This window comes from Adiantum capillus-veneris, chromosome 1 (genome assembly GCF_014529385.1).
Source record: "Adiantum capillus-veneris isolate H3 chromosome 1, ASM1452938v2, whole genome shotgun sequence".
In the NCBI taxonomy this organism is placed as follows: Eukaryota; Viridiplantae; Streptophyta; class Polypodiopsida; order Polypodiales; family Pteridaceae; genus Adiantum; species Adiantum capillus-veneris.
Window position 1 is genome coordinate 181,091,062 of NC_140931.1, and position 72,089 is coordinate 181,163,150.

Consider the following 72,089-nt stretch of genomic DNA (forward strand, 5'->3'; position numbering starts at 1 on the left):
CATGGAAGAGTGAAAATGTTTCTATTGTGGCGAAAAAGACCATAGGAAACCAGATTGTCTACATCTTAAGAAAGATTCTCCTCCTCCTGCATCGAATTCAATACCTGACGTACAAGCCAACACCAAGAAGGAGAAAGGAAAAAGACAGTTACTCAAAGGGTGGGGTAGCTTGAATGGGTAGAGAGTATTAATCTTGTTTGATCTAGGCTCCACTGACAACTTCATCTCATTGGATACCTCAAAATCTCTTGGACTTACTCCCAAGAGATTGGGAACTTTGATCAGTTTAGGATCAACCTTTGAAGGGTTGACTATACAAATTCCACTCCAGTGCAAGGGCATCTGAATCTAAAGATTGGGAAGTACTCTGATTGAGATTCTTTCCTAGCTGCACCAATACAAGGCTGCGATGTTATTCTGGGCATACCTTGGCATTACAAGATCCATCCTCTCCCAGATTATGTAAATAAGAAACTGTCCTTTACTTTCAAAGGGCAGCTGTATGAAGTAGATGCAAGTGCTAGTGATTGGCCTATTCCTATGGTCATTCACATCATTGTTAAAAGAGAAATAAAGAAGTGTCATTCTGCTTACTTGATTTTTATTAAAGATAGAGAGGTGAGTGTTGAAAAAGTGTTGTCGAATTTAGATAATGGTCGACTAACTTTTCTTAATCAGTATAAGGATTGTTTCATTCTGTAAGGTGCAGCGGAAGTGAATGTTGAACTTTGCTCAACATGAGTGCTCCGAACTGTGCTCAAGGGTTCCTTTTACTTACGGAAGGGAGAGCCTTATGTCCTTTAGTGCGAGAGTGCAAATGATTACAAACAAAGTGGTAAACACTGTGAATGAAGGTGCTGAGACTGAGAGATAGAGAGAGAAGAATACAACACCAGAATGTTGTCAAACCCTCCTCCAAAGGCCCCACTCTTTTTGGCGAGAGCGGTCTACTATTGATTGCACAAATCTCTACAATGCTATGGACTTGCCGACGATGTCAATGACGATGAGGACGACGACGAAACGGGCTGAAATCTAAAAACGCTAAGGGCGGAAATCTGCAAATCTTGTATCTGCTGAATTCTGACTCTATGTCGGTGACGACGGCGATGACGACGATGCGACGATGATGCGCTGAAAATGCAGATGCTGAAATTTGCGAATAGCGGGCTGAATCTGCAAACTCTTGCTGATCTGACCGTGCGGGGAGGATCTGCTACAGGAAGGTGAGATCTGCGAGGTTTGGGGGCTGCTCTATAGTGTCTATACGCTGAAAACTGAAAACGGTGAAGCTAGGGGTACTTGTGTCGCAGAGGAACTGCAAAACGCTAGGTGCTCTGCTGTCCCAAAAACGCTAGGTTGCCTGCCGAGGAGTCTTGCTGAGAAGGTGCTCTGTTGGACACTTGGTCCCTGCTACCTCTTTTGCCAGAAAGTGCTAGCGCTAGCTTTTCTTATATATTAACTTAGCCAAATTGCCCTACCCAGTTTCCCAACAAAGTCACTTATCGATAATAAGTGAAAAATGGCTAAAATAGGAAAAATATGTCTGTGCACTATAAAAATGCTCCTGATGGGTTCTGATGGTAATCTGATGATCATGCTGTGTGCAACCAGAGGATATGCATCTACACTAAGTTCCTGGACATGCACGGTCTGCGAACAGACTCACAAAAGTGCCAGAACACTTCCTAAGCTAATTGAACTGAACGCTAGTCATGAAATAGCTTGTGCACGTGACATCCCCTCCTTTTCAAAGTGAGGTACTGATACCGAACTGTATGGCGTCGAGGGAGATCGCCAATAACGTCTAGAATCCTGGGAAGGACTCTTCGCCGGCCCACTATGATGCGTGGGTCATGCGATACTTGAACTTCATAAAGGTCTGCAACGCTTGCTTCTTTGGGCCGTGCCGAAAGCGACACGAAGTCATCTATGGCTCCTTCAATGCTTCAAGTTCGTCTATAGTCATGTGTCTACCTTCTTCAAGAATCTCTGAGGATAAAAATTCCTGAAACCACTTCCAACACAAAAACATGAACATACCCATTCCATGTAAAGTGACTAGAAAAATTCTAATCTTCCTAAAAGACTGTGCATGCAATGTAGATGAACATAGAGACGGAGTTCCAAACCGTTCATCGAACACACGCAAAATTTAGAATCGAAACTTGTCTTTCTGATCTAAATCTATCAACTGTGGCAAATCACAATGGAAATGCCCATGATTGATTGTCAATCTTTGTTGTGCTCTTTTGGATACTGTGTCATGCCAAGGAAGAGACATGGAATGTGAATCCTCGAATGCAAACATTTCATCTTTTCATGAGTAATCCTCATACATCCGTCCTCATTCATGAGTGAATCGTGTTCATCGTGTAATATGGCATGACTGTGAAAAGGGATCACATAAGGACTGTGACTAAAATTCAGGAAAGCATCACGAATGAAACACTCGAACAATGCGTACTAACTAATCATGCTACACAATACTTCCTGTGGGGGTTCTTTAGACCTCAACTCGAGAGCCAAGATCGATTCTTCGTGTTTGATCGAATTTGCAATGAGGTTAGCTTTACTAGAAAAATCATCAACTAAACCATCATCCTTGTGAACAATCACATCTTTATCATGCAAATCATCATATTTGTGAAAAATCACATCTTGATCATGCAAATCATGCGTGTCGTGCTTTGGAAAAGAGGATACTGAGAGAGTCTCCTTCTCCTGATTCTTTTCAATCTTTGCCTGCACATTAGAAAATAGTGGGACCAACTCTTGCATGTGTTGGTCTCTCTGTGCTTCACGCTCTAACCTTCTTTCTTCGCGCTCGCGATCCAATTCGGCTTTTCTTTCTTTGTGCTCACACTCTATGGCTGCCATTCTTTCTTCGTGCCACGCTTCGCGTTGTCTCATCATGTCTATCATCGTCTTGACCAAAGCCTCCATAGGATTTGGTGCAATCCTTAGCGTAGATGGGGAGGGGGGAGGGGCAGAAAAACCTCCTACTGGGGAAAATTCTTCTTCGCCACTTCCATGCTTATCACCTCCATGCGAAGTATCCATTCCTCTTCGGATGGTGACCATACACTGAAGTCTTGGGTTCTTAAGTTCACGAGGAACTTGGATTCTTGTGGTCCTTGGGTTCTTGGGTTCGAGGGTCTTGAGTTCTTGAGCATCTTGAGGTTCTTCTTTAGTTTGCAATCTCTGTTAGAGAAGGATCTTCTCTTACCCGAGCTCTACTCTTTTCCACGGGCGCACCCCTTGGCGGCCTTGCGCTCACACCAAGGTTGCTTTTTCCCACCTCACGTCGATTGGCCGGTCGCTAAGTGTACGGTCCGCTCTCCATGAGTGAAAAGAGAAACAAGGGGAGGCTGGACAAGCCCTTCTTTCTTGGGTTTCCTGTCACTCTTCAAAACACGATTAGGAATCGACACGCCCTAGAGGACTTGGGTTACGTGTGACCTCAACAAGCAAAAAAAATCTTGTGGTTCTTTCCTTGAGTGATACATAACACTGCCAAAGCTCTGATACCAATGTAAGGTGCAGCGGAAGTGAATGTTGAACTTTGCTCACGATGAGTGCTCCGAAATGTGCTCAAGGGTTCCTTTTACTTACGGAAGGGAGAGCCTTCCGTTCTTTTAGTGAGAGAGTGCAAATGATCACAAACAAAGTGGTAAACACTGTGAGTGAAGGTGCTGAGACTTAGAGATAGAGAGAGAAGAATACGACACCAGAATGTTTTCAAACCCTCCTCCGAAGGCCCCACTCTCTATGGCGAGAGCGGTCTATTATTGATTCCATAAATCTCTACAATGCTACAATAATAAGTGAAAAATGGCTAAAATAGGGAAAATAGGTCTGTGCACTGTAAAAATGCTCCTGATGGGTTCTGATGGTAATCTGATGATCATGCTGTGTACAACCAGAGGATGTGCATCTACTCTAAGTGCCTGGACATGCACTATCTGCGAACAGACTCACAAAGGTGCCAGAACACTGCCTAAGCTAACTGAAGTGAACCCTAGTCATGAAGTAGCTTGTCCACGTACACATAGGGGTAGATGTGCACGTGACACACTGACACTCTTCCAGACGAATTACCCCCTGAGAGACCGGAAGATCATCGTATTGATCTAATTCCGGGAAGTTCACCCCCAAATCAGCCACCTTACCAAGTTAGTCTCTTACAGCAAGAAGAAATCCTTAGACAAGTAAATGAACTTCTTGAGAAGGGTCTTGTTCGACCTAGCGCTTCTCCTTAATGTTCACCAGTCTTGCTTCTTCAAAAGAAAGACGACACTTTTCGAATGTGCATTGACTATCGTTCTCTCAACAAGATTACGATTAAGAATAGATTTCCGATTCTCCGAATCGATGATATCCTAGACAAACTACAAGGGGCACGAATTTTCAGCCGCATAGATCTTAAGAGCGACTACCACCAGATTTGTATTTTTTTTTATGAGAAAAAGATCCTTCTATTAGTTAATGAAAATTGCCCATAGGGCTACAACCACCTTTGCAAAAGAGGGCTACAACCATCATGATGGGGAGAGACTCCCAATGAAAAAACAACATACGATACAAAGGGGCTAAATCAAGAGATGGAAGGAGGAAAAAGCCACACAAGTGGACGGTAGTGCCATCTCAGTACACCTTGGACCATGGTGAAGAAAGGCTCAGGACGCCAGAGTCGAAGGAACGCCTCTCTGCGCTCCCGCATGCGGTCAGAACTGCCCCGGAGTCTCTCAAACTGTCCTCTGAGAGTATGGACCAGCTCTAACCAAAGATCCCGAACAGTCTCTGCTGGTGGTACAGGGCGAGCCTTGAAGATGCGGAAGCAACGGGCCCGCCAGATGAACCAGAGTGTCAAGCCGCTAATGAGCTCCCAACACTCCTCTCTCTCACTACACCACTCCTGTGGAGTAAGCTCTATAGCAGGCTGGAGTGTAGGTCGACCCCCCTGCATCACTATCATCCTGCTGGTGGAGGATAGCTCAAACTAAAGTGCTGGGCCCGTGAGAGTAGACGAAGCAATTGCTCCCCATGTGTATTGTCGAGCTGTGGAAAGAGCTGGCATCAGATGAAGAAGAAGAAGCCACACCTGCTGTGCCAAAGGACAGTCCCAAAGACAGTGACGCTGATTCTCCACAGGATGGTCACAAGCTGCACATGTGGCCGAGAGACCACTATGTACAAGCCAACTCCCAACTGTTGTGGCTCGGTGTGCAACCAGCCACTGGAACAAAGTGACTCGCCTCGTCTGGAGTCCCACATAGATCTTAAGAGCGACTACCACCAGATTTGTATTTTTTTTTCTGAGAAAAAGATCCTTCTATTAGTTAATGAAAATTGCCCATAGGGCTACAACCACCTTTGCAAAAGAGGGCTACAACCATCATGATGGGGAGACTCTCCCAATGAAAAAACAGCATATGATACAAAGGGGCTAAATCAAGAGATGGAAGGAGGAAAAAGCCACACAAGTGTACGGTAGTGCCATCTGAGTACACCTTGGACCATGGTGAAGAAAGGCCCAGGACGCCAGAGTCGAAGGAACGCCTCTCTGCGCTCTCGCATGCGGTCAAAACTGCCCTAGAGTCTCTCAAACTGTCCTCTGAGAGTATGGACCAGCTCTAACCAAAGATCCCGAACAGTCTCTGCTGGTGGTACAAGGCGAGCCTTGAAGATGCGGAAGCAGCGGGCCCGCCAGATGAACCAGAGTGTCAGGCTGCTAATGAGCTCCCAACACTCCTCTCTCTCACTGCACCACTCCTGTGGAGTAAGCTCTATAGCAGGCTGGAGTGTAGGTCGACCCCCCTGCATCACTATCATCCTACTGGTGGAGGATAGCTCAAACTGAAGTGTTGGGCCCGTGAGAGTAGACGAAGCAGCTGCTCCCCATGTGTATTGTCGAGCTGTGGAAAGAGCTGGCATCAGACGAAGAAGAAGGAGCCACACCTGTTGTGCCAAAGGACAGTCCCAAAGACAGTGACGCTGACTCTCCACAGGATGGTCACAAGCTGCACATGTGGCCGAGAGACCACTATGTACAAGCCAACTCCCAACTGTTCTTGCTCGGTGTGCAACCAGCCACTGGATCTGGAGTCCCACAACCTCTCCCAAAAAGCTATCAAGAACTCAACTGTGAGACGCTCCTCCTGCCAATGAGGTGCTGCAGCAGGATGAGCCTCTCTCTACGCTGCCAATATGTGACCTCCTAGTCGAAGTGTACTGAAAGCAAGGGACACCTGGATGATTTGCTGAGGAGAAAGGGTCCCTCCAAAGCCACTCTCCAGTATCCCACTGTACTCGTGTCAATGGACAACTCTTCCAAGCCCACAGTCTCCAGTGGCCCGTCTCAAGAGCTGCTAGGCCGGGATCTATGACACAAGTCCTCCCACAGATGCCCACCACTCGGATCCTCTGAAAACAACACTTTGCCACCTGTGAAGCCTCTACTGCTACTTTGTGTAAACGTCCCTCACCCTGTAGCTCGAAAATCGGGGAGGGTATAGTCTCTGAGCAAGTTCGAACTGAGATGAGAACCTCCAATCGCGTGAAGGCTACCATCCATCTGGGCGCTGCTGACTCGAGAGGTGTGAGTCACTCAGCTGGTACTGCCTCTGAGATGTCCTGACACATGCTCTGGAGTCTGCACCCCTCTCATGCCCTGTAGCTGAATGCCATGAAGCTCCTCTGACAAGCCTGAAAACTGTAACCAGTCACCTAAAGAGCGTGCTGGACCCTCTGCCATGGGACCCCAGGAAACATGAGGCCGACTACCAACCAAGTGGCGTCTTTGAGTGCTAACCATGGGGTTCCAAACAAGGGGCTGTTTCAGGCGCTTCTCCGTGCAAGTAGGCTGGTGCTGCTCCACGCCTTGCCGCAGTTGCTCCCAAGATCGGAGCAGACTCACAGCGAAGCGGTCCTCTAGTCTCCTACTCAAGCCAACTCTGCGCATCTCTGTGAAAATCCGGCAAGTCGAGGGTCGCCAGGGGCCTCCAGCCTGAGACACCCTAGCACTAAGCCGTTGAAGCAAAAACTCCTTCAAGGGCTCCTCACCTGGAAGAAGTCCTCTGACGATGAACTTCCCAAGAAGGGCTCTGCTGTGCTGTGCTGGGTCTATGATCCCAAACCCTCCCTGAGAACAAGCAAGAGTGATGACCTGCCATGCCACTTTGGCCTGGGCTATCTGAGTGTCACGTCCTGACCAAAGGAAGTTCCCGATCAGCCTCTCTACCTGGATGATACAAGAACTCGAGAAGATCCAACAAGAACTGATGTACCACATAGTAGCCAACAACACCTGGTTGGCCACTACAACTCTGCCTGCCAGAGAAAGTCGTGCGGAGCTCCAATGTAACAACTTCCTCTTGATAGACAGGAGAAGGGGAGCAATCTGCTGCTCCGGAGACAAGTCCAAACCAACCTGCCAGCCCAAGTACCAAACTGGAGTCCTTGGGGAATCCACCTGAAACCCTCACCTGGCATCCAATCGGGCGTAAGAGCACTACCAGCTGAGAAAGCCATTGTCTTTCTCCAGTTGATCAGTGCGCCAGATGCACAACAGAAAGTCTCAAGAGCTTGCTCACACCTGTGTAGGTTGGTCTCTTGGCCATCCAAGTACAAGGCTTAGTCGTCTGCGAACTCAGCGTCCAATAGCTCATCTCCCCGAATAGGGAGCGCTAAGCCACGTAAACCAACCTGCTGTGAAACCAAAAACCTGCTCATCGCCTCAACATAGCACAGAAAGAGGAAGGGGGCAAGAGGGCAGCCTTGTCTGACCGAACGTGTGAGCATGAAACGATCACCTCTGCCTCCTGAGAAAAGCACCTGACTGTGTGCCCGTCTGTACAAAGCTGACATCCCTCTGATCCAAGCATCTGAGAAGCCCATCCTGCGTAGAGTGCCCTCCAAAATGTCCCAGTAAACTCTGTCGTAGGCCTTCTCGAAATCGAGAAGAAGAATCACCAAATCCTCACCCCACGGAGCCGCGCGAGGGCAAAAGCCTCCCAAAAAGTAAAGATGTTGTCAAGGATACTACGCTCCTTGACAAAACCTGTCTGAGTCCCATGTATAATGCTCTCTAGAAGTGACTGAATCCTCAAACTCAAAGCCTTGGCAAGAATTTTGTAGGCTGAGTTGAGGATGGTGATGGGGTGTCACAAACGGGAGCGCATAACAATATAAAATACATTCGGATAAATAGGATTTATCACTTAATACTGAAGCCAGAGTATATAGAGAGAAATAGATAAAGGGAGAGAGATAGAGAGTGAGAAGATCGAGGTTGGTCCCCCCCCGTACTAGTATCTTTATTACTCGGGGAGAAGTCTATACAAGCACTTGAACCGAACGTATTACCATGTTCGTTCTAGAATAAAACTTGATGGTTCCTGGAAGCCTCAGCTTCCGATTCCTAGGGAAAAACCCTATTCCAAGGAACTGCCATTCCTTATTCCAATTCCTCGAGAATCAAGGTTCTCGCCTCTAGATCTCACCTTCCAGACTCAGGGCATGGCATCCCTGCAACTCTTTTCCGACTCTATTCCCAGAGACCTCTTCCTGCAGAATTACTCTGCTTTCCCGGACATGAAGTCCTTCCCTTGGGAATTTCAACTTCCAGATCACATCTTGAGAGTCTACCACTCTCGGATCCGTGGATCTACTTCCCAAACTCGGGTACGAAACCCTTGGGCTGATCTGGCTCTAGTTCCTCAGAGCGCTTTTATCCTGCAGAGGCTCGTGCCTTCCTCTGCTCCTACTCCCTCACGAAGAGGAAGTACACCTGCAAACAAATACTTAGAGATCATAACATTAAAATCGTTACCTTCAAAAGTCTCAACGCTTGAAACGCAACTCGGTTCTCGAAAAGCAATTCCCCGGAAGAGATCTCTACAAAGAAAATCCTCTCTTCCAATCTTACACACAAAAGAGGTGTGATTTCGGGTTCCTTCTCGTAAATCAGCCCCGTCTACGACGTCTATGGGCGACATCTGGTACACTTGGGGCTGGGGCAGTCATGAGCATCACCGGCAACGTCTTCTTTGCGGATGAAATCTGCAGCACCATCTCCTTTTTGCCAAAAACTGATCCTCCCCTCTGAGTGAGGGCATGTGATGCTTTTATAGCTCCTAGCCACGGGCATGAATAGCTGCTCGCGTAGAGATCACGGGCGCTTTTTTTGTTATTCGTTGTTCTGCCAGAAAAAGAGAGAGAGAAAACGCTGGCTGATCTGTTGCCTTATTTATCAGATGGATGCGCACTTATTAAGTCGGCGACAGACGATTTTAAAAATAGTCTGCATCTGCCCAAAAACTCAATAAAACCTTATAAGTTAAAGACAATGCTTTCACAGCACTTCCCAGGCGTCCCTGGATGCAATCACATGCACAGTTGCAATGCAGACATAGACTCTCTCGCGGGAAAGCATCTGCTTTCCCGAAAGGCTATCCTGCTTTCTCAAAAAGCATCTGTTTTTCCTCAACGTTTCCTCTGAACCCATCTTCATTAAAGTGCTTGCTTTTCCTTGTGCACAATTCTAACACAGTTCGGCATTTCCTCCCGACTATGGATATTCCCTTTCCGATGCATCCGTCACCCACCTTGTGACGCATCATGAATACCAATCACCTAGTCGTTTCCTACCAAACTTACGGTACAATCTCCTTCACGATGCTCTATGTCACCCATCCTATGACGCATCAGAGATGTCTGTTTCCGGATGGTCGGATACTTCTTTCCGATGCTCCCTGTCACCCATCCAATGTGACGCATCAGAAGTACCCGTTCCTGGTGGCCTTACAAATATTCCCGTTCTCAGTACTCCCGTCATTACTTTGAATGACGCACTAGGAATACTCTGTACTTGGATGTCTCCAGTGAAAAAAACCCTCACTTAAAATTCCAATAATTCATTTAGAATTATTTTTCCTTGGTGTAACTAACCGAGAAAATCCTCTCACTACTTATAAATCCAATAATTCATGTAGAATTATTTTTCTGTCAGATAAAGCCAATTTAGCAACATGGGGCGTCACTGTCGTATCTCATCCAAGGAGCCACCCTCCTTGGGAATGAGGTAGATCAGGCCTATACTCATGCTGTCAGGCATCTCTCCTGTGTGCAGAATGTACTGAAAAGCACTACAGAGATCTGAGCCAAGCAAGCCCCAGTACTCCAAGAAAAAGCTAGGAGTCAAGCCATCCTCACCTGGACAGCTACCACGGGGAAATTCACTAAGAGCCGTGTGTAGCTCCTCTAGCTGAAGAGGCAGCTCAAGCCTCTGGTGCATCTTCTCAGTCACAAGACAAGGCATTTGTGCCCACACCTGCTCTCTGCATGCATCCTGATGCTCTGACTGGGACTCTGCCGATAGTAGATCAAGGTAAAAGTCAGTAGCAACTGCAGCATGTCCTCTAGCTCTAAAGCAACTAACCTGTCGGGCCTCCTCAACTAAATGACCCTTGGAATGCGAATGCCGAGGTCCCACTGCCTCAAAGAAAGCGCCTGTCACTCTGTCACCCACCTGGGTCCACTGAGATGCCTGTCGATGGAAAGCAAACACATAGCGTCTCTCCTCTGTGCTGACGAGCTCCTGGTGAGCCTGCTGTAACTGCTCCTCCAATCATGGATTGTCTGGATGCTGCTCCTGCATCCTTTGCAAGGAAACAACGCCCCGTCGGAGACGTTGCTCCTCCTCTCTCGCTGCAGCTTGGCGAGCCGAAGACTTCTGAAGAAAGTGTCAACTAAGCTGAGTAAGTCTTGAGGCCACGTTGTCAGCTGGAGAATCCTACATGTCTAAGCTCTCTGTCCAAAGAGCCTCCACTCGCTCTCTAAGCATTGAGTCCAGCAAGACCCTCTCTGGGATGCGAAGCATCGTGCTCCCCCTCCTCTGCCTATTAGTCACTGTAAGGATCACTGGTGCATGGTCCGAAAAGGAAGTCCCTGCCAGAATGCCAATTGTCCCACCCAAGTCACAGAAGTGGTCACTAGTGTAGAAGCGATCTATCCTAGATAGATTCACGCCTCCCACACTGCGGTCTGAACGAGAGAAGGCCAGGCTGTCTGGGGGCCTCACAAAGCTGGAATGCTGCCACCCGCAGAGTCATACAAAACCTCTCCCAAGCTGCTAGCTCAACTCCATGCACGGTAGTATGGTTCCCACCAATCCTGTTAGGGGGTTCCTCCAACATGTTGAAGTCACCCCCTATGGACAACTCTGCACGTGCACACGCCACATTGGGCGCATAGATGTTCAGGAAGCCCATTTGACAACCCTGAACCTCCATAGTGATCCACTGAGCCCTGCCTGGCACAATAATCCCTCTGCCCACAATGGCCTGCTGCAAAGAATCTGCAATAGTCATACATACCCCGCCTTGGATGCCTCCAGGTCCAAATGCAGCTGACCAAAAAGTCTTATATTGTCCACGCAAAAACTGACCACAACGTCTAATGCGGCTCTCACACAGGTGATACTCTTGTAGCATAAGAAGGTCAATCTCTCCTCCCACAAGGCATCGCTGAAGCTCCTGACGCAATCGGCCCCTCTGACACTGAAACTGGGGCCCATTTAGTCCCTGTACGTTCCATGAGACGATCCTCATGGGGAGTGAGAGAGAACTGATGGTGCCGCAACAGCTAATCGTACTATCTTCGAGGCTGGCTTGGATGGGGAGTAATCCGCATCCGAGCGCCTAGTGTCTAGCCCAAGCCCAAGTAGACTGAGCCATGCGTAGAGCAACCTCCTTTGTCCAAGAGTCCTCATGTATGTGTACATAGCAAGGCGAGCACTGCGTATCAACAAAAAAATGAACCACAATGTGTCTACATCTTGCTGCGTTTGGAGGAGTCACAACAAACTTGGCCAATGGCAAAAGAGTCTAAAGCATATGTGTAACCCCTAGGTCTCCCATGTGATGAGAGAACTCTTAAGGCTTGTGTCTGCAGCCACTCCAACACTGAGTCTATAGTCCACTCAGTCTGGTCTCTACCGCAAAGAGGAAAAGAGAAGCCAACCGCCGAGTCCAAGGCCTCTATCCCCCTAGCTGCAAGGAACAATACATGAACTCTGAAGCAGGCTTCCTCAAGGTCTGGTGAGGAGTCGTCGAGAAACCGTGTAAAGTCGTAGGCAAAGAAGTCCCACCGACGCCGAATGTCGAGGCTCGTCAGACCACGAGAAACTGCTGCAAAGGGATACGTTTGCACCAAAAGAGGGGGTCGCAAGAAAGGCCGTCCCTCTCTCGCCAAGCGACTCGTGGCAAAGGCGCTGCCAAGAGATCTCCTAGCGGTCGAGGATGGCCGTGCCCACTGGGACGGCTGCGGAACGGGAGCGGTAGGGGGTATGGGAGCAGGGGAAGAAGGGGGGAAGGGGGGGATTGGCAAAGGACAGTCCCAATTGTTGAGCCTATCCTGGACAAAAGTGGTAGGTACTCCCTCCTCAAACCAGGAAAGCAAACGGAGATGGGGAGGACTTTCTCCTCTACCAGAACAATTGAAGCTGGGGCAAAACCATGTCTCCACTGTCGAAAGTGGGCTTGAACTGCGTGGATGGTCATGGGGCTCATCGCGATGACCTTGGACGCCATCTCGGAGGTCTCAAACTCTATCTGATAGTAGCCGCGTCGGAGGAACTGAACATCCAAGATCTTGCCTACCTTTGCGAGAAGGTGGGCCTGGAGAAGATCACACAGCTCTCCTCTGCTAGGTCTGATGCTGAGAATCTTGCAGATGACGGAGGTCGCCTGGAGGCGCTCCACCTCTACTCCGAGGCTCACTTGCTCTATTGGTGAAAGAGCAAGCCGGATGGTGGGCTCTGCAGGGTCGGGCGAGGGGGCTTCTGAGGAGTCCCTCTGGGCAGAGCATGAGCCTCCATCTGTGTCTGCTGCTGTGATGGAAAGGGGGGGCGCGCGAAGACGAACACCTGCGAAACCCGGCGAGTAGCCTCCCAGCGAGAACACCACTGCAGGGCTTAAACAGAGCGAAGCCTTGGGGGGGGGGGGAGGGGGGGGGCGAAGGGGGGCAACGGAGTGCGGGCTGCGGGCTGAGCGGGCTGAGCGGAAGCGGGCAGGGGCAAAGGAGGGGCGGGTAGTGGCAGAGTGGGCTGGGGGCAGAGGGGAGGCGGTGTAACAGACTTGGACACTCCAAGTCAAGAATCAACCGCGACAGCACCAAATAACCACTTCAAAACAATTCACAGATCACAATAGATTTGCACTGGCCCGGCGGAGTTCCGTGCCTAGAGATATTGGCCCCAAAGACTGGCGTCCCTTTCGGTATTTCTTTTTGTATTAATCACATCAAAGCATAGTTACATGGGACGGCGGGTCGGGGTCGGGAACGGAGTCGGGACAGCAAAAGTCAGGAAACGGGGACGGGGGTCGGAATGGCAAAAAAAAAAAGAGAGTTTTTTTGGCATTTTTTGACCTACACACATGCCACACACATAGAGCATCACTTTGACCATAAATTTACACTAAATAGACCAAAGAACACGAGTCATATAGGCTGAAATGTGCTAATAAAACATCGATGATCGATGGATACAAAATGAGAAGTGCATGCCACAAGGGCTCAAGAGTCAAAAAGCCTAAAGGACTTAGGACAAGCCTGAGGCCTCAAGGATAACAAAAAGTACAAAGGGCTATGTAGTAGGTAGAGTCGTAGACTCAAGAGTCTAGACTCGAGAGTCGAGTGATCAATGATCATCAAACTCAAGAAGTGCTCGCCTGCTGAATCTCCATATCGTTGTCGTAGTCGAGGTCGTCAACAACGTATGAGGACTCCGGCTCGGGAGGCTCGCATTGAGGCTCGAAATCCTCCTCTAGCTCCTCCAAAAGAGTATCGGCCATAGATGGATTCTCTTGTGCCATCTCCCACTCAGTGAAAGGATCTGCCTTGTGTGTGACGCTCTTGGCAAGCATGCGCAAGTTAGCGCTCACAAACACCAAATCATTGGCCCTCTGAACGCCAAGGCGATTCCTCTTCTTAGAGGCAATGTGGCTGTACACACTCCATAGTTGCTCCAAGCAACTAGTGATACATGCTTGGCTAAGGACACGAACAGCCAAGCGCTGCAAATGTGGGCCATCTCCTCCATAGTCCTCCCACCACAAAACCAAGCCAATCTTGTTGCGATCAAGCTGTGCATCTACACATCCATAGGAGCCCTTCTTTTGCCTGTAGTTGAGTAGCTCGTCTCTAATCTTGCGCCTAATGTCACTGCTAGGCTCAAGGCGCTCCAATGCAAGCCGCCATCCTTTGCTCACCTCCTTGTCGGTCTCTTGACGCCTTCCTTGAAACTCAGGGTCAAGCACATAAGCTGCCGCATGAAGTGGAGAGTAGTATCCATTCCACCTCGACTCACACAAGCCATGAATCTCCGCATACTGAACAGGGTCAGGCACAAGCTTCTCAAGTGCCTCTATCATCCGATCCATGGCTTCGTAGACTTTGCCAATGCATGGCTGCAAGCCATCCACCACTCGAAGTAGGTGTAGAATAGGCTTGACCATGGCGTCAAGAGTCTTCACCTCCTCCCACCAAGCGGTGGCGTCGGCCCATTCTCGGCATTTCAATCCTACTGCTGATGTAGACTCCGGCATGGCCTGGAACTCATCACTGAGAAAGAGGCCCCTTAAGGCTCCGCCACATGTAGACAAGCGGCCTAGCATAAGCCAATTGAATGCAAATCTTGTCTCTGAATATTTGAGCAAAGACAAGTGGCTCCTCTTTGAGAATTCATGGCGCACTTTTTGATGGTTGAGCACAAAGGAGACAATTCGAGAGGCGTCACCAATGGTGGGTGAAATCCATGACAAGTTCCCTATGTCCTTGAGGAGGTTATTGAGGCAATGCGCCATGCAAAATGTGACATGGATGCTAGGATACATGCCCTCAATGATAGCTCCGGCTGCCCTATTTGACGCCTCTCCATCTGCAACCATACAAAGGACATTCTCCGGGCCGGTGATCTCTATGGTGCTTGTCCACTCCGCAGCAAGCATCTCGGCGGCCTTGCCACTATCGGATGCATCATGTGACTCCACGAAGTACATCTCCCCCCGAGAGTAGGCCACCGCCCCGTGGATGGACCGCTTGCGGGTGTCGCTCCATCCATCTACAAGAAGAGAGACGCCATTGGTCTCCCACAAATCCTTTGTTGCTTGGGCCGCTTGCTCCACGGCAAGCTTCTCTTTGTCAAGGAGGGTGGTGCGAAGCCTCTCCGATAAAGGTGGCACATAAGAGGAGCCATATTCCCCTATTTTCGTAACCATGGTTCGAAAGTATGGAGACCTATCCACACAAAATAGAGCATGTTGCGTTAGTATGGAGAGTCGAGAAATTATAACCCATTATGAATACAAAATGGAAGATTGCAATGTGCATATGCCAAGGGAAACTCACCGCGAAGCATGGAAGGCAATGTGGTCATGGAAGAAGAATCGGGCAACCGACCTATCTACCTCTTCCTTCAATTTAGGATTCCAATTTTCGTTGAGAGTGGTTTGGCGATGCGGAAGGGAAGAGGACGGTGTAGATCCATGGCTCTTGAAGGTTCGAGAGATGTCGTCAAGGTTGGCTTCCCTTTGCTCTCGCGGTGTCGCCGTGGCGGAGGGATCAACGGCAACAAAACGGCCCCTCTTGGCCGCTTCCGCAACCTCATACACCGTGAGTTTCTCAAGAAGATCCAACCTCTTCTCGGGAGCTACATGAGGGCAAAACTTCACCTCGTGACCAGGTTCATGAAGAAGATGGGCTCGCACTTTGTTTGAACCACCCGATCTCTTGTATGGACATAGCTTGCACGTCCATGGTCTTGCACCGCCACCTTTGCCACGCGAGCTAAAGTCGACTTCATCCCACCACGACCACGTTTGCACGGCGGGCCTCCTTCGAGAAGAAGCGGCTTGAGAAGTGGAGTTGGCTTGAGATGACATGATGGTGGAGAGACTCGAGAGAGTAGAGCTTAGAAGTTAGAAGGGTTAGAGGAGAGCTTGTGTGGAGAGAGAGTAAAGGAGAGCTTCAAAGTGGGTAGAAGAGGGAGAGGAGAGCTTCAAAGTTCAAACTTGAGCCTTGAGCTTGAGGGAAATGGAATGAGCTTGAGCCTTGAGCTTGAGGGAAATGGAATGAGCATTGAGCATTGAGACTATGAGTATTAAGAGGCCCAAGGGAGCCTTTTATAGCCTCTCAAGGGCCAAGGCTTAAAAAATATGGCAGTTGGGGCTGCATAGAGCCGTTGCAAACAGTCAAAAACGGTCACTTTTTTGAATCCGACCCCTGCCGTCCCCGTTCGGTCCGTCCGACCCCGGTCCGGCCCCGGCTGTCCCCGGTCCGTCCCCCCTGCGACCCGCCTGTCCGGCCCGTTTTTTGTCCCTCCCTCGGCGTTCCCAACCGTTCCCGGCCCGGTTACGGCCGTTCCCCTGCCCTAGGGCCCGTTCCCCACGTCCCCTGTAACTATGCATCAAAGTACAAGAGAGCGGTTAGGGTTTCACTCTCAAACTCTGCGTCCAGATGCTCTGAGAAGTGAGGCCCTCACCACTAATTTAAAGGTACAAGGGATGCCCAAAAGCAGAGCCCCAAAAGCTTTTAAAATAAAAAGCATCAGTTCTCTCTCTCTTAGAGAGTCTTTTCTCTTTTTTTTTTTTTTTTTAAAAGCAAAGTTCGCGTCGCTCATCATTTTTCAATTTTTTTTTCCAACCTCCGCGATTTTCGAAAATTAGGGTTTCTAGCAGAAATTAGGGTTTCTGCTTTCCGCCACGTCATCACTTTGTGACATACCTCCCTCATGAAAGCATTGTAATCGACCGCGATTACGCCTGCAAAACCGACAAAAGCCATAAACCGTCTTAGCAGACACTGACTGTTAGTATCTACGTACTAGGAACACACATCTAGCACATGTACAAAATCGACAGTCACATCACATGACATCACAGGACATCACCAGACATCACAGGACATCACATGACATTCAATATGCATTTGGATCTTAGACCATGATTTATCGGCAATGTAGCTAGCAATCACATCTAGGTCCAATCGGGACCTCATCGAACACATCACATGACATTCAATATGCATTTGGATCTTAGACCATGATTTATCGGCAATGTAGCTAGCAATCACATCTGGGTCCAATCGGGACCTCATCGATGTCCGATTGACTAACCCCTATTGCAACCATGTCTATTCGAGATCAATCAGACCAAAATGCTGCAGTCATTTCGTCTATCAGTTCCTGCACTCACAAGAAGTCAAGAACAAATCAGTATCATTATCAGGAATTCCATTTCATAAAGTTATCCAGCAGAATACTGTCAGCTCTCAGTATCCGTAAAGCTCAAAGAGACATCAGTGACTTTAGTATCAAAATCAAGGCATGTGTTGACAAGGGAGCGGAGTGACTCCCCTCTTGTGCATCCCACTGCACCAGATCTCCGACCAAGCTGAATTCTGGGTTCCGTTTGGAGTAGACTATGCTAAACCAAAACATCGAGGTAAAGTTTCACAATCTGAGGAGTATCTGCTAGGTTCTCCTCCTCCATCCACTTCGCATCAAATGCAGGAAAGTTCTTGAACTTAACCAAGAACCACCTTCGGACTTTACCTTTCTTCGTATCGTTATGTGCCAAAATCTGTTCAGGAACAAGGATCTCCTCCTTTTGTTCCACTTCGGGTTGCTCATCAGGCTCCCAATCATCAGGCACATCACCCTTAACAGGTTTCAAGAGACTCACATGCAATGCATTGTGAATCCTCCAAGTATCTGGCAGTTTCAATCGGAAGGAGACATCATTTATCTTGTCAGTGATCTGGAAAGATCCGTAGTATCGCATACTAAGCTTTGGAAAAAGCCTCTCCTTTCCCTTTATCTTTCGTAGGCGTGCCTTCTCAAAACGTAAGAGCACCCAATCATCCTCCTTCAATTTCAAGTCGCGACGATGGCGATCCGCTGCCTTTTTCTGTCGTTCTTGAGACTCCTACAAAGTCTCGCGAACCTTGGCAATAGCCGTATCCAAATCTCACGAATATTCATCCGCTTCAAATATCTAATCTTTCGTGCTCAGGAAGGATGGAACCTTCGTAACACTTTCAACAATCTCACATGGCGTCTTCCCCGTCGAAGAGTGTATCGTGTTATTATAGGCAAATTCCACCAAAGGTAAGTTCTTTTCACATTGAGTCTTCTGATCCGAGATACAAGACTTCAATAAATCTAAAACCACTGAATTGGCAATCTCAGATTGCCCATCAGTCTGCAAGTGGAACGATGACGAGAACTGCAACCGCGTGCCAATGTTCTCCCAAATTGCCTTCCAAAACAAACTCATAAATCTGGGGTCTCTGTCGGAGACAATCGTCTCAGACGTGCCATGTAATCGGAAAATCATCCTGATCATTTTGTGCAATCGGGAGATCAAAAATGAAATCCATGTCAGTACTTTCCCAGGGGCGGGTGGGTATGGGTAAAAGGGTGTAACAATCCCTGTGTCTTATGCCTATCAAACTTGACCTTCTGGCATACTGCGCACAACTCTTCCACGTCCATTTTGAGTCACGGCCAAAAGAAGTATCTCTCTACCCCTTTCATGGTGGTAGCAATGCCGCGGTGACCCGTAAAAGGTGGACAGTGGCATTCAGTCATAACCTTATCCCTCAACGGTTGTGTAACTCACAACAGTCTTTTTCATCAAGTAGCCTTCCCGAAGGGAGTATCCCGCTCCTGTCTCCCCATCCCGTATCCGTGTGAAAATATCTGCAAAATCTGTATCTGTGGCTTACTGATCGACCATATCCTCGAAGCTCCTATGATGTATCGCGGAAACAGCCAGAACCAACGGTTTCCGAGACAAAGCATCTGCCACCGCATTCTTCTGTCCCTGCACATGGACAATCTGGAAGTGGAACTGTGGCAAGATGTTCGCCCACCGCATCTGCTTTTCCGAAAGCTGCTTCTATGACAAGAAGTAGCGCAAACTCTGATGGTCTGTAAAGACAGTAAAATCCGCTCCGAGTAGGTAATGCCGCCACTGAGTAAGAGCATGGATAACCGCCAAAAGCTCTTTCTCATAGATCTGTGCTGTCATCTCCGGCCTAGAGAACAAACGGCTCTCGTAAGCTATGACATGGCCTTCTTGCATCAAGACCGCACCCAGACTACGACCACAAGCATCACAATATACTTCAAATGACTTCTGCAAGTCCGACAAAGTCAAAATAGGTCCCGTAGTCAATTTCTCTTTCAATGTCCGAAAGGCAGTAACCTCTGTGGGTCCCCACGAAAAAGGTACTCCTTTCTGTGTCAAGGTATGCAAAGGGGAAGCAACCTCTGCAAACTTTCTATGAACCGCCTGTAGTACGAACACAGTCCCAAGAAGCTTCTAACTTCATGGACATTCCTCAAATCGGGCCAATCACGGATAGTCTCTATCTTGGCCGGGTCCATTTGCACTCCTGTTGCTGACACAATGTGTCCCAAAAAGTGTATCTCTGGTAGGAAAAATTCAGTTTTCTTTGCATTAATCACTAACGTGTGATCTCGTAATGCCTGAAAGACTTGAAGCATATGATCTCTGTGTTCTGCCTCATTCTTGGAGAAAACAATGATATCGTCAAAGAAAGTGCCAACAAATAGCCTGTACTCTCGAAAAATCTTGTCCATCATCCGATTAAATGTCGCAGGAGCATTGGTTAAGCCAAAAGGCATCACCAAAAACTCAAATAACCCAAAAGTCGTTCGAAAAGCTCTCTTGTAGACATCTCCTGGCGCTATCCTGATCTGATGATATCCACTCTTCAAGTCAATCCTGCTAAAGCACGAGGATGCCTGTAACCTGTCAAGTATATCATCGATCCTAGGAATCGGAAATCTATTCTTGATGGTAATTTTGTTGAGAGCGCTATAATCGATGCACATTCTCCAACATCCGTCTTTCTTCAAAACCAACAACATGGAGAGCAATACGGTGAAGTACTAGGCTGGACAAGACCCTTTTCAAAGAGGTCTTTCACTGGGTTCATAATGTTTTCATTCTATACTCCGCTCACACGATAAGGTGGCCAATTTGGTGGCGTGCTTCCAGGTATTAGATCAATGGTTTGATCTTCAAGCCCTCTGAAAAGCAATCGGCATGAGTGTGGAGAAAAAGCTTGGCGTTCTTTTGATCAGGTCAAAACATATTCAACATTTATCCAGCGTTCAGTTCTCTCCCAAAGAATGAGTAAGAAACTGAAGTTCATCAAGTACAATCTCTAAGCCCTTCATTTATCAAAGTCGCTTTCTCGGCCCGGTAGTCAACCACGGCGTAGTTCTTGTGGTACCAAGGGATCCTGAGTAGAACGTCACTCGCGTGCCCTGAACACCCCTGTCATTGCAAACAAAGTTTGCCAATGCTCGGTGTAATGGCAACATCCCATCCGGGTGCGAGTCGAACTACCTCTGCCTGTGGCGTTAGTCTGTCGGGCGTAATTCCAAATCGAGCCGCCAATTCCAAGTGAAAAGAAGTTGGCCTTGGCTCCTTCAAAAGAGCTTCCTGATCCTTCACTTTGCCCCAAAAGCGGCAAAGTTTGTACTTTCATTCATTAGATTCGGTGCAGGTCCCACGCCATGTGGTACCAGTTCTGCTTTTCTATCTGCCTTTTCTGCCGCATTCCTCAGCTGCTCTCGAACTCTCAGGCCTATCGTCGTCTTTATCATTCTGTTCTTTCTGTGCCTTATTAGGGCACTTCGCGAAGATATGTCCCTGTTCCCCGCATCCAAAGCACTTCCCCTCTCTGATGAAGCGAGCTCTCTCCTCAGGAGTAAGCTTGGGTAGTGCATCCTTTTTCTCTAGGTTGCTCTTTTTTTCTTTCTACTTTCATTCCCAGAGGTCTGTTCGGCTCGTTGTGTCATGGCCTTATTTGTGGGGTAGGTCAGACTGCCAGAGTGAATGGCAAAGCCCCGCTTCGCATCACTCATCAACTCCTGAATAGAAGCCGACTTCTGTTCCAAGCAGTGATCTCGGATCTCTGTAGGTAGACCCAAGGTAAACCGCTCAATCTGTTCTCTGAACGAGATCTTCTTGAATGAAGAGGCGGGTAGAAAAGAACTCTAGAATCTTTCATAGTAAGTATTTACTGTATCGCTCTTGGTCATCCGAAGATTGTTCCAAGCAGCTCGTATATCTCGTTCAAACTCTTGCGTCAACCAAGAAGAAATAAAAAGCCTCTTAAATTTCAGCCATGTAACTGGCGCAGTCTTGTTTAAAAGAAGCGTGGACCACCAAGTACGAGCATTCCCCTTAAAGTAAGAGGCAGCTCTCCGAATCTTGGAGTGCTCTGAATAGCGTCCTCCCGCGAAAGCAATGTCAAACTGCTGTATAAAAGACAAATCCTTCAAAGCATCTGAGTATCCTCAAAAAGTATCAAACTTGATCGAGTGGCCACTTCCTTAAACTCTCGGACTTTCTTGCTTTTATCTTCGAGAAAGTCATACTGGTTAGCTTTGTAAAAATTCTTCTTGTTCGCATAAAAGTTTCCATCATCGGAATCTGAGCTGTCTGTAGACGAGTCCTTAGTAGAACTGTCAGTCTCTAGGCGAGATGTAGCCTTCTTTGCCTTTTTCTTGCCCTTGCCGAAGCTTTGTTTCTTGCTTCGCTTTTTACCTTTTCTGTCCTCTTCGCTCGAATCTGAAGAGCTAGAAGAACTGTCAGATGAAGAAGAAGAAGAAGAAGAAGAAGAACTGGTACTCCTTCAAATCGAACACGCTTCTTCCGTTTCTTTGCCTTGTCAAAAGTCGACTGACAACCCAAATATCCTGGGAAGGCGATGCTTTTCTTCTTCTTTTGCCGTGCTTTTTAGCTTTCTTTTGCGCATCAAAAAGCTGAGCAATCCGTGCATCAACCACCTCTTCTAATTCCTTTTCTGAATATTTCTTGTGAGCAGAAGGTTTCTTGAGAGCGGGTGTAGTGGTTTTCTACCACTGCTCATGCACTTCTTGAAAAGAAGTCTCGCTCATATATTTTGCAAATTTTGGGTCCTTCGCAAAATTGAGCATCATCTTCGTTGCATCGCCGATCAATTGGCGACGCTCCATCTCTCGCCGCTCCGCCTGAGTAGGCCGAGGCGGGCCATACTCTCTGTCGGAATCTTCGTTGTGATCCCTGCCCACATCGCCAGATGCAGAGGGAGTCGACTGATCCTTGCGTAAAGCCATAGGTGCCGCGGAAAGAAAATTGGGGATCGGATTTCCCGTAGAAGAGAAATCGGCCGTGCTCTGATACCACTGTAACAGACTTGGACACTCCAAGTCAAGAATCAACCGCGACAACACCAAATAACCACTTCAAAACAATTCACAGATCACAATAGATTTGCACTGGCTCGACGGAGTTCCATGCCTAGAGATATTGGTCCCAAAGATTGGCACCCCTTTCGGTATTCTTTTTGTATTAATCACATCAAAGTACAAGAGAGCGGTTAGGGTTTCACTCTCAAACTCTGCGTCCAGATGCTCTGAGAAGTGAGGCCCTCACCACTAATTTAAAGGTACAAGGGATGCCCAAAAGCAGAGCTCCAAAAGCTTTTAAAATAAAAAGCATCAGTTCTCTCTCTCTTAGAGAGTCTTTTCTCTTTTTTCTATTTAAAAAAAAAAAGCAAAATTCGCGTAGCTCATCATTTTTCAAAAAAAATAAATAAATTTCTTTTTTCAGCCTCCGCGATTTTCGGAAATTAGGGTTTTTGGTAGAAATTAGGGTTTGCAGGAATTTTAGGGTTTCTGTTGTCCGCCACGTCATCACTTTGTGACAGGCGGGCTGAGGCAGCGGGAGCGGTGGAGGTAGGCAGCGGGAGTAGCAGGGGGGATGGGCTGGCGCAAGTGGGCAGGGGGCGGGCTCGCGCAAGGCAAAGCAGGGGCGGCGCGAAGCGAAGCGAAGCCGGGGGGGGGGCGGGTCAGCGAAGGCGAGGGAGGGCAACGTACAACAACAGCGAGCGGGAGTCAATGGGATGTTACTTCCACCAGATTTGTATTGCTTCTGAAGACATACATAAGACTGCATTCCGAACAACTTTTGGATTGTACGAGTTTCTAGTAAGGCCTTTCGGCCTTACTAACACTCCCAATCGAATGATGGACCGAATTTTCGTCCTCATCGACAGTTCACAGGAATCTTCGGACATCCTAGTCTTCTCTCACACAGAGGAAGAACATAAACAACACCTATAGACTCTGTTTCAAGAATTGCAGCAGGATAAACTTCAAGTTAATGCTAAAAAGAGTGAATTTTTCTTGACAGAGATTCATGTCTTGGACACATTGTCTCCCATAATCAAGTACGCATGGACCCAGCAAAGGTTCAAGCTATTTCAGATTGGCCACAGCCTGCTTCGGTTCATGACGTCCAAAGTTTCCTCGGCCTTTGTTCCTATTACAGATGTTTTATTCGCCATTTCGCCCATGTAGTTGCACCTCTCCATGATCTCACAAAGAAAAAGATATCTTTTGTATGGGGAGTTAAGCAGAAGGAAGCTTTTGAAAAGCTTAAGTACCTACTCACCCATGGACCCATACCTGTTGTGCCTGACCTTCAGAAACCATTTGAAGTGCATAGTGATGCTTCAGGTGATTGCATTGGCTCAATTTTAAGCCAAGAAGGCCACGCAATAGCTTATGAAAGTAGACGAATTCGAGACGCAAAACTTCATGCTTCCATCTATGAGAAGGAACTCATGGCAGTTATCCATGCTCTCTCAATTTGGAAACACCATCTTTGGGAGCAGATTTTACGATCAAGACAGACCATCAGAGCCTTCGATATTTTCTCTCTCAACGCAAGTTGTCTGAGAAACAGATGAGGTGGGCCAATTTTCTCTCCATGTTTCACTTCCAAATCTTACACACTTCGAGAAGTAAGAATGTGTGGTGGCAGATGCGCTCTCTCGACGGCCCCAAGTAAATGCCATAACAAGTATACATCATCAAGAGTTGGAATCTCTACCGGAGATGTATCTTGATCACTCCGATTTTAGTGAAATCTGGCAACTACTACAAGCTAGTACCAAACTCTTTCCCTACTCTATTAAGGATGGTTACCTTTATCTCCATCAGGCTGATAAAGGTAATGGATGAAGCACATGCTTCTCCTTACGCAGGCCACAGAGGCATAATGTCTACGACATAGGCTCTAGAAAAATATTTTTATTGGCCAACACTACGAACTGACATAGATCAATATGATCGCCATAAGACTTTCTGGGAGCATGCCCCAAAACGGCTGGTATGATGAGGAGTGCCGCGAGACGAGAGCCAGGCTTCAGAGGGAGGTGCTTTTGGGGGACATCACTCATAGACAATAGACAGTCACATATTGCCTTCCGACGCCTAGTGCGGTAGAAGAAGAGGGCATTTTTGGCTCGACTAGAGTTGGATCTATATCAAATATTCTTGAGTCAGGACTCAGGTGAGGCATGGCAACTCTTTCATGAGCACTCCTTTCCTCTTGCCATTACTTTTACAGAGGCCTGGGGTCAGTATGCGTCATCTCTGTACACAGTTCTTGGATAGCCGCCTCTTTCCGACCCCCCGAGCTATGCCCACACACATGTGCTTTTTTCACCGGTGAGATGGTGAAGAAGACCATTGATAGGATGAGGACTAGGAGAGCATATGATCATGATGGCTTAGTGGCTGAGCTTTTTATACATGCCAAGGATCTACTCGCAGAGCTTCTAGCAGTTATGTTCAACCGTGCCATGTGTAAGGGTTTCCCTGATAATTAAAGTTTATCTACTATTGTACCTATCTTCAAGTCAGGAGACCCTATGAAGCTTGGGAATTATCGCATTACCATGATTGGACACACATTGGCGCTGTTGTACGCATCCATTCTTGAGCAGTAACTGAGTAGACAGGCAAAGAGGGAGGGTATATGCGCAGCCGGCCAGACAGGGTTCAGGAGAGGTTTTTCTACTCTTGACCACATTCTGACACTCAGAGCCATTATTGAGGAGGACGGATCACATGGGCGACGGATCTACTGTAGCTTTGTGGACTTCCGCAAAGCATTTGACACAGTGCCTAGAGCTAGATTGATGCGCAGACTACAGGAGATGGGAGTACCCACAGAGCTGATTTGGGGGATTATGGCATTATAAGGTCAATAGTGGGACGTGTACGCACTCTAGAGGGGTTATCTACATTAGTTCACTCCACTCTCAGGGTGAAGCAGGGCGGCCTGCGCTCTCCTACTCTATTTGGTATGTATGTGGATGAGGTTTTTGACTATAGTGAGAGAGAGGGTGATAGAGGTGCACAGTTGGCAAGGACATGGATTCCACTATTGTTATATGCTGACGATATTGTGTTGATCTCCGACTCTTCGGAGGGGATGCAACGTCACTTGGATGCTTTGCATAGGTTTTTTCACGACAGTGGTCTGTCTATCAACCTTGGTAAAACCAAGGTTATGGTGTTTAACACCACCCCACGGTGGGCCAAGAGATCAACACCCACATTCACATACGGCCATGAGACAGTGGAGTATACAAATGCTTACACCTACCTTGCGGTGGTCTTTAGTGGACCAGCATTTTCATTGAGGAGAGCAACAGACACTAGACTTACTAGAGCACTTGCAGCCTTTGGTGGATTGGAGAGGATGTGTTCACAGATTCAGTTTCAGGAGCCTCAGACGAAGCTTTGGCTTTTTGACACTCTGGTGGCTTCCGCATTGCTCTATGGAGTTCAAATATGGGGGCCTTCATTGGACTATCACAAGAGGTCGGGTCGCACTGATGGATGGGGAGACATGGAGAAGCCTCTACTCTCTATGATCTCACGGCTTATTAGAGCCAAGGCTTGAGTACCACATGACATTATTCGAGCAGAGCCAGCTGCCTCCCCAATAGTGGTTGAGGCGCTTACCAGATCAGTCTCCTTTTTACACCGCTTGTGGGACCTCCCCAGAGACAGATATGCCCGCCTAGCACTTGAGTCCTCTCGAGAGTTAGCTTTGCAGGGAGACACAACATGCTGGTATGGGGAGATGACATCATGGTTTTAGGTACATGGGTTCAGCATGGATAGATTGCTCCCCTTCCAGTATTCAGTGGATGCACCATCTCTGACTCTTACACAGTGCGAGATCACCAAGCTCATCCGCCAAGACCTGACTCAGCTAGGTACTAGGAGGACTTGGATACAACCGGCACAGGAGTTGGGCACAAAGATGGCTTCTATAGAGAGCATCTTCTCCAGCTTACCGAGGATGGTTTTGTGACGAGGCCCAGATACATGGACACCCACTTATCTCATGGGATACGATGTGCTATTGGCCAGATACGCACGGATCGAGACTTGTAGATACAGCGGAGTACCAGTAGAGGCCAGGACATGTCCCCTATGTCACATGGAGCTTGAGACAGAGTTGCAGTACGCATGCCATTGCCCAGTTTACTATGAGATACGAGGCCGCTTTTACTGCTTGTTCAGAGAGGGCTTTGGACCACTCTCTAGAGTCATGGGGTATGTACTATGAGGACCAGAGATGTCTAGGTCTGTTTTTGCCCGAGCTGCGCAGACATAGAAAGAGCCCGATGAGAGGCAAGGCTAGCCAGTCTCAAAGACTTATCATAGACTTCTTTAGAGTGGACACTGGGCAGCTAGAGGAGCAGCTACCACAGTAGAGCTCACATTCTCCTCACACCAGAGGCACGTTGATTGATCGAGCTCTCGAGCTAGGGAGATCTAGATGCCCACGACTACGGAGGACTACACAACATCGACGGAGGCTGCATCATAGGATTCGGATCACTTTGGCCCGACATGCACGACGCTCGATCAGACTATTGACCATGGAGGAGATTGATGAGATCCGCCATCGACCGATGATGGATCTCCTATGATTTAGCTCTTTTGAGGATTGTACACCTTGCTCATCTTGTATCAGCCTTTGTATCGGCTCTCACCCATTATATACCCACACGCACATCTACATTGTGTTGTAGTAGCCCTTAATCACTACTTTCATTTCCCTACTCATATCCCACACAGTTCCAGCTAGCTGCTTAGTTCACATCTAGCAGTTAAGATTTTAGTTTTTCACTTTACTTCATTTTATTTTTGTACCCAGACATTGTATTAGATCCACCAAGATTGTATCAGTTTGGTCTCATTGGCCTTTTGAAGACGTTTAATATAACATTTCATTTCATTTTCATCTCTTCTTCTCCTTCTCCTTCTCCTTCTACTTCTCCTTCTCCTTCTCCTTCTTCTTCTTCTTCTTCTTCTTCTTCTTCTTCTTCTTCTTTCTTCCTCTTCTTCTTCCTCTTCTTCTTCCTTTTTCCTCTTCTTATTCCTTCTTCTCCTTCTTCTTCTTCTTCTTCCTTCTTCTTCTTGCTTCTTCTGCTTCTTCTTCTTCTTCTTCTTTCTTCTTCTTCTTGCTTCTTCTTCTTCTTCTTGCTTCTTCTTCCTTCTTCTGCTTCTTCTTCTTCTTCTTCTTGCTCCTTCTTCTCCTTCTTCTGCTGCTTCTTCTTCTTCTTCTTCTTCCTCACAGCTTGTGCATATGAGAGATGGTTGGGTGGTGATTGTAGAGTGGCGCTCTACATGACGGTGTGAGACCTACGAGACCACACTAAAGATTGCTACTTGGAATTGTCATGGATCTACTAGGTTGGACGTAGGTGCCTTTGAGGACAGTTTCAGAGACAGGGACATTGTTTTCTTCTTAGAGACTCATCAAGCCCTTGGACAACTTATGCCACATGTGGTGGGATACAGATGGGAGACAACCCACATGACAATCCCGAGATCTGAGCATGGTGGGATACACATGGGAGACAACCCACATGACAATCGCGAGATCTGAGCATGGGAGTAGAGGTTCAGGAGGAGTAGCAGTGCTATTTAGGGAGGAGTTGTAGCCACTACTACATATTATACGGTGAGATGATCATGCTAGATACATGTGGGTGAGGCTGAGAGCTAACACACGCTGATTTCTATACATTGCCATATGTTACTTCCCCCCCAATATGTCAGTATAAGAGGAAAGTCGCCTTTCTCTATACTAGATGATGATATATGGGAGTTGTCTAGGGATGGTGATATCATCTTCCTAGGGGACTTCAATGCCCGAACGGGCAACTCTCAGACAGTCTTCTACGACACTTCAGATGAGATGCTTAGAGAGTTGGATGTGGATGAGTTTGGGCTTGACAGATGCTCACATGATAGAGAGCAGACGGAGTATGGGAGATACCTCACGGAGACGACGACTACACATGGGTTAGCCATACTTAATGGCTTACAACAATTTCTTGGAGCAGCCAGTTTCACATGCTTTTCACACAGACATGGGACCAGTACAGTGGACTATGTTATGGCACAACCGAGCTTTATTCCTTGAATTCAAGATTTCAGAGTGGGAGCCAGATCAGTGGGCGTAGCAATGGATCATGCACTTTTGACATTGTCTGTTTCATTTCAGTATAGTACCTGTTTCATTTCAGTATAGTACAACGCAGACATCAAGAGGCAGGTCACATACCCGTTATACATTTACACAAAAGACTGACTCGGTTTATATAGAGGAGATCTACAGCCGTCTATGCACAGTTGGTCCCGGCCTCTCAATGGAGGAGTGCACCACTTTACTGATTGAGACACTGCATGGTGCACCATCACTGACATACCCACACACTCAGCCGGGTCGGAGCCGATATTCTGGGAGCATGGCCCATAATAGTTGGTATGATGAGGAGTGCAGAGAGATGAGAGCCCAACTTCACAGGGGTCTTCTTTTAGGAGTCATCACTTACAAACAATCTCGAATTGCTTCCTGGCGCCTTGTGCGACGGAAGAAACGAGCTTACTTGGCCCAGATGGAGCAAGACTCGTATCAACTGTTCTTGAGTAGAGACTCAGGAGAGGCATGGCGATTCTTTCATGAGCACTCCCCTCCCCCAGTAATTACTCCCTGATGTGTGGGCCAATATGCCTCATCGTTATATACGGTTCCTGGACAGGACCCCCTTCCGAATTCTACAGAGCCCTGCCCACCTACCAGCACCTTCTTTACTACTGAGATGGTAAAGAGAGCCATTGACAGGATGAGGACCAGCACGACATATGATCATGATGGTCTAGTAGCAGAGCACTTTACACATGCTAGAGATATGCTGGTAGAGGTTCTTGCAGTGTTGTTCAATCGTGCCATGTGTGAGGGGTTACCTTAGACTTGGAGGTTGTCTACTATTGTGCCTATCTTGAAAGCAGGTGATCCTATAGAGCCTGGGAATTACCGCACTATTATGGTTGGGCACACATTGGCATGGTTGTATGCATCCATTCTTGAGCAGCAGTTGAGTAATTGGGTAGAGGGTGAGGGTTTACGAGCAAAGAGCCAGGCCGGTTTCAGGAGGGGTTTCTCCACTCTTGATCATATTCTGACACTCAGAGCCATTATTGAGGAGGGCAGGTCACATGCGAGACAGATTTATTGTAGCTTTGTAGATTTCCGCAAAGCATTTGACATGGTACCAAGAGCTCGATTGATGCGCAGATTGCAAGAAATGGGGGTGCGCGTAGTGTTGATTTGGGGGATTATGGCTCTATACAGATCAGTGATGGGGCATGTACGCACTCGGAAGGGGATATCTAATTTAGTTCACTCCACCATTGGGGTGAAACAGGGTTTCCCATTGTCTCCTACTCTATTTGGTATGTATGTTGATGAGGTGTTTGATTACATTGACAGAGAGGGTGATAGAGGTGCCCAGCTGCCAGGGACGTGGATCCCATTGTTGTTATATGCTGATGACACTGTGTTGATCTCTGACTCACCAGAGGGTATGTAGCGATAGTTGGATGCATTACACAGTTTTGAGGATAGTGGATTGTCTGTAAACCTTGGTAAAACCAAGGTTATGGTGTTTAACACCACACCACAGTGGATCAGGAGATCAACACCGACTTTCACATATGGTCAGGAGAGTATACAGATGCATACACTCACCTTGGCGTTGTCTTCACTGGGTCGAGGTTTTCTTTGGGGAGAGCAGCAGAGACTAGACTGACTAGAGCTTTTGCGGCCTTGGGAGGCTTGGAGAGGATGTGTTCGCAGGTTCAGTTCCAGGAACCTCGGACAAAGTTATGGCTCTTTGATACTTTATTAGCCTAAGCTATGTTGTATGGGGTGCAGATATGGGACCTTCTGCAGGCCAGGATGGTTGGAGACGTATGGACCCAGGCAACTCGAGTTCCTCATCAAGAATGATATTTTCCGAGTTCTTCATGAAAGAGTAGTTTGGCGAGTAAGTCGGCGAAGAGATTTCTTCTTCTTCTTCATGCTGTCGGGAGGTTCCTACTACAAGGTCCCTCTAAGGCCGTGCTGGGGCCCCAGTCTAAGGTATTCCCTGAGTTGGTACTGGGGGATTCTGAGGTGGCTCTTCCACCATCTTTGCTTTACCTTTTTCAAGGGTCTTAAGCACTTTCTGCACTTTTGGTTGGGCAAGAGCAGCTTGCAATTCTGTCATCTGCTGCCTGAGCTGCTCAAGCTCTTCTGCTTGTCCTGACGGTTATATTTTTTTTTTCTACCAAAGGTCGTCTCTCCTTAAGAAAGGAAACGAGACGACCTTGCTCTGATACCACTGTCACAGAAACAAAAGCGTGATCGTACACTTTTAGATCTTATTTACGATTTTTCACCCAAAAAAAAAAAAAAAAGTCGTACACAATATGAAGTTCAAAGAATAATGAAAGAAAATTGACACAACACTAGGGACCAAAAAATGGGCTGGTCCCCCCCCTTAGAAGGCGATTTCTTATAATTTCTCATAATTACAAGCGCATAAATTCAACACAGCATATGATGTTGCTGTCCAGTCACTACTCTGATGCGTAAGAGCACATAAATTCATAAGCCTAGCGACTGAAATTTTCGTATCTGTAGCCGTGGATGGCTAATTCTGCTTCGTACTTGAGATTTTTTGAGCGGAAAATACTTTAATTGTCATCCTGCTCGCCAAGGAAGTACCCACACCAGTTCTTTTGGGCTGAACTCTGCTTCGGGATGCGATCGGAATGCTGAAATTTGTGCGGACAGCCCGTACTATGCTTGTCTGAGTGCGACTAGTCCACACACGGACGCACACAAGCTCTACGGGCTGCCCTTAATTGTTCTCTAGAGTTACCTTGGGAAGAGTTTTGAGCATTGTTCTTCCCTCTAGGGTCATTTCGATCTCTAGTTTCCATGGGCTTAAAATTCCTTTTAGCCCCTTATTGGAAATTGATTCGTGAAGCGACCATAATATGGTAAATCACTTCAGTAATGATCCTAGGTCTTTGAGAGTTGACATACTCGGCCATATCTTCAAGTAGTCCTGCACAAAATTGTTTCTTTTGTTCGCTGAAGTCTATCTTTTGGTAGATTGTAGCTTTGAGATGTAAATCCAAAAACTTGTCCACATAGTTGTGGATAGACTCATTGGGAGATAGCTTCAAACCTCGCCATTCGGTAAGCACTTTGTCTTTGGCATCGCTTACAAGAAACTGCTTCATTATGGAAACTCATAGACTTTTCCATGATTTGAGAGCTTCACCGTTACCTCGTAGCCTGGCTCAATATTGTCGGCCAGAGTTCTGAAAAATGCATACCTACGTGACAGCTTGGAGAACTCCGTGAAGCCCTCATTTCCAAAAGCCACATCAAATTGTTGGATGAAGGCCAAAACTTTGTTCGTAGCACCAAAGGTGTCATCATAGGTGAGAAAATGTCACCAGCGTGTGACTACTATCTATCCTTTTTGTTGATTTCTTCCTTAGTATTTATTTATTTTCACTTCTTGGCAACACCCCTCGGGAAATCTAACCCTGCATTGCATAGCTAGTGTGGAACTGTTCAGAGGGAGTCCAGGCTCGAGGGCAAGAGAGCACTAAGGTTGGACAAGGACTATGGTTGGCCAAAGTGGGGTCATTGACTAGCCAAAATGGAATCCTTTGCTACAGAGGCTACATTTCAGTTCTTGGTGTGGCTGCAGTGTACAAAGGGAGTCAGATGACCTAGAAAGATACAATGGCAGCATCTCCTAAAATTTAGGGAACTGATATTTTGGGACCTCAAAATGTGTTCGCGTCATTACCTCCGGTATAACTAGAGGAACATTTTACAACTCTGCCGCGCAGTCAACCGGGCAACCAGTCAGGATAATTTTAAGCGGCAAACCCGAAACGGGAAAATGCTTGTAAATGTGCCAAGTGTCAACTTCTCATGGACTTTCCTCCTACAGAAAAATGGGCGCTGATTTTTAAGCTGGGAGAGGGCTTCAGTTGCATTTTGTCACAGGTTGAGAGCTATGGAGTGCTTCCTTTCCCTCTTATGTACAGTGCAGTGCCAGGAGTGATGCCCTGCACGCTACGCACTGCCCTCTCTCTCCCCTATGCCAATATGTTATGCCCCTCTAGTGGGCTTTTCAATTGACCAATGTACAGTTGTGTGGATTCATGCGCGATTGCTGAGGCAAGAGCCTCTTGCACAGGTACTGGATTAGCTAGCGGCTAATCCCACGCACATACAGGTGATTCGGAGAGGTTTCACGTGCGAAATCTCATCCGATTCAAAGGGCAAGTAGCCCTACAGGTGCGGGAGCTCAAGGACTTGCCACAGATGTGACCGGCACGCAAAACGGAGCCCGAAACAGTGCATTACATCCTGCTGTGTATTTTTGCAGGTTTAGGGTTTTGGCCCTAAACGGACCCTAATACCCCCAAGAAGTTCGGGGACGGGAGGGGACCGCTGTACAGGTCATCTGGCGCATTTTCGGGGCAGAAAACAAAGAATTCAAGGTGCTGCAGATTCTCGCCAGGTTTTACAAAGTGTGCGTATGCGTCGGGAAAGTCATCCAATGCGTGGGAATACTGACTGTGAAGGGTCCTCGTACAGTTATGCTACCGAAATCAGGCCAGAACAGTTGAAATTCAGCCAAGATTGTACGGGGCAGCTTGTAGGGAACCACAGCTATTATTCCCTCTGTTAAAGAATAAAGAAATACCGAAAGGGGCGCCTAATTTAGGGGCCAGTCTGGTGTCAGTCTTCTGATACAGGTGCAATCTAGCGACCTGTATCCCTTTCCCTTTGTTGTGTCTTGAAAGTACAGGTAAAGCGGGCGACAAATTAGATGGGTGTAAGCAAATAAGGTTTAAGTCTAAGATCTACCACCCTTTTTGGATTAAAAAAGTCAGTTTCATGGTTCCATCGCTCGGATTAAATCACTTTTTCCCATAGAAGTGAGCCTTGGTCAGTTTGGGCTTGAAGACACAGGCGATCATAGACCACACACAGGGAATTGCAATTATGGCTGACAGACCAGATGATGTGACTGAAGAGGTTTCCTCCTCACTGGGTCAACAGACACATGAAGTGGGTGAGTCTTCAAAACCACCACAGACGGATGATGATATATTCAGGACCCAGTTGGCTACTGTTGTGGCTATGTTCACACAAGTAATGCAGAACTTGAGGTTTTTAGCCTTTCTGCAACCTCCTCTTCCGTCCCAACAAGTTGGGTCACTGGATCATATTCAAAAGCCTGTTAAGGCTCAAGCACAGGTGATTCATATTGCAGAGTCAATGGAAACACCTGTACACTTGACGGAGAACATGGAATCTCCACAACCTGTGCTTAAGGTGCAAGAACAGGTGGCCTAAATGCCAATCTTTCAAGCTGTACCAATTCAGCCAGCCACCTTTCAGCAGCCTATAGCTGGTTCTAATGGGCAGGGAAGCAACCTACAGGCTATGCAACAAGTCTTCCCACCACCTTCAGTACACCTTGGCTATTTTGGAGGTGGATCGGTATTCCAGAGAATGGCTGGTCATGCACCTGGAAATCAGTTTTACACGCCACGAACAGTGTTCGGGGGTGCTCAAACAATGATGCCTAACCCCATGTATGGTGTCACAGGCATGCTACCAGGGTTTGAAAGCACTCAGGGCCAATTTGGGATGCCACAGGCAAATTTTGGTATGGCGGGAATTACAAATTAACAGCCAAATATGGCATTTCCAGGTCAACTTAATATCGGTCAAGGAACACAGATGAACCCTAACAGTGTTCCCATGTTTTAGTCACTTCCATATGACAACTTAACGCCGCTGGAAAGGCCAACTCCGTACAAAGAAGGTGGCAAAGGTGTGACATTCACGACCTTTACCGGGTTTGATGACAGAAAGAAGGCTCTACAGAGGGGAAACTTTACAGAGGCTTCAAAGGTCCGCAAGGCAGCCACTTTCTTGACACGGAATGCGGGACAATGGTGGACAACTTTATTGCTTCAAGGGCAAGCTCCGTCCACATGGATTTACTTCAAGCAGATTTTTGCAGCAGCATGGTTATCTGATGACTTTGGAGTAGATGTCATGACAGAATGGCACCAGCTTAATGCTGCCACTTGCAAGAATCTAGATCACTACAATCGAAAGTTTTGGAAAGCTCTACTTCCAGTAACTTCCTATAGGTTTGTGCCATTGACAGAACAGATTGAAAAATAATGTTGTGGCCTACCCAAAGGATTGAGAAAGTACTGCACGAAGACCAAAGTCACTACTTTGACGCACCTCATCGAGGTAGCAAACACTGGCAATGGTTTGCTCAAGGGAGAAGATTGTGAATTTAATACTGGCGTCAAGGAAGGATCAGCCAAGAAAAATTCAGCGAAGAAGCACGTTCCCAATGAGGTTCCTAAAGCGACTCAGGAGCCAGCCAACGCAGGGAAACGCAAAGCTACGGCAGAATCAAAAAAGGGACCAGCAAAGAAATGGAAAACACGTTTTCCTCGCAAGTCGGAAGAGCAAAAGAAGGTCCTGAGGTAAGAGAACAAATGCTTTATCTGTGAGCAGCCTGGCCACATTGCTTACAATTGTCCTCAAAAGAAAAGGCCAGCTGATTCTGAAGACAAGGAGGACAAGAAAGGAAAGAGGCCCATGGCTAGTCTAGTGCCAGATATGGTGGGCGGCAAGCCAAATTCAGATGCAAGTGAGCATTGCAGAGCATGGGGAAAGGTCAGGGATCAAACAGTGCTTATCTTCTTTGATCCAGGTGCCAAAGCCAACTTCATTTCCGGAGAATTGGCTTCAAAGTTGGGAATCAGACCTGAAGAGATGGGGTATACAGCAGAGGCAGGTTTGGCATGTCCTGGCCATACAGAGGCTGTGACACCCATCATCGGAAAGTTGCGCCTACATATCCAGTCCTATGTAGATGTTGAAAAATTTTACATCATGCCATTGGATGGATGTGATGTGTTGCTAGGTATTCCTTGGTTGTTTCGTGTACAGGGAATCATGGATGCCTACAACAAAAAGGTCACTGTACAGAGCAGAGGAAAGACTCACATTCTAGATGTAAAGCTTAGAGGGGAGTCTATTCCCACTGTATCAGCTTCTGCTATTACTTCTGTAATAAAAAAGCATCTTTCTGCGTACTTGGTTTTCGCACGTGAAGTGTCAAATTGTGATGAATCAAATTTACCTGTGTTATGTAAAGAAAGGTCAATGTTTTTACATCAGTATAGTGACTGTTTTTCCGATTCATTACCGTCTCAATTACCGCCAGAGAGACCCGAGGACCATGCGATAGATTTGGTGCCAGGCAGTAGCCCACCAAATAAGCCTCCGTACAGGGTTAGTGCGGCTCAGCAGAAAGAGATCATGAGCCAAGTACAGGAGCTGTTAGAAAAGGGCCTGATTCAGCCGAGTTCATCTCCATTCTGTTCTCCGGTGTTGTTGGTGCAGACAAAGGATGGCTCATGGCGTATGTGCATCGACTACCGTGCACTGAACAAGAATACCATCAAGAATAGGTTCCCTATACCTAGAATTGATGATATTCTGGACAAATTACAAGGAGCAGCTATGTTTAGCAGGATAGATCTAAAGAGTGGGTACCATCTGATCCGCATTAGATCAGAGGATGTGCACAAGACTGCTTTTAGAACAACGTTTGGCCTTTACGAATTTTTAGTGATGCCCTTTGGTCTCACAAATGCTCCTGCTACGTTCAATAGGATGATGGACAGAATGGATCCTGCAGTTTGTTGGTACATTCTTTGATGACATGATAGTCTACTCAAAGACTAAAGAGGAGCATACGCATCACTTGGCCATTGTGTTCAAAGAGCTACGCAGCCATAGGTTGCTCATCAATGCAAAGAAAAGTGAATTTTTTCTGGAAGAGATTCATTTTCTCGGACACATTGTCTCAAAGGATGATGTCAGAATGGATCCTGCAAAAGTTGAAGCGATCAAGTCATGGCCAGATTTGAAAATAGTGCACGATGTCCGAAGCTTCTTGGTACTATGCTCCTATTACAGAAGGTTTATCCGAAATTTCGCTGAGATTGCTTCACCTTTACATGCTCTTCAATAGAAGGCAGTCACCTTTAGATGGACACAGAAAGAGATTTCAGCTTTTAATCTCTTAAAGGAAAAGATGACTTCAAATCCAGTCATTGTGTTGCCAGATGTTAGGAAGTCATTTGTGGTCCAGTGTAACGCCTGTAGTAGTAGCATGGGTGCAGTGCTAATGCAAGAAGGCAGGGTAGTAGCCTATGAGAGTAGAATCTTGCAAGGGCCACAAAAGACTATGCAAGTCTATGAAAAAGAACTGCAGTAGTGATTCATGCGCTCTTAAGTTGGAAACACTACCTGCTAGGTGCAGATTTCGTTGTCCAAACGGATCATCAGACCTTGCGATACTTCGCAAAGTTATCTGAGAAGCATATGCGATGGGCAAATATCTTGTCCATGTGCATGTGGAAGGCAAGAAGAACGTTGTGGTTGATGCCTTGTCAAGGAAGCCACAAATTTTAGTTGTGTCAATTCCTTATCATCATGAACTTGATGATATGAGGGAACATTATGCAAATGATGAAGATTTTGCAAGGGTCTTCGAGCAGCTAATGGATAGACAACATCATGAACACTATCTTCTCAAAGATGGGTTCATGATGATGCATGGCAGATTGTGTGTCACAAAGCCATTGCGACGCAAAGTTATGGAAGAGAGTCATGTCTCACCGTATGCAGGGCGTCGTGGTATCGATGCTACAGTTAAAGCGGTTGAGACATTCTTCTATTGGCCTACATTGAGAAGAGATGTGGATGCCTTTGTGCGAGAATGCCTAATATGCCAGAATGTCAAGTTTGACAGGCAAAAGGCACCAGGGTTATTGCAACCACTACCTGTTCTAGATAAACCATGGGAAAGTATTGCTATGGATTTTATCTTTGATCTTCCGAGAACGCAGATAGGAAATGATGGTATTTGGACCATCATTTGTAGATTCAGCAAGCAGGCTCATTTAAAGCCAGATCAGATGGCACGCTTGTTTATGAGCAATATTTTCAAGTATCACGGCATGCCACAATCGATTGTTAGCGACCATGATCCATGCATGACAAGTTTGTTTTGGAGAGGCTTGTTTGAGAATATGGGCACAACGCTCAAATTCTCTTCGTCATTTCATCTTCAAACAGATGGGCAGTCAGAAGAGGCAAATTCTACTGTCCTAGATCTACTGAAGTGCTACGTGTCAGAGCATAAAGGAAAGTGGGAGCAATATTTGCCATTGGTGGAGTATGCATACAATAATACAGTGCATTCATCAACTGGCAAGGCACCTTTTGAGATAGTTGAAGGTGGCAAGAAAGTTCCTCCCATACTGCATACAAAGGACAAGATATTTGAAGCAGACAAGTATGTTCAGAACATGGATGAAATGTACAAGAAGGTCAAAGCAGACAAGTATGTTCAGAACATGGATGATTATTGTCGTGAAGTGGTATTTTCACTTGGTGATTGGGTGCCTCTACGCTTTGAAAAGGCAAGGTTAAAGAAGATGAAGCGCAAGGAAAGACTGTTTCCAAAGCTCAGCATGCGTTACTATGGGCCTTTTCAAGTATGCGACATAATCAATGATGTTGCATATAGGCTGAAATTACCTGAGAGTTGGAAGATTCACAATGCGTTTCATGTGAGTCTTCTCAGACCCTATGTGGGTGATGTGCCAGAGGATATGCCAGCTGAAGATCAGCTGGAAGTCGAGGAACTTGACGAGATCTTGGTCCCGGAACAGATTTTGGCACATAAAGAAAGAAAAGTGAAAGGCAAGGTTGCTAGGCGTTACTTGGTGAAGTTCAGAAACTATCCACCAATGGATGCTAAGTGGATGGAAGAAGGTGAACTTGCAGAGTCACCAACTGTGTTATCACTTTACCTTGAAGCCTTCGATTTGCAACCTGCCTTGACCCCTTGAGTTTCAAAGCTACATGGATTGTCAGTGTGACAATGGCTTCTAAAAGAAATGATGTACATGGTATTTAAAGTGAGCTCAAACCAAGTACATGTTACATGAATGTTAGAGCTGTACAGATTGTCAGTTTGGCAATTGCTCTTACGAAATGTCCAAAAGTGTGCTTAGTGCTATAGAAGTGAGTATTTCTTGTCAGTTTGTCAAGGATACAGTAACTGCTTCTATTAAAGGGTACGTGTGTAACTGCATTCTTAAACTGTGGGTTTGGGTATGCTCGAAAGTGGTACTGGATCCAACGTGTACTAAAAGACAGTGGCAAAATGCGTAGCTACCATTTTGTCATTGGAAAGTTAATGACTCAAAGCAATGGCAGAGTGCCAAGCTACCACTATGTCATTGGGACAAGATTCACACGCAGGCAATACATGTGTCGACGAGGTGTTGAATACACCAGGGTTGACAATGAGCATGTATGTGTCATACATGTGTCGATAGGTGTTGAATACACCAATGTTGACTGTGAGCATGTACGACATAGATGCAAACGAGGACGTTTGAGATTTCAAGAGGGGGGTATGTCACCAGCGTGTGACTACTATCTATCCTTTTTGTTGATTTCTTTCTTATTATTTATTTATTTTCACTTTTTGAAAACACCCCTCGGGAAATCTTACTGCCCTGCTTTTGTTCGCTGAAGTCTATCTTTTGGTAGATTGTAGCTTTGAGATGTAAATCCAAAAACTTGTCCACATAGTTGTGGATAGACTCATTGGGAGATAGCTTCAAACTTCGCCATTCGGTAAGCACTTTGTCTCTGGCATCGCTTACAAGAAACTGCTTCATTATGGAAACTACTCATAGAGTTTTCCATGATTTGAGAGCTTCACCATTACCTCGTAGCCTGGATCAAAATTGTCGGGCAGACTTCTGAAAAATGCATACCTACGTGACATAGCTTGGAGAACTCCGTGAAGCCCTCATCTCCAAAAGCCGCATCAAATTGTTGGATGAAGGCCAAAACTTTGTCCGTAGCACCAAAGGTGTCATCATAGGTGAGAAAATGTCACCAGCGTGTGAATACTATCTATCCTTTTTGTTGATTTCTTTCTTATTATTTATTTATTTTCACTTTTTGGAAACACCCCACGGGAAATGTAATTGTCCTGCATTGCATAGCTAGTGTGGAACTGTGCAGAGGGAGTCCAGGCTCGAGGGCAAGAGAGCACTAAGGTTGGACAAAGACTATGGTTAGCCAAAGTGGAATCCTTTGCTACAGAGGCTACATTTCAGTTCTTGGTGTGGCTGCAGTGTACAAAGGGGGTCAAATAACCTAGAAAGATACAATGGCAGCATCTCCTAAAATTTAGGAAACTGCTATTTTGGGACCTGAAAATGTGTTTGCGTCATTACCTCCGATATGACTAGGGGAACATTTTACAACTCTGCCGCGAAGTCAACTGGGTAACCAATTGGGATATTTTTAAGCGACGAACCCGAAACGGAAAAATGCTTGTAAAATGCGCCAAGTGTCAATTTCTCATGGACTTTCCTCCAACAAAAAAATGGGCGCTGATTTTTAAGCTGGGAGAGGGCTTCAATTGCATTTTGTCACAGGTTGAGAGCTATGGAGTACTTCCTTTCCCTCTTATGTACAGTGCGGTGCCAGGAGTGATGCCCTGCACGCTACGCACTGCCCTCTCTCCCCCCTATGGCAGTATGTTATGCCCCTCTAGTGGGCTTTTCAATTGACCAATGTACAGTTGTGTGGGTTCATGCGCGATTGCCGAGGCAAGAGCCTCTTGCATAGGTACTGGATTAGCTAGCGGCTAATCCCCCACAGGTATAGGTGATTCGGAGAGGTTTCACGTGCGAAATCTCGTCTGATTCAAAGGGCAAGTAGCCCTACAGATGCGGGAGCTCGAGGACTTGCTACGGATGCGATCGGCACGCAAAACGGAGCCCGAAATAGTGAATTACAGCCTGCTGTGTATTTTTGCAGGTTTAGGGTTTTGGCCCTAAACGGACCCTAATACCCCCAAGAGGTTCGGGGACGCGAGGGGACCGCTGTACAGGTGATCTGGCGCATTTTCGGGGCAGAAAACAGAGAATTCAGCGTGCTGCAGATTCTCGCCAGTTTTTGCGGGAAAGTCATCCAATGCGTGGGAATACTGACTATGAAGGGTCCTAGTACAGTTATGTTGCCGAAATCAGGCCAGAACAGTTGAAATTCAGCCAAGATTGTACGGGGCAGCTTGTAGGGAACCACAGCTTTTATTCCCTCTGTTAAAGAATAAAGAAATACCGAAAGGGGCACCTAATTTAGGGGCCACTCTGGTGTCGGTCTTCTCATACAGGTGCAATCTAGCAACCTGTATCCGTTTCCCCTTTGTTGTGTCTTGAAAGTACAGGTAAAGTGGGCGACAAATTACATGGGTGAAAGCAAATAAGGTTTAAGTCTAAGGACTACCGCCGTTTTTGGATTAAACAGGCCGGTTTCAGAAAAGAGATGCTCTTTCCTCCCTTGTTAAACTTCTTAAGCTTGTAGAACCTTTTCCAAGCATCATAGGATTTGCAATGTCCTCTCCTCTTGTATTCTCTAGGAAGATGATGAAGATGGAGAAGAGGGTGACCTCTTTCTCGCCTTTTTCGTGTTTTGATTCCTCTCTTCCCTCTCAGAATGACGAAGAGGACTATATGACGGTCTTTTCCTCTTGGGAGGAATTGGGGATCATCGAGACCGCCGTCTTTGTGGAGCCACATCCTCTGAAGAATTTGGAGATTCACTTCTTTCTCTTTCCTAGGGTTCCACCTCTTCTCTCATCGGAGAGAGTCTTCTTTTGGAAGTCTCTACAAGAGGCTTCCTAAGCTCTCTCTCCCCTCTTGGGGAGTTTGGAGAATCTCATGAGTGCAAAGTTGTTGGTTAACTTCGGCTTGCACAGGGTTGCCCATAGCTTACTGCAACCTAGTAACAAGATAGTTCACAAACATTGGGGCATCATTAGTAGCACCTTCATATGCAAAATCAAAGTTGTCAATATTGATTCTACTCTCTCTATTATTGTCAGCCATGCTAACTAAATTTATTTCTATGCTACTTTGTGCTTTGGCAACTCAAAACTTTAGTTGCTACTCTTCTTTACTTTTAAAAATTAGCTCTCAAGCAGCTTCATCCATGGTTTAGAGACTGTTGATTGCAAAGAGTAGTGGAGAGTGTCTAGTAGTGCTCCGTTGATTATGGTTCCTGTTGAGCTTGCTAGTAGCTCAATAATGGTTAAACCAAAGGCAAGCCCCAAAAGACTCCATTATTAAGTCTATAGTTCCCAACGGTGTAACTCGAACCAACTTCTTTTCAACCGGGATCATAAATCTCTGTCCCACTTACCCTCTTGCAATGAACAGGTCCAACCTTTCATGAACAACTTAAGGACCTCTCTTCTTAAGCAAGAAAAGAGAAACCAATGGCTCTCATACCAATGTAACGGAATATGGCTATAACATTGATTGTAGCGGAATTAAAGTAACAATAGTGAACATTTCCTTAAGAGAATTCTTAAAGAGCATAAAGAGAGCACTTGATTAAAGGTAGCAAAATGAACATTATACCTAATTAGCTTGGCATGAACAATACTTGTAAAAGAGAGAGAATTAGAGAAATTGACAGCAGTTAAACACCGGATTTACTTGGAGCCGGGTCCCCCCTCCAAAAGGCTTTTGTATTATAGATTCTCCCATGAAGAGAGACTTGGTACAATACATGCTTTGTGTTCCTTGAAACCTTGTTGATGCAATGAAGATGGTAAACTTCATGCACCAAAGTTATGCCCGTAACTACCTTGCAAAAACATTGACTTGTCCCCCGCCTCAATCCCAAGACCTTCAAAGGTGGAGGCAACTAGCAGGGAGTGAGGAAAGGGAAGAGGGAGAAGATGTAGAATACGAGAAAGTACTTTCCTCACATATCATTACTCATAGAGCATAGCATAGCATAGTAACGAAGATGAAGAAGATGGTAAGCATTTCTTTGAAGCATGACTCTTGCATTCCATAGCCAAGAGGTGTTGGTGTAAGCTCTCTACTTCTCAAGCTTAAAGAAGGAGATGGAGTTCTTGCTCAACACAATGAGAGAATGTGTGAGTGTGTGGAAGAATGAGCAAAAAGGAGCCTCCCTCCTAGCCTTGGTCGACCACTCTCACTCCGTACCCTTGCTTGCACCTCATTGGCCCTTGCCAAGCTCAGCCAATCATAAGCTTAGGTCATAACTAGCAATAGAGGTAGCATTTGGACAAGTGTCCTCCTTTCCCCTTTGAGAGAGAGGGCTTGAATAATGCTTGAATAATTATTTAGTTATTCTAAATTCTCATTGGACCTCTCTAAAGGTCATCCAATAGGCTTTAGGCACAATATGAAGGCAACTTTGCTAGGGGCTTGACATGTGTCTTATATGCCTCTTGTCGAAGGGGTGGCTCTTGGTGTGTGTGGGTGAGTTTCTCTCTCATCCCCTACTTCTTGGGCTTGCCCCCTTCTTTGTGGACCACTTGTTGACTTTCAAGAACCTTAGTCATCAAGCACCTCAAGCACCTTAGTCAGCTCAAGAACGACAAGCACCTCAAGCACAAGCCTAGTTTGCCTAAGGTCTAATGTACCTAAAGGTCCTAGGTTTAAGGACTTTTAACACTAACCTTTGGAGGTCTTTAATGAAGCTAACCGTAAGGTCTTTTAAGCTCCATTACCTACTCATTGCTCTTTGGTAGACCATCTCCCTTTTGGACCTTTCATGAGATGTAGCCTTCTCTCCCTTTGGTCTTGTGCTGAGATAGGTCTAAAAGCACATCTATATTCTAACTCTTGTTCCCATTTATTTTCCCACATTAAATGATCAGTCCAATATGAGAAAATCATTTGGGATAGATGTTAGATTATGACAGCTCGTCAATCCCATATCACTGACATCCAATTCTCTCAAAATTTCCTCCGAGGTATCATAGAAAGCTGTCTGAGATTGGCCCGTTCTGGCATTGAAGTCTCCCAAAAGAATGACATCCACTATCATGAAGGGTGACTCCCCCTTGGGCATAATGACATATGCTAGAGTGGCCTCCTTGTCTCTGCTGTTACTCTGACCCACATATATCTGGCATGCTCATCCCTCCGAACAATACGAATGAGGGGTTGCAGCAGCTCCCTGAATAGGATTGCCACACCTTCTGATCCCCGTCCTCTATGTGTTGATCTCACTTCTTGCCTACAAGTAGTCTCCCAATGCTATCCCGTCACTCTAGGTAATGTGCTGCCAGGAGTTTGATGTGTTTCCAAGTAAAAAATAATGTCTCTTCCCTTAAAGCTATCCTCAAATGCGCCTAGATCTAGCTTCATTGATCCGTTACAATTCCATGTTGCCATTTTAAGGTTGGTCCCGTAGGTCTCGCACCGACATGCGGTGCGTTTTTCCAACACCACTACTCTTCCTCACCTGTAGAAAGCTATTTTCCCTTTCTCCCTCACCGCCTTAATCTCTGGCATCAGTTCTTGCATGTGTGCTACCTGTGTTAGAGTGAGGTCATCACCCAAAAATATCCCAGTTTGCTTGTGTTGGTCTCTTCTTCAGGAATTCCTTCCTAGTTTTCAATGCAGGGAAACGTATAATGAGTGCTCTTTCGTTGGGCCTTCCTTTCTCATCACTTCCCTTCTTCCCAACTCTCCAAACACCTGTGTGTGAGGGTTCAGAAATATCCATGCGCTTAAAGAGCTCTTGCACTTCTTCTACTTTTACAATGTCTTTGAGACCTTTTTAACACGCACATGAAGGGTTCTTGTCTTTCTCTTTTGCTCCTCCTCAATTGTCATTTTGATAATAGTTGATGTCAGTGTGGCTTCAGGCATCTTATCTTTTCCTTTCTTTGCGTCCTTGATCCACTTTTCAGCTTTATCAACCTTCTCCTGTGTTTTGAATAGGTGCTCCGCCCACGAAGAGATTTGTGCCTTTTGCTCTTCCTCTTCTCGTACAGTTTTCACCTGCTTCTTAATGCTTTCGAGCTCCTTGATCATTGAGGGTTGATTTTCTGCCTCTATTTTTGCAACCTGCAAGGTCTCCCTAAAGTGCTTCCATCAATGCATCCTTTTCGTTCTTGCATTCTTCTGTTTTTGATTTCCAGGATTCAAACATAGCGAGTGCATCCTCTAATCTTTTCTGCGTCATACATTCACTTTTGCCCTCACAATCGTTTGTATTTCGGCCTTCAATGATGCGTACATCTCGTCACGCTTTTTAAGCATCTTTGTCCAATCTTTCCTCATATCTGCATACATAGCTTTTTTGCAAGTTTCCGCATTTGCATACATCTCTTTTTCAATGTCACCCCTCAAGAGGCTCATCTCCGCCTTAATCATCACATGTACCTTCTCGTACATTAAGTCATCTTTGACTCTAGAGAGTTTCTCTGCTCTCACAGAACGTGGCGATAGTGTGCTCTCTCGAAACCTCCGCCTAAATGTCGCTTTCGATTTGGGAGGGGTTTCATAAATGTTGTCATCCCTGACATCAACTGGTTGGTCCATCCCCAAGCACCCGAATAAATCCTTGGGATGGGATCGCCTGGGCCTATGAAGAGAGAGAGTGGCGACCTGCTGCTGTGTGCCACCTTCGACAGCGCGCAAAAATCTCTTTTCGGCAAAGAAAGAGGGGAAATAAAATGTACTACTAACGTCAGAGAGAGGTGAAATGAAATGTACTACTAACGTCACACACACACACACACACACACACACACAGAGGTGAAATGAGATGTACTACTAAAGTCAGCAAAAGGCCACAATGACCTATGAGACCAAAAGTTACAACCATCATATGTGTGATACCATTGTCTGGAAAAGCGAATAAAAGATGACCTAAAAAACTAGGATAATCAGTTATATGCAACAGGAGATGCTAGACACTAAATCTCGTGGGATCAACAGAAGGTGCCCCTCGCACAGATCTCAAGGCAAATTGAAGGGTCAAAACAAAGTCACCGGCATTGACCGCCGCCTATCCGACCTGGGTCTCGAGCCAATAAGCTCCCCATTGGAAGTTCCACACCCTAACCACGTGCCCGCGTGGGTTTCCTTGTCCCCCCCAAAATCCGCCCTCCAAATCCTCCTTTTGATTCTGGTCCAACAGACGTGTCAGTTTTTTCTTTTCATTGCTTCTCATGTTTGCCTTGTGTTGCATGCTGCACGTGTGTTTTGCATGCTTGCTTGTGGTGTGGGATATCTGCCTATGCATTTGTCTCTGTTTTTGTTCTTGTCTGCGTGTTATGGTTTGTCTTCTTCTTTTACAATTTGTTTCCGGAAGGGTTTCGACTGCTCAACAGAAGTAATGCACATTACCGAGCACAGCTCCTCCAGGATATTTTTGATGGAGCTATGCTGCCAACCTCTGAGCCAAGCAGTCTCAATCAAACAATGTCAGCAACATCTATGCCAGCTCAATTGACTAATGGAAAGCTGATTATGTTTGTCAAGCACTAAGATTGTCACTTTAATTTGCCTTGCACTTGGCTTATAGAAAAAGCCAATGAACACTACCAGAGTTCTGAGAGAGCACTAAAGAGTATAAAATGCTAATACAATACTTAGGAAAATCTTCACTTTGGATTGTTACCAGTAAAAGCTTTAAAAATGCTTTAAATAACAGAGAGTATGACATACCCATAAAAACCCTCGGTGGAGTCATCCCCAGCATGATTTAAAATTGCATACCCTCCTGGATGTTCTTCCACATATGGAGTAACGTCATAAACCTATTTGAAAAAACAAGACAACTCTCTCTCTCTCTCTCTCTCTCAAATCTGTAATGTGTCTCTGGGACTGCCTCTCTCTAGCTCTCCCCAGTAAAGTGTCTCTATACCTGTGTAACTCAAGTAGATATAGTCCAAGACATCTCTGATCCTCATAACTCATGACCCTAGATAGAGGACCAAAACCCTCTCTGAATAAGCAGTGGAAACGCCCCCGTATCTCATAGAACACTGTGCAATGACATATGTAGTGCAACTCTGTCTCTGGCTCTCTCTGGCATAATCGGCATATCCTGCTGTCTGCTGGTATCCCTCTGAATCTACCGGTCTCAATCTCGAGCTGATGTGAGGATGTGCGTATCTGACCAATGGCACAACGCAAACCATGAGACATATGTGTGTCCATGTAGCTGGGTCGAATCACAAACCCATCTCCTGTGAGGTGGAGAAGATGCTCTCTATAGAAAGCCATCTTCGTGCTCAACTCCTGAGGCGGCTCTATCCATGTCCTCCTGGTGTCGAGCTGGATCAGGTCCTGACGAATGAGTCTAGTGATCTCCACCCGTGTAAGAGACAGCGAGGGTGCCTGAAGAGAATACTGGAAAGGGGGCAACCTGTCCATGGTGAAGCCATGCGTCTGAAACCATGAAGTCATCTGTGCATACCAGCATGAAGTGTCCCCCTGTAGAGCTCGTCCCACACTCATTCGACCACTACTGGCACTCTCATCGACCGAGCATTGGAGCTACAGAGATACAGACGACCGCGACTGAGGAGAGGAGCTACACAGCATCGACGGAGACTACAACAGAAGATTCGAGCCATACTCTCTCGACATCCAGAGTGCAGATGAGGATGGATCCTCACCATTTCTTCCATCTTTGTTTCACACACTGTTACATCCAGTTTACCGGGTACCTATTGTATCAGCTGCTACACCCACGTAGTTTTAGATTGTAGTAGTAGTAGTAGTATTTTGTTCCACTTCTAGTTCTTTTGTACCCAGACATGGTATTAGATTCACTATTTTGTAACTGATTGGTCTCATAGGTCATTTTGGCCTTTTGAAGACGTTAATATAACATTTCATTTCATTTCATTCTCTCTCTCTCTCTCTCTCTCTCTCTCTCTCTCTCTCTCTCTCTCTCTCTCTTATGAGATACGTGGGCGTTTACATTGCCTATTAAAGAAGGCTTTGGACCTCTAGATAGAGTCATGCAATACCAAGACCAAAGGTGCTTAGGTCTGTACCTACTGGAACTACATTGGCACAGGGATAATCTAATGAGAAGACAAAGAGCACTACAGCCTCAGAGGCAGATCACAGATTTCTTCGGATCGAGAGAAGCACGATTGGAAGGAGAAGCAAGAGGCCAGCAGCGAGCACAAAGGAGTACCCACATTCATACCAAAGGCACCCTAATTGACAGGGCGATTGAGCTTAGGAAATCGAGACGACCACGACCGAGATGCAGAAGCACACTTCACTGGAGGAGACTACAACAAAGGATTAGAAGCATTCTAGCCAGACACCCATAATGCTCCTAAGAAGTTTATCTAATACTTTGTATTTAGTTTTTCGCATTTATTTTCACACTTTCACACTTTTCAGACATTGTAACAGACTCACCACTTTTGTATCAGTTTGGTCTCATAGGTCACTCTGGCCTTTTGAAGACATTAATATAACATTTCATTTCATTTCATTTCTCTCTCTCTTGCTCTAGATGCATTACATAAATTCGCGGAGGACAGTGGACTGTCGGTAAACTTGGGTAAAACCAAAGTTGTGGTGTTTAACACCACACGGCAGTGGGTTAGGAGATCGGCACCTACATTTGCATATGGTCAGGATACAGTAGAGTACACAGATGCATACACATACCTTGGTGTGGTATTTGTAGGACCGAAGTTTACTCTTAAGAAAGCAGCGGATGCTAGATTATCCAGAGCCTCTGCAGCCTTGGGAGGGTTGGAGAGGATGTGTTCACAAGTGCAGTTTCAGGAACCACGAACAAAACTATGGCTCTTTGATACTGTGGTGGCCTCGGCTATGCTTTATGGGGTCCAAATTTGGGGACCATCTGTGGATCAGGATAATTGGAAGTCAATGGCGAGACCTTTGGTATCTATGATTTCCCGAATGATTAGAGCCAAGGCCTCCGTACCACACGCGATTACCCGAGCGGAACTAGCTGCCCCTCCGATAGAAATTGAAGCTCTTACCAGATCAGTGTCCTTTATACATGGTTTGTGGGATACAAATAATTGCCGATATACTAGACTGGCCCTCGAATCCTCTCCACAACTGGCAATGAAAGGGGATACATCATGCTGGTATGCGCAACTGTCCTCGTGGTTTCAGAGACACGGGTTCAGTATGGAAAGATTACCCCCCTTCCAATACTCTCTTGAGGCTCCATCACTGGCAATTACACAAACGGAGATTAATAAAATCATCCGACGTGATCTTATACAGTTGGATACTAAGAGGACATGGGTAGACCCTACACAAGAATTGGGCACGAAGATGGCCGACTACAAACAAAACTTCCTCCAGCTATCTGAAGATGGATTTGTGTATCGCCCGAGCTACATGGATACCCACCTGTCTCATAGTTTGAGATGTGCTATTGGTCAGATTCGTACATCCTCACACCAGTTGGAAATTGAATTTGGCAGATATGGGGGACGGAGCCGGAGACAGAATTACACTACATATGCCACTGCACAGTATACGATCAGATACGTGGGCGTTTCCAATGCCTATTTAAAGAAGGCTTTGGACCTCTAGATAGAATCATGCAATACCAAGATCAAAGATGCCTAGGCTTGTACCTACAGGAACTACATCGGCACACGGATAATCTAATGAGAAGACAAAGAGCACTACAGCTTCAAAGGCCGATCACAGATTTCATCGGATCGAGAGAAGCACGAGTGGAAGGAGAAGCAAGAGACCAGCAGCCAGCACAAAGGAGTACCCACATTCATACCAAAGGCACCCTAATTGACAGAGCGATTGAGCTTAGGAAATCGAGACGACCACAACCAAGATGCAGAAGCACACTTCACCGGAGGAGACTACAACAAAGGATTAGAAGCATTCTAGCCAGACACCCAGAATGTTCCTAAAAAGTTTATTTAATACTTTGTATTTAGTTTTCACATTTATTTTCACACTCACACTTTTCACACTTAGTACTTTAGTACTAAGGTACCCAGACATTGTAACAGATTCACCACTTTTGTATCAATTTGGTCTCATAGGTCATTCTGGCCTTTTGAAGACGTTAATATAACATTTCAGTTCATTTCATTCTCTCTCTCTCTCTCTCAAACCCGCCTACATGGACACTCATCTATCTCATGGATTACGACGATGTGTTATTGGACAGATGCGCACATCATCACATCAGTTAGAGATTGAGGCTGGCAGATTTAGAGGAGTACCAGCAAAGGCCAAGATCTCTCAGTTATGCCATATAGAGCCAGCGACAGAGTTACATCACACATGTCACTCCCGAGTCTATTATGAGATATGAGGCCGTTTCCACTGCCTGGGGCTATTTTATTGGAGCTGCGCAAATACAAGCAGAGCCTCTTGAGGAGACCAGACAATAGGAGTGTCACGAGGACGTGGCAGTTATTAACCATGTCACAAAGATGTGGCAACTGCTAACCTTGGTTGTTGGTTTCTTTCCAATGGGGTTTATTTTATTTGTTTTGAGACCCTCTTTTTGAAGTAGCAAACGGTCGGACATTGTATGGCCAATGTGAACGAAACATTCACCCGCAGACGGGAAGTGGTCGGCACTGGAATTCGTATGGTAAGAGGATGTCTAGGCTCACAGCAAGATCATATAGGTCCCCCCGTCGCACTTAGTAAGTTGGTGGATACTAGGAAGTGAACTCAATTAAGACGTAAAGTCAAGGTGGGACTACCAACAAAAAGTATCCGACAGTTCGGCCACATTGCACTTTTGGATGCGGTCCCAATGAGAATACATGGTCAGAAGACAAGTGGGAGCCCAACGGAAGCATCTCCTAAAATTTAGGGAACTGCTATTTTGGGCCGTGAAATGTGTTCGCGTCATTACCTCCGTTATGACTAGGGGTACATTATACAACTCTGCCGCGAAGTCAACTGGGCAACCGGTCAGGATATTTTTAAGCGGCGAACCCGAAACGGGAAAATGCTTGTAAATACGCCAAGTGGCACTTTTCTGTGCACTTGCCTCACAAGGAAGAAAGGGCGCTGAATTTTAAGCTAGGAGAGGCTCTTCTTGCAAACTGTCACAGGTTAAGACCTATGGAGTGCTTCCTTTCCCTCTTATGTACAGTGTGGTGCTAGGAGTGATGCCCTGCACACTACACACTGCTCTCTCTCTCCCCTACGTGCAGTTATGTGATGCCCCACAAGAGGGCTCCTCATTTGACTAATGTACAGCTGTGTGGGTTCATGCTTTTGTGCTGAGGCAAGAGCCTCCTTGAGCAGGAACAGGGGTAGCTAGCTGCTACTCCAAAGCAGGCACTGGTGAGGGTCATAACCTAACCATACAGGTGCAAAATCAGCGCTGTGTATGCGCTGTAATTTTACTGTTTTTCATCCATACGGACGCCAGAACCTTTGGGAATCGTGCCCCACTGGCAAAGGACAATTAGGGGACTGTTTGGGACTGAAAACAGGGCAAAAACCAGTGAATACAGCATGCTGAATTTACTGTTTTTGGGCAGGAATCAGAGGGTATACGCCAGTAGAAGCGAGTTCCAGCAGGGGAATTGGTTTCGCGCAAGTTTAGGGGCTGTTATGCTGCCGAAATTTGGCCAAACAGGCGGTATCTAGTGGGATACAGTCAAAGGATTCCCAGGACTCTTCTTTGTACTTTACCCTCCTAAAGAATAAAGAAATACCGAAAGGGGCGCCAATTTTGGGGCCTACAGGTTGTCGGCGTCTGCTCGGAGCATTCTAGCTTCCGAGCCGTGTGTGTGATTAAGTGTTAATTCCCGTTACAGGTCTCCTTTGCAAAGTGCTCTGTGTGTGTGTGTCTAAAGTAAAGAATTTCGGGCGAAAGCCAAAGCCTACCGCCCTACGGGCCGGTTTCATGGTTCCGTTGCCGGGACATCAATCACCTTTTCGATAAAGAGTTAGCCTGGATTGTTTAGGGTAAAGACACAGAGTGCAGGAACGCGGGGATTTCACTATGGCCGACAAGGGGAAGGGAATTATGGAAGAGGGTTCCTCTTCAAAGGACAGGCAGGAGATTCCTATGGTTTTTGAGATTGGCGAGAGCTCACGGCCACCTCAGTCTGTACCTCCTATCAACGTGAATGTCCCTCCAATAGTACAGGGCTTTATGACTGGGCAACTTGAGGATGATGCGTTCAAGACTCAGTTAGTTGCCGCAGTGAATGTCTTTTCGCAACAGGTGCAGAATCCGAGGTTTATGGAATTCTTGCAAGCGCCACCAGTGCAACAACAAAATAGGCAACCTACGCCGCATACGGAGCTTGTTGATGCTCAAGCCCAGGTACTTCATGTGGCACAGAAGGAAAGGGAACACTCGCTTGTTGCGGAGTCGGGGGCTCCAGAGCAGGTTCCTCCCGTGCTTGAACAGGTGGCTAGAATGCCTATTCCACAGGTTATGCCAGTTCAGCCCGACACCTTTCAGAGCCAGCATGCTGTCTTGAATGGACATGGAGCTGGATACAAGGCAATGCACTCAATTTTTCCACCACCCACGGTACATCCTGGGTATTTCGGGTGTGGCTCAATGTTCCAAAGTATGGCTGGTTATGCGCCTGGAAGTCAACCGTACATGCCAGGAACAGTGTTCGGGGGTATGCAAGGCATCATGCCAAACCCCATGTATGGTAGTATCGGCATGCAGCAAGGTTTCCACTACAACCAGGGCCAGTTTGGGGTGCCACAGAGACATTTTGGCGTGGCTGGTTTTTCTGGACAGCAGCCAGATATCGCACCTTTGACGCAAAATGTGAATGGCCAACAGGTGTCGATCATGCCTACTACAATGCCCATGTTGCAGACCATCCCTTATGACAACTTGGGCGCACTAGAGAAGCCGAAGGCTTACAAAGAAGGTGGTGCAGCGGTAAAGTTCAGTACCTTCAATGGTTTCGAGGATAAGACAAAGGCCCTCACTTTCCTCCAGCAGTTTGATACAGCTTATGCGGGAGGGAATTTTACAGAGGCCTCGAAGGTCAAGAAAGCTGCCACTTTCTTAAAGGACATTGCGCTTACATGGTGGACGACATTGTTAATGCAAGGACAGGCACCCGCCACTTGGGTTTACTTCAAGCAAATGTTTGCATCTGCCTGGCTGTCAAATGAATTTGAAGCCGACGTCATGACAGATTGGCACCAGCTTACTTCAGCTTCGTGCAAGCTTGCTGGAGTACAATAGGAGGTTTTGTAAAGCGTTACTCTTAGTGACCTCCTACAGATTTGTGCCACTGACAGAGCAGATAGAGAAGTATTGTTGTGGGCTGCCTAAAGGGCTTCGCAATTACTGTACAAAGAACAGAGTGGCTACCCTTACTCAGCTTATGGAAGTTGCGAACACTGGTCTTGCCTTGTTGAAAGGAGAGGACAGTGGATTTCTGAGCAGTGACAAAGGAGGGCAGCAAAAGAAAAATTCAGCGAAGAAGCCCTTTGTGAAAACAGCTCATGATGCGTCACAGGGGTCAGAAAAGGCCACCAAAGACAAGGATTCAGCCGGGACTTCTAGAGCGCAGGCAAAGAAACAGAAAAGGAAGCCTTTTGTGCGCAAGTCGCTCGAAGAAAAGAAGGTCCTAATGGCTGAGAACAAATGCTTTATATGCGAGCAGCCTGGTCACTTTTCTATCAATTGTCCACAAAGGAAAAGGCGAGCTGACTCGGAGGATAAAGAAGACCAGAAAGGCAAGAAGCCAAAACCCACGGCAAGTTTAGTGTAAGACATGGTGGGTGACAAGCCCAGCACAGATGCCAGTGAGTTATGCAGGGCAAGGGGTAAAGTTAGGGATCAGACAGCACTCATCTTCTTTGATCCAGGTGCCAAAGCCAACTTTATCTCACCAGAGTTAGCTATGAAGCTGGGCATCAGAGCTGAAGAGATGGGGTACACAGCAGAGGCAGGGTTGGCATGTCCTGGCCACTCAGAGTGTGTTACTCCCATCATTGCAAAACTGCGTCTGCATATTCAGTCGTATGTGGACACTGAAGAGTTTTACATCATGCCGCTGGAAGGTTGTGACGCCTTGTTGGGGATCACGCGGATGTTTTGAGTGCATGGAGTTTTGGATGCCTACAACAAAAAGATCACTGTACAGCATAGGGGCAAAACTCATATCTTGGATGTAAAGCTTAGAGGAGAGTCAGTCCCTATTGTATCTGCTTCTGCTATCACTTCTGTAATAAAGAATCATCTTTCTGTGTACTTGATTTTTGCACGTGATGTCTCAGATAGTGATCAGTCGAATTTATCTGTGTTAGATAAAGAAAGGTCAACATTTTTGCAAAAGTTTAGTGACTGTTTTTTTGATTCATTACCGTCGCAATTGTCGCCAGAGAGACCTGAGGACCATCGAATAGATTTGGTGCCAGGGTGTAGCCCACCAAATAGACATCCCTACAAGATTAGTGCGGCGCAGCAAAAAGAGATTATGGACCAAGTTGAGGAGTTATTAGAGAAGGGGCCGATTCAGCCTAGTTCTTCACCCTTTTGCTCCCCAGTGCTCCTAGTGCAGAAGAACGATCGCTCATGGCGCATGTGTATTGATTGCCGTGCGTTGAATAAGAATACCGTCAAGAATAGGTTCCCTATTCCTAGAATTGATGATATTCTCGATCGTTTAGAGGGTGCTGCAATTTTCAACAGGATAGACCTTAAGAGTGGGTACCATCAGATTCGTATAAGGCAAAAGGATGTGCACAATACTGCGTTTAGAACGACATTTGGTCTTTATGAGTTTCTAGTGATGCCGTTTGGGCTAACAGATGCTCTTGCCACGTTCAACAGAATGATGGACCGGATTTTCCGCTCGCATCAACAGTTTGTTGGAACGTTCTTCCATGACATGATAGTGTATTCGAAAAATGAAGAGGAGCATAGGCTACACTTGACCATTGTGTTTGAAGAGCTGCGCAGTCACAGGTTACTTGTTAATCCTAAGAAAAGTGAATTCTTCCTCGAAGAGATCCACTTTTTGGGCCACATAGTCTCAAAGGATGGTGTTAGAATGGATCCCGCAAAGGTCGAAGCTATCAAGACATGGCCAGACTTGAAGACTGTGCACGATGTCAGAAGCTTCTTGGGATTGTGTTCCTACTATAGAAGGTTTATCAGAAATTTTGCAGAGATAGCATCGCCTCTTCACGCATTGCAAAAGAAAGAGGTCACTTTCAGATAGACCCAAAAAGAGATTTCAACTTTTAGTCTCTTAAAGGAAAAGTTGACTTCAGATCCAGTTATTGTTTTGCCAGATCTCAGGAAGTCATTTGTGGTCCAGTGTGACGCGTGTGGCAGTAGCATCGGAGAAGTGCTAATACAAGACGGACGGGTAGTAGCTTATGAAAGCCGAATTTCGCAAGGGCTAGAGAGGACTATGCAAGTCTATGAGAAAGAGCTCTTGGCCGTGATTCATGCGCTTTCTATCTGGAAGCACTACCTCTTAGGTGCTGATATGTTTGCCTATGCTTGATTATGTGTACAATAATACGCTGCATTCGTCTACTGGCAAAGCACCTTTTGAAATTGTTGAAGGCAGCAAAAAGGTTCATCCCATTTTGCATACAAAGGACAAGATCTTTGAGGCGGATCGATATGTTGAGAACATGGATGAGATGTATAACAAGATTAAAGTTGCCTTGGAGAAGACTCGGGCAAAGCAGAAAAAGGCTGCTGATCGTCACCGTCGCGAATTGCTACTATCACCTGGTGATTGGGTTCTGTTAAGGTTCGAAAAGCCAAGGTTAAAGAAGATGAAGGGCAAGGAATAGCTGTTTCCTAAGCTCAGCATGCGTTACTATGGGCCTTTTCAAGTGCTTGACAAGATCAGCGATTTGGTGAAGTTCAAGAACTATCCGCCTATGGATGCAAAGTGGATGGAAGAGCATGAACTGTCAGAGTCACCAAATGTATTGCAGCTTTACATTGAAGCCTTTACAGCCTACTTATGCCCCAACCCAACGTGTGCAAAGAAGGGGTAATGATAGAGCTAGTACATCAAATGTACATATGAATTCAGTGCCATAGATGGAAATGGCAAAAGTATAAAGGTCTCATTAAGTCATTTGTATCTATGTATGTTACGATCGTTCTTGCGGATACATGCGATGATAAAAGAGTGTTAATAGCACAAGATCATCAGTGGCGTGTATTTATGGTATGCAATCGAGGACGTTTGCGATTTCAAGAGGGGGGTATGTCACGAGGACGTGGCAGTTATTAACCATGTCACAAAGATGTGGCAATTGCTAACCTTGGTTGTTGTTTTCTTTCCAATGGGGTTTATTTTATTTGTTTTGAGACCCTCTTTTTGAAGTAGCAAACGGTCGGACATTGTATGGCCAATGTGAACGAAAGATTCACCCGCAGACGGGAAGTGGTCGGCACTGGAATTTGTATGGTAAGAGGATGTCTAGGCTCACAGCAAGATCATATAGGTCCCCCCGTCGCACTTAGTAAGTTGGTGGATACTAGGAAGTGAACTCAATTAAGGCGTAAAGTCAAGGTGGGACTACCAACAAGAGTATCCGACCACTGGGAGCCTAACGGAAGCATCTTCTAAAATTTAGGGAACTGCTATTTTGGGCCGTGAAATGTGTTCGCGTCATTACCTCAGGTATGACTAGGGGAACATTTTATAACTCTGCCGCGAAGTCAACTGGGCAACCAGTCAGGATATTTTGAAGCGGCGAACCCGAAACGGGAAAATGCTTGTAAATGCGCCAAGTGGCACTTTTCTGTGCACTTGCCTCACAAGGAAGAAAGGGCGCTGAATTTTAAGCTGGGAGAGGCTCTTTTTGCAAACTGTCACAGGTTAAGAGCTATGGAGTGCTTCCTTTCCCTTTTATGTACAGTGTGGTGCTAGGAGTGATGCCCTGCACACTACACACTGCTCTCTCTCTCCCCTACGTGCAGTTATGTGATGCCCCACAAGAGGGCTCCTCATTTGACTAATGTGCAGCTGTGTGGGTTCATGCTTTTGTGCTAAGGCAAGAGCCTCCTTGAGCAGGAACACGGGTAGCTAGCTGCTACTCCAAAGCAGGCACTGGTGAGGGTCATAACCTCACCATACAGGTGCAAAATCAGCGTTGTGTATGCGCTGTAATTTTACTGTTTTTCAGCCATACAGACGCCAGAACCTTTGGGAATCGTGCCCCACTGGCAGAGGACAGTTAGGGGACTGTTTGGGGCTGAAAACAGGGCAAAAACCAGTAAATACAGCGTGATGAATTTACTGTTTTAGGGCAGGAATCAGAGGGTATACGCCAGTAGAAGCGAGTTCCAGCAGGGGAATTGGTTTCGTGCAAGTTTAGGGGCTGTTATGCTGCAGAAATTTGGCCAAACAGGCGGTATCTAGTGGGATACGGTCAAAGGATTCCAAGGACTCTTCTTTGTACTTTACCCTCCTAAAGAATAAAGAAATACCGAAAGGGGCACCAATTTTGGGGCCTACAGGTTGTCGGCATCTGCTCGCAGCATTCTAGCTTCTGAGCCGTGTGTGAGATTAAGTGTTAATTCTCGTTACAGGTCTCCTTTGCAAAGTGCTCTGTGTGTGTGTCTAAAGTAAAGAATTTCGGGTGAAAGCCAGACACTCACAGAGGGAGATCACAGATTTCTGCAGACTACATTAGGGACATTCAGATGAGCAGGCATTACAACAGACTTCAGAGTCCACCTGTACCAAGGGTACACTGACTAACAGGGCCACTGAGATTGGGAGATCCAGATGCCCACGATTGCAAGGGTCATCGAGACATCGGTGGAAGCTCCATCAGAGGATTCAAACTGTTCTGCCACGACATTCAGATGAGCAGGCATTACAACAGACTTCAGAGTCCACCTGTACCAAGGGTACACTGACTAACAGGGCCACTGAGCTTGGGAGATCCAGATGCCCACGATTGCAAGGGTCATCGAGACATCGGTGGAAGCTCCATCAGAGGATTCAGACTGTTCTGCCACGACATGGGAGACGCCCAGTCAGAGTACTCACCGAGGATTCAGACTGTTCTGCCACGACATGGGAGACGCCCAGTCAGAGTACTCACCGAGGAGGACATCGATGAGCTTCGCCAACGACCGATGTTGGATATCATAGGATAGGATCTTGATCCAGCATTTCAGCCTTTCATTTCATTTCGTTGCATTCCATTTCATTTCACTTTAGCTCAGTTTAGTTTCAGTTTTCAATCTTTTACTCATACATTGTATCAGATTCACCATTTGTAAACTCTTCTGTCTCATAGGTCACTTTGGCCTTTTTGAAGATGTTAATACATCATTTCATTTCATTTCTCGTAGATACAGCCGGTACAAGAGTTGGGCACGAAGATGGCTTTCTATAGAGAGCATCTCCTCCAGCTAACAGAGGATAGATATGTGATCAGACCGGCCTATATGGACGCTCATTTATCCTATGGGATACTATGTGCTATTGGTCAAATGCGCACATCATCACATCACCTAGAGATTGAGAAAGGCAGATTTAGGAGAGTACGAACAGTAGCCAGGATATGCTAGTTATGTCATATAGAGCCGGAGACAAAGTTACATCACATTTGTCATTGTCCAGAGTACTATGAGATACCAGGGCGCTTTCACTGTCTATTCAAAGAGGGCTTTGGACTGTTGGCTAGAGTCATGAGATATCAGGATCAGAATCTATTGTGTCCCCTTGTAGCACTAGCTGTCGAGATGACTCAAGGGCTAGCCGAGCATATCTGTCTCTAGGGAGGTCCCATAAATTATGCATGAAGGAAATTGATCTAGTAAGGGCCTCAACTACGAGAGGGGGGCAGCTAGCTCAGCTCGAATAATCTCATGTGGCACTGAGACTTTAGCCCGAATCATTCGAGAGATCATAGAGACTCCATACATCTCCATCCATCAGTGCTACCAGATCTGCCCTGGTGGTCCACTGAGGGCCCCCAAATCCGAATCCCATAGAGCATAGCCGAAGCCATTAGAGCATCAAAAAGCCACACCTTTGTTCGAAGTTCCTGAACCTGCGAACACATCTTCTTCAATCCTCCCAAGGCTGCATAAGCTCTCGTCAATTTAGTCTCTACTGCTCTCCTCAATGAAAACGCCAGTCCAATGAAGACTACCCCAAGATAGGTGTATGCATTTGTATACTCCACCGTCTCCTCGCCATATGTAAAAGTGGGTGTTGACCTCCTGACCCACTGTGGTGTGGTGTTAAACCATAACCTTGGTTTTCCCCAGGTTAACAAACAATCCACTATCGTGGGCAAATGTGTACAAAGCATCTAAATGGCGCTGCATCCCCTCCGCGGAATCGGAAATCAACACAATATCATCAACATATAACAATAGTGAGATCCATGTCCCTGCCAATAGTGCTCCTCTATCACCATCCTTCTCAATGTAGTCAGCAACCTCATCCACATACATGCCAAATAGTGTAGGAGATAGCGGGCAACCCTATTTCACCCTACTAGTTGGTTCCAAAAGAGTTGATTTGGGGGATCATGGCTCTATACAAGTTAGTAATGAGGCATGTACGCACTCGAGAGGGGATTTCTGATTTGGGTTGCCCGCTATCTCCTACACTATTTGGTATGTATGTGGATGAGGTTGCTCACTACATTGAGAGGAATGCTGATAGAGGAGCACAGCTGGTAGGGACATGGATCCCACTACGTTATCTGCTAATGATATTGTGCTGATTTCCGACTCCCCAGAGGGGATGCAGCATCATTTAGATGCTTTGTAAAATGATGCTTTGTATACATTTGCCCACGATAATGGATTGTCTGTTAACCTGAGGAAAACCAAGGTTATGGTGTTTAACACCATACCATAGTGGGTCAAGAGGTCAACATCTACTTTTACATATGGCCAAGAGACGGTGGAGTATACACATGCATACACCTATCTTGGTGTAGTCTTCAGTGGACCGGCATTTTCATTGAGGAGAGCAGCACAGACTAGATTGACAAGAGCTTACGCAGCCTTGGGAGGTTTGGAGAAGATGTGTTCGCAAGTTCAGTTTCAGGAACCTCGAACAAAGCTCTGGCTTTCTGACACTCTAGTGGCTTCAGCTATGCTCTATGGGGTTCAGATTTGGGGGCCCTCACTGGACCACCAGGGCAAATCTGGTAGCACTGATGGATGGAGATGTATGGAGAGGCCACTAGTATCTATGATCTCTCGGATGATTCGAGCGAAGGCCTCAATGCCACATGAGATTATTCAGGCTGAGCTAGCTGCCCCTCCTCTCGTAGTTGAGGCCCTTACTAAATCAATCTCCTTCATGCATAATTTATGGGACCTTCCCAGAGACAGACATGCTCGGCTAGCACTCATCCCAACAGCTAGCGCTACAAGGGGACACCGCATGTTGGTATGGGCAGATGACATCATGGTTTCAGTCACACGGCTTCAACATGGATAGACTGCCTCCATTCTAGTACTCCTTGGCTGCACTGTCACGAGGACGTGGCAACTGCTTACCTTAGTTGTTGGTTTCTTTCCAATAATTTTTGTTTAATTTTTGAGACTCTTTTTGAGGTTACAAATGGTCGGACATTGTATGGCCAGTGTGAACGGTAGTTTCACCCGCAGACAGAAGTTGGTCGGCACTGGAATTCGTATACTAGGAGGATGTCTAGGCTCAATTCAAGATCATGTATGTCCCCCTGTCGCACTTAGCAAGTTGGTGGATACTAGGAAGTGAACTCAATAAAGGCATAGTGCCAAGGTGGAGTCACCAAGGGAAAGTACCGGACGGTTGGGCCACATTGCATTTTTGGATGCGGTCCCAGTGGGGATAGATGGTCAGATGACCAGTCGGAGTCCAACGGAAGCATCCCCTAAAATTTAGGAAACTACTATTTTCGGCCACGAAATTTGTTCGCGTCATCACCTCCGGAATGACAAGGGGAACATTTTAAAACTCTATTGCAAAGTCAATTGGGCAACCAATCGGGAGATTTTTAAGCGGCAACCCCAAAACGGTAAATTGCTTATAAATGTGCCAAGTGGCACACTGTGGTGCACTTTCCTCATGCAGAAGAAGGTAGCGCTGAAATTTAAGCTGAGAGATCTCATTTGAGAGATTTTGTCACAGGTAGAGCTATTGACTACAAGCTTTCCCTCTCATGTACAATGTGGTGCAAGAAGTCATGTCCTCCTGCACAACTCACACTGCTCTCTCTCTTCCCTACGTACAGTAATGTGATGCCCCACAAGAGGGCTCTTCATTTGACTCATGTACAGCTGTGTGGTTACATGCGTCTTTGTTGAGGCAAGAGCCTCTCTGAGCAAAAATGGGAGTAGCTAACCGCTGCTCCAAAAGCAGGCACCAATGAGGGTCATAACCTCACCGTACAGGTGCGTTTTCAGCGATGGTTATCCGCTGAAATTGGACTGTTTTTCAGCCATACGGATGCAGAACCATTGGGAACAGTGCCCCACTGCTAGAAGAAAGTGCAAGGATTGTTTAGGCCTGAAAGCAGGGCCAAAACCAGTAAATACAGCATGCTGAATTTACTGTTTTTGGGCAAAAATCATAGGGTTTATGTCACTGGAAGTGAGTTCCAGCAAGGGACTTGGTTTCGGGCAAGTTTTGGGCTACTATGCTGCCGAAATTTTGCCAGAACAAGTGATATCTAGCTGGATACAGGCAAAGAATTCCCAGGACTCTTCTTTGTAATTACCCTCTTAAAGAATAAAGAAATACCGCAAGGGGCGCCAATTTTGGGGCCTACAAGTTGTCGTGTCTGCTCAGAGCATTCTAGCTTCCGAGCCGTGTGTGTGCTTAAGTGTTAATTCCCGTCACAGGTTACCTTTCCAAAGCGCTCTCTGTGTGTGTCTAGAGTAAAGAATTTCGGGTGAAAGCCAAAGCCTACCGCCCTAAGGGCCGGTTTCAAGGTTGCATTGCTAGGACATAAATCACTTTTTCCTCAAGAAGTGAGCCTCGGTTGTTCTGGGTAAAGACACAGAGTACGGGAACGCGGGATTACACTATGGTCGACAAAGGGAAGGGCATTATGGAAGAGGGTTCCTCTTCAAAGAACAGACAGGAAATTCCTATGGTGTTCGAGATTGGCGAGAGTTCACGGCCACGTCTGTCTGTACCTCCTGTTGATGTGAATGTCTCTCCAGTATAGGGCTTTATAACTGGGCAACTTGACTCTTGAGGATGTTGCATTCAAGACTCAGTTAGTTGTCGCGATGAATGTGTTTTCACAACTGGTGCGGAACCCAAGGTTTATGGAGTTCTTGCAAGTGCCACTAGTGCCACACAACCTACACCGCAAACAGAGCTTGTTGAGGCTCAAGCCCAGGTACTTCATGCGTCTCAGCAAGATAGAGAACACTCGCATGTTGCGGAGTCAGGGGCTCCAAAACAGATTCCTCCCGTCCTTGAACAGGTGGTTAGGACGCCTATTCCACAGGCTATGCCACTTCAACCTGCCACCTTTCAGAGCCCGCATGGTGTCTTGAATGGACAAGGAACTGGTTACCAGGCAATACATCCAGTTTTTCCACCACCCACGATACATCCTGGGTATTTCGGGGGTGGATCTGTGTTCTAGAGTATGGCTGGTTATGCGCCTGGAAGTCAACCGTGCATGCTAGGAACAATGTTTGAGGGTATGCAAGGCATGATGCCAAACCCCATGTATGGTAGCATCGGCATGCAGCAAGGTTTTCAGAGCAACCAGGGCCAGTTTGGGGTGCTGTCACGAGGACGTGGCAGTTATTAACCATGTCACAGAGATGTGGCAACTGCTAACCTTGGTTGTTGGTTTCTTTCCAATGGGGTTTATTTTATTTGTTTTGAGACCCTCTTTTTGAAGTAGCAAATGGTCGGACATTGTATGGCCAATGTGAACGGTAGATTCACCCGCAGACGGGAAGTGGTCGGCACAAGAATTCGTATGGTAAGAGGATGTCTAGGCTCAGAGCAAGATCATACAGGTCCCCCCGTCGCACTTAGCAAGTTGGTGGATACTAGGAAGTGAACTCAATTAAGGCGTAAAGTCAAGGTGGGACTACCAACAAAAAGTATCCGACAGTTGGGCCACATTGCACTTTTGGATGCGGTCCCAATGAGGATAGATGGTCAGAAGACTAGTGGGAGCCCAACGGAAGCATCTCCTAAAATTTAGGGAACTGCTATTTTGGGCCGTGAAATGTGTTCGCGTCATTACCTCCGGTATGACTAGGGGAACATTTTATAACTCTACCGCGAAGTCAACTGGGCAACCGGTCAGGATATTTTCAAGCGGCGAACCCGAAACGGGCAAATGCTTGTAAATGCGCCAAGTGTCGAATTTTCATGCACTTTCCTCTTGCAGAAGAAGTGGCGCTGAATTTTATGCTGGGAGAGGCCTCATTTCAGCTTTTGTCACAGGTTAAGAGCTATGGAGTGCTTCCTTTCCCTCTCATGTACAGTGTGGTGCTAGGAGTGATGCCCTGCACACTACACACTGCTCTCTCTCTCCCCTACGTACAGTTATGTGATGCCCCACAAGAGGGCTACTCATTTGACTGATGTACAATTGTGTGGGTTCATGCTTTTGTGCTGAGGCAAGAGCCTCCTTGAGTAGGAACAGGGGTAGCTAGCTGCTGCTCCAAAGCAGGCACTGGTGAGGGTCATAACCTCACCGTACAGGTGCAAAATCAGCGCTGTGTATGCGCTGTAATTTTACTGTTTTTCAGCCATACGGACGCCAGGACCATTGGGAATCGTGCCCCACTGGCAGAGGACAGTTAGGGGACTGTTTGGGGCTGAAAACAGGGCAAAAACCAGTGAATACAGCGCGCTGAATTTACTGTTTTTGGATAGGAATCAGAGGGTATACGCCAGTAGAAGCGAGTTCCAGCAGGGGAATTGGTTTCGCGCAAGTTTTGGGGCCGTTATGCTGCCAAAATTTGGCCAAAACAGGTGGTATCTAGTGGGATACAGTCAAAGGATTCCCAAGACTCTTCTTTCTACTTTACCCTCCTAAAGAATAAAGAAATACCGAAAGGGGCGCCAATTTTGGGGCCTACAGGTTGTCGGCGTCTGCTCGGAGCATTCTAGCTTCCGAGCCGTGTGTGTGATTAAGTGTTAATTCTCGTTACAGGTCTCCTTTGCGAAGTGCTCTGTGTGTGTGTTTAAAGTAAAGAATTTCGGGTGAAAACCGCCCTACGAGCCGGTTTCAGGTGCCACAGGGTCAGTTTGGTATGGCTGGTTTTTCTAGACAACAGCCAGATATGGCACCTATGACGCAAAATGTCAATGCAAGGACAGGCACACGCCACTTGGGTCTACTTCAAACAAACGTTTGCATCTACTTGGTTGTCAAATGAATTTGAAGCCGACGTCATGACAGATTGGCACCAACTCACTATGGCTACTTACAAGAGCCTACAAGCGTACAATTGGAGGTTTTGCAAAGCATTACTCTCAGTAACCTCCTACTTATTTGTGCCAATCACAGAGCAGATAGAGAAGTATTGTTGTGGGCTGCCTAAAGGGCTTCGGGATTACTGTACCAAGAACAGAGTGGCTACCCTCACACAGCTCATGGAAGTTGCTAACACTTGTCTTGCATTGTTGAAAGGAGAGGACACTGGGTTTCCGAGCAACGAGAAAGGAGGGTGAAACCGACCTGTTCAATCCAAAAAGGGCGGTAGACTTTACTCTAAACCTTGATTTAGCTTTCACCCATTATTAGTTGTCTATTTTACCTGTACTTTCAAGACACAACAAAGGGGAGAGGGATACAGGCTGCTAGATTGCACCTGTATGAGTAGACCGACACCAGATTGGCCCCTAACTTAGGCGCCCCTTTCGGTATTTCTTTATTGTTCAAAAGAGGGAATAAACGCTGTGGATCCCTACACGCTGCCCCGCACAAACTCGGCTGAATTTCCACTGTTCCAGCCCGATTTCGGCAGCATAACTGTACTAGAACCCTTCACAGTCAGTATTCCCACGCATTGACTGACTTTCCTGACGCATACGGGCACTTTGCAAAACCTGGCGAGAATCTGCAGCACGCTGAATTCTCTGTTTCAGCCCCGAAAATGCACCAGATCACCTGTACAGCGGTCCCCTCGCGTCCCCGAACCTCTTGGGGGTATTAGGGTCCGTTTAGGGCCAAAACCCTAAACCTGCAAAAATACACAGCAGGCTGTAATTTACTGTTTCGGACTCTGTTTAGTGTGCCGGTCGCATCCGTAGCAAGTCCTCGAGCTCCCGCACCTGTAGGGCTACTTGCCCTTTGAATCGGACGAGATTTCTAGCGTGAAACCTCTTCGAATTCACTTGTACCTGCGGGGGGGTTAGCCGCTAGCTAATCCAGTACCTGTGCAAGAGGCTCTTGCCTCGACAATCGCGCATGAACCCACACAACTGTACATTGGTCAAATGAAGAGCCCACTAGTGGGGCATAACATACTGCCAAAGGGGAGAGAGAGGGCAGTGCGTAGCGTGCAGGGCATCACTCTTGGCACCGCACTGTACATAGGAGGGAAAGCAAGCACTCCATAGCTCTTAACCTGTGACAAATTCTGAAAATCAGCCTCCTCTCTCATTTTAGGCGCCCCCTCTCTGGCCAAGAGTAGCAGAATGCTCACAGAGTGCCACATGGCACATTTTCCGACTTTGGGCATTCCCGGCTAAAAATATCTCAACTGGTGCATCAGTTGACTTTGCAGCAGAGTAAGAAAATGTTCCCCTTGTCATTCCGGAGGTAATGACGCCAACACATTTTCAGGTCCCAAAATAGCAGTTCCCTAAATTTTAGGAGATGCTGCCATTGTATCTTTCTAGGTCATCCGACCCTCTTTGTACACTGCGGCCACATCCAGAACTGAAATGTAGCCTCTGTAGCAAAGGATTTCACTTTGGCTAGTCAATGACCCCACTTTGGTTAACCATAGTCCTTGTCCAACCTTAGTGCTCTCTTGCCCTCAGGCCTGGACTCCCTCTGAACAGTTCCACACTAGCTATGCAATGCAGGGCAGTTAGATTTCCCGAGGGGTGTTTCCAAAAAGTGAAAGTAAATAGATAATAAGAAAGAAATCAACAAAAAGGATAGATAGTAGTCACACGCTGGTGACAGAGGTCAGCAGAAGAAAAATTCAGCAAAGAAGCCCTTTGTGAAAACGACTCTTGAAGCGTCACAGGGGTTGGAAAAGGCAAACAAAGATAAGGATTCAGCCGGGACTTCTAGAGTGCAGGCAAAGAAACAGAAAAGGAAGCCTTTTGTGCGTAAGTCGCTCGAGGAAAACAAGGTCTTAATGGCTGAAAACAAATGCTTTATATGCGAGCAGCCTGGTCACTTTGCTACCAATTGTCCACAAAGGAAAAGATCACCTGAATCAGATGATAAAGAGCGTGCTGGATGCCTTCGGCAAGAGGATCACCCTTCAGCATAGGGACAAAACTCATGTTTTGGCTGTAAAGCTCAAAGGGGAGTCTGTCCCTATTGTTTCTGCTTCCGCTAATAAAGAATCATCTTTCTGTGTCCTTGATTTTTGTACGTGATGTCTCAGATAATTGTCAGTCAAACTTCTATGTGTTAGATAAAGAAAGGTCAACATTTTTGCAAGAGTTTAGTCACTGTTTTTCTTATTCATTACCGTTGTAATTGCCGCCAGAGGGACCTCAGGACCATCGGATAGATTTGGCGCTCGAGTGTAGCTCACCAAATAGACCTCCCTACAAGGTTAGCGCGGCGCAACAGAAATAGATTATGGGCCAGGTTGAGGAGTTATTAGCGAAGGGGCTGATCCACCCTAGTTCTTCACCCTTTTGCTCCCCAATGCTCCTAGTAGAAAAGAAGGATGGCTCATGGCGCATCTGTATTGATTACCATCCGTTGAATAAGAATACCATCAAGAATAGGTTTCCTATTCCTAGAATTGATGATACTCTTGATCGTTTAGAGGGTGCTGCAATTTTCAACAGGATAGACCTTAAGAGTGGGTACCATCAGATTCGTATAAGGCCAGAGGATGTGCACAAGACTACGTTGAGAACGACATTTGGTCTTTATGAGTTCTCAGTGATGCCGTTTGGTCTGACGAATGCTCTTGCTACATTCAACACGATGATGGACCGGGTTTTCCGCTCGCATCAACAGTTTGTTGGGACATTCTTCGATGACATGATAGTCTATTCGAAGAATGAAGAGGAGCATAGGCGTCACTTGACCATTGTGTTCGAAGAGCGGCGCAGTCATAGGTTACTTATCAATCCTAAGAAAAGTGAATTCTTCTTCGAAGAGATCCACTTTCTTGGCCACATAGTCTCAAAGGATGGTGTCAGAATGTATCCCGCAAAGGTCGAAGCTCTTAAGACATGGCCACACTTGAAGACTGTGCACGATGTTAGAAGCTTCTTGGGATTGTGCTCCTACTATAGAAGGTTTATCAAAAATTTTGCAGAGATAGCATCACCTCTTCACGCTTTGCAAAAGAAAGAGGTCACTTTCAGATGGACCCAAAAAGAGATTTAAGCTTTTAGTCTCTTAAAGGAAAAGTTGACTTCAGATCCGGTAATTGTTTTGTCAGATCTCAGGAAGTCATTTGTGGTCCAGTGTGACGCATGTGGCAGTAGCATCGGAGCAGTGCTAATGCAAGATGGACGGGTAGTAGCTTATGAAAGCCGAATTTTGCAAGGGCCAGAGAAGACTATGCAAGTCTATGAGAAAGAGCTCTTGGTCGTGATTCATGCGCTTTCTAGTTGGAAGCACTACTTGTTATGTGTTGATTTTGTTGTCTAGACAGATCATTAGATCTTGCGATACTTCTTGACACAGTCAAAGCTATCCAAAAAGCATATGTGATGGGCAAACATCCTTTCTATGTTCCACTTCCACATTATGCATGTGGAAGGCAAGAAGAATGTTGTGGCTAATGCGTTATCAAGAAAGCCACAAATTTCAGCTATGTCAATTCCTTATCATCAGGGAACTTGATGACATGAAGAAACAGTGTGCTACCGATGAAGATTTTGCAAGGATTTTTGAACAATTGCAAGAGGGGCAACATCATGAGCACTACCTCCTCAAAGATTATTTTATGATGATGCATGGCAGACTTTGTGTCACTAGGCCATTGCGACATAAGGTCATGGAAGAGAGTCATGTCCCACCGTATGCAGGGCATCGTGGTGATGATCCGACAGTTAAAGCGGTAGAGGCATTCTTCTATTGGCCTACCTTGAGATGTGTATGCCTTTGTGCGAGCTGGATGATTTGCCAAAAGGTCAGGTTTGACAGGCAAAAGGCACCAACGTTGTTACAACCATTGCCGATTCCAGATAAGCCATGGGAAAGCATTGCTATGGACTTTATCTTTGATCTTCCAAAAACGCCAACAGGGAATGATGATATATGGACCATTGTCAACAAGTTCAGCAAGCAAGCCCATCTTATCCCTGTTAGGAAGAAAATAAAATATGATCGGATGGCACCCTTGTTCATGTACAATGTGTTTAAGTACCATGGTATGCCAGAATCGATTATCAATGATCGTGATTCTCGCATGACAAGTTTGTTTTGGAGAGGATTGTTTGAGAACATGGGCACTACGCTCAAATTTTCTTCTTCGTTTCATCCACAAACTGATGGACAGTCAGAAGACGCTAATTCTACTGTCTTAGATCTGCTCAAATGCAATGTGTCAGATAATAAGGGCGAGTGGAAACAGTATTGCCTATGCTTGAGTATGCGTATAAGAATACGGTGCATTCGTCGACTAGCAAGGCACCTTTTGAGATTGTTGAAGGCAGCAAAAAGATTCCTCCCATTTTGCATACAAAGGACAAGATCTTTCAGGCAGATCAATATGTTGAGAACATGGATGAAATGTACAAGAAAATTAAAGTTGCTTTGGAGAAGTCTCGGGCAAAGCAAAAAAAGGCTTCTGATCGTCACCGTCGTGAATTGCTGTTATCACCTGGTGATTGGGTTCTGTTAAGGTTTAAGAAGGCAAGGTTAAAGAAGATGAAGGGCAAGGAACAGCTTTTCCTAAGCTCAACATGCATTACTATGGACCTTTTCAAGTGCTTGACAAGATTAGCGATGTGGCTTACATGCTGAAATTGCCTGATGCGTGGAAGATTCATAATGCGTTTCACGTGAGTCTTCTAAGACCCTTCGTGGGTGATGTGCCAGAAGATATGCCAGATGAGGATCAACCAGAAGTTGAGGAACTTAATGAGATCCTGGTGTCTGAGCAAGCTTTGGCATTTAAGGACAAAAAAGTATTAAGGACAAGTTGTAAGACGCTACTTGGTGAAGTTCAAGAACTATCCACCTATAGATGCAAAGTGGATGGAAGAGCATGAAGTCACCAAATGTATTGCAGCTTTACCTTGAGCCTTTGGGTTACAACCTACTTATGCCCCAACCCAAGGAGGGGTAATGATAGAGCTAGCACATCAAATGTACATATGAATTCAGTGCGATAGATGGAAATGACAAAAGTATGAACATGCGATGATAAAAGAGTGCTAACAACACAAGATCATCAAAGGTGTCTATTTATGGTACGCATGGACGTTTGCGATTTCAAGAGGAGGGTATGTCACGAGGACGTAGCAACTATTAACTATGTCACGAGACGTGGCAACTGCTAACCTTAGTTGTTGGTTTCTTTCCAATGATTTTTGTTTAATTTTTGAGACCTTTTTGAAGTTGCAAATGGTCAGAAATTGTATGGCCAATGTGAACGGTAGTTTCACTCGCAGACGGGAAGTTGGTCCGCATTGGAATTCGTGTAGTAAGAGGAATCTCAGAGTTACTCGGAACGGGGAACGGGAACGACAGCGGGCCTCCCTGCTAAACGAGGGAACGGGAAGGGTCCGAAACGGGAACGACGCGGAACGAGAGGCTAAAAAAACACCCAAATAATGTTATTTTTAGAGTTATGTGTTTGAATACAAGTAGTACTAGAGTCCTTTGACTCTAATACCCACAAAAAACACGATTCGAAGACCATTCAACCTATTATCACTTGATGGGGATGTGCGGCGCCCAGAGTACAAAGTACATACACAACATTGAACAAACACAATGCCCATACACAATTGTCAATAACATATGTAATTACGGATTAGAGCTCTCAAATAAATGCAAGAGTAGAAGTCAGAGATAACACTTTTCGCTTAATTCTAGCTAACAAGGCCCGCCAAGGCGCTGCAAAAAAACCAAAGGTGACATATACCATAATGAGAGTCGAGACTACAAGGGGACCAAACCAGTGACCACAATACCAAAAAACTGAAGGTGACAAATACCATAGAGGTGCTAGTAGCTACAAATATCAAAGAGGGCAAGGCTTAAGCAGCCATACAAAAAGGTAAGCATAATGGAAGTTCTAAAGTCGCAACTCTCGAGCCTCAAGACTCAAGAGCCACTAGCCTGAGAGGCCTCCCAATTTGTAGTAGCCGGCTGTAAATCATACACATCCTCCCATTCCTCATCATCGAGCTCTAGGCCCGGCTCGATCTCAGCCACGGATGAAGTACCCGGTGTTGGTGGATGTGCATCTTCCATCTCCCACTGTGTAAAAGGATCTGTATGTTTGTCTGTACTCTTGTAAAGCATTTTCAAATTTGGGCTGACATAGACAAGATCATTAGCCTTCTCCACTCCAAGCCGATTCCTCTTCTTGGAAGCAATGTGGCTAAAGGTACTCCACAATTACTGCAACCATGAGGTACTAACTGACTGGCTGAGAATACGGATCGCCGATCTCTGAAGCTCAAGGCCATCATAGCCATAGTCCTCCCACCATAACACTGAACCTATCTTCCTGCGATCAATCTGAGCATCTAAACTGCCAAATGACCTCCGCATCTCTCTGTACTGTCTGAACTGATCTCTGACAATGCGTCACCCATCTCTGTCTACAACCATCTTGTTTGAGATCTCTGTAAATTGGTTCATGACTTCTCTATCTATCTCTTGCCTTGCACCTTGGAACTCTGGATCCACCATGTACGCTGCCCCGTGTAAAGGAGAGACATATGAATTCCACCTCGAGCTGCAAAGCGTATGGATCTCCTCATATCGCTCTACTTTCGGCTCAAGCTGTGCAAGCTGCTCGATCATGCGGTCCATTGCCTCATAGATCTTGCCAATGAAAGGATCCATGCCATCTAGAACTCGAAGCAAATGAGCCACCGGTTTTATCTATGTGTCTATACTCTTGAGCTCCTTCCAGAACTCAAGATCCTCTGTCTTATCCTGGCACAAAATCCTTGCAACTGTCTTTGCATTGGGGGAGGTCATGAACTCATCATTGATGAAGACCTTCGAACCGCATTTTGACATTCAGACAGCCGCGGCGCACAAGAAGAAAGTTGAATGCGAAGCGGGTGTCTGAATACTTTACAAGCACTTTGCCGCCCGACCTCTTGAGGTACTCGCTCCGGACCAAGTTGTGATTGTTGATGAAAGTAATAATCTTCACTGCATCAGCAATGACTAGAGCGATCCAATCTAGCTTGCCGATGTCTTTTAGAAGGTTGTTCAAGCAGTGTGCCATGCAAAAGCACACTGTCGCATGCCGATAGTGGCCCTCTATAATAGATGTTGCTACCCTGTTTGATGCCTCCCCATCTGTGACAAAGGCCACCACATATTGCTCACCGATCGTTTCTATGGCCGTTGTCCACTTTACAGAGAGGATATCGGCGGACTTGCCACTCTGGGTGGGATCATGAGAGTGCACAAAGTACATCTCTCCACTCGAGTATGCAACGAGACCATGGATAGATCTCTTCCTTGTATCGCTCCACCCGTCGGCAATGAGGGAAACGCCATGTTTGGCCCAAAGACGCTGAATATTGAGTGTTCCTTGCTCCACGATAGCCTTCTCTCAATCGAGCAAAGTGGTTCGGAGAGCCTCTGAAGATGGCGGCACATAGCCGGTGCAATACTCTCCTATCCGTTGCACCATGACTTTCCAATACTCCTACCTATTTTGATCAAACATAGAAGAGGTTAGTATCAAAAAGGCGGAAACAACAATAACGGAAGAAATGAGAGAGAAGATTGATAAATCATAAAACATACCTTGCCGCGACAAATGGGATATGGCCGTGATAGAAGAATTGGGACACGGCCGCATCCACCTCTTCCTTCTTCTTTGGGTCCCAAGAGGTGGCAAGGGTCCTTTGGCGATAAATCGGACCCGATGAAGATCCACCGGCACCTAAACCGGGTAGAGAGAAAGAAGGGAAAATGAGGGTCTTTGGGTCGATACATGCGGGCTTGGCTTTATGGTTGAATTGCCGATCCTTTTCCTCGAGCGCCTTCCTCTTCTCGATGGTTACGTTGATGCAAAATTTCAACTCATGTCCCGGCACTCGAAGAAAGTGTGCCCTCACTTTGTCATGCCCCCCTTTTCGCGTGTAAGAGCATAGCTTGCATGCCCATGCACGAGAACCTCCTACCGCCGACAAGGTGCCCTCCGAGGTCACTTCATCCCACCACGACCGTTCCTTCGCCTTTTAAGTGTTGCCCGCATGAACGGAGGGGGTTGTACGAGAAGAAGAGCCATGGATTATCCGTGAAAGAGAGAGCTTGAGAGAGGGCTTGAGAGAGAGAGAGAGAGAGAGGCTTGATTCCGTGAGAGCTTGAGATAGAGAGCTTGAGACTCAAGAGAGAGGCTTCCTCTCTTGAAAGTTGAGACCGAGAGAGAGAGAGAGAGATAGAGAGAGAGAGAGCCTTGAGGGTTAGCCCAAGAGAGAGAGCTTGAGAGCTTGAGCCTTGAGGCCCGACCGGCAACTATGGCTTGAGAGTTGAGAGCAAGGGA